Here is a 72,089-nt window from a genome sequence, read left to right as displayed (position 1 = left end):
TCCTAGCCTGACGGTTGTTCGAGTACAGGGCGATGAGGTTGAATCTCCTCTCTCCTCTGAATTCCAGCTCCACTCCCGACCCGATGCCTTCCTGACCGCCGGGAAGAAGGCCCTTGATGACGAAGAGGTCGGGGCGCGACCTAAGGAGGCAGATGAAAAGCTTGGACGTGTTCCTAGACTCCATGCCCGGTCCGAGCATTATGACCTGGCCGCAACCGATGAAGGTGGCCCACACGCTCCGCAGAAGCCTGAATAATATGATTGAAAGTTTCATTACAGTATAAGTTTTACATAAAAAAGCAATTTAAACCGGAGTTTTGTGTCAGGCTAAATGAACAGCTTCAAACTTAATCCACAGTCATTTAAATTTAAAATACTTGTATCCTAAAGTATATCATAAATAAAATATACACTTTAAGTGATAACTAATAGATCTGGTGGTTTCAATATTTTTTAAAGCAAGTAGTTTATCAAAGACATACAACTTGTTTAAGAAGAACATTTTTGTAAAAAGTTTTATAGCATTATGTACTTTTTTTTTTCAAAAATACTCTAGCTTATTAGTATTATAAAAACTTTAAAAATGACTGTAGACTTCAATTTATAAATGCTGACATATATGTTTTAAAGCATAATTACATTTAAAGAACTTTTTTTAATACAGTTTTTTTTTTTTTTTGAGTACCTAATATAATAAGTATACATAGTTTATAAACTAGATTAGTTTCTTTCAAAGTTTATTTTGTTCAAACAGTTTATATGTATTTATATCATAAAACATAAACTTAAAAGTTTAAACACTAAATTATTCAAACTTTCTTGATAAGTTATAGATTAATTAAAATTTAAAAGATCATAAAAATCCTAAGCTATCAAGGTATACATCAATATATTAACAATTTTACATTAAAGACCTAAAGTTTTAAGCATAAGTCTTTCTAAAGTTATTTAATATTATTTTAAAACATACTTTTACTTTCAAAAACTTTAATAAATGTATTAAATGTTTACATTAATAGAAAACATTTATATATAACTCTCAAATCGGTCCAGGACACAGTCAATTGTTTTTACTTGTGTTTTTTTTTCTGCATCAGTAGTTATAAAAAACCAGAAGATGGTTTAAAAAATCTACAAGTTTGTTGCATACTTCAGTTCAAATCGATTTCGGACAACAGTCCTTCTTCAGTGAACTTTAAACTAACAGAACTAAAACACATTCATGCAACTAAGTAAACAAAAATTTAAAAATATATTATGACGTAGTAACTTAAATGTGTGTATAAAACCAAGTTTTTAAAACAACCGATTTTTAATAGGATAGTTTTACTAAGAATAATTTTTGTTTCAGAATAGTTTTTAACCGTTTGTTTATTTGATAAAATGTTAACTTTAAAAACAATATATTAGGAAAAATAATTTGCTGTTAAAACAATTTAGTTTAATTCTTTATTTAATTTTATTATTATTTTTTTTACTTAGGTTTTGTTTCAAAATAGTTATTTTTTTTCATCAATAATACTATGACTTTAAGATAAGAAGTTTGTAAGATACAGTTTCTTATTAATATAGGTTTTTGTAATTACTTAAAGTATTTTTTGTGAAAAGTTTTATTTTTATTTCACCAATAGCAATAACTATTTATTAACAATAACTTACATCAAACAGTTCCTTACGAAGATAGTTTTTAATTTAAAGTTTATATCGGTAAAGTGTTTGTTTTTATATTCATTTCATTTGGATTACTTTTACATACAAAAATATCATAATTAAGTAAAAAATCTTCAAGCTTTTAAAAATTTGGTTTATATACACAGTTTTGAATTACTTCGTCATGACATACTTTTTAATTTTTATTTACTTAGTTGCATGACCGTGTTTTAGTTCTGTTAGTTTAAAGTTAACTGAAGAAGGACTGTTGTCCGAAATCGATTTGAACTAAAGTATGCAATAAACTTGTAGACTTTTTAAACCATCTTCTGATTTTTTATGTTTACATTAAGTAATGAATAAAGTAAAAAGTCTTACTTAATTAAGTTGCTACAAGAAATAACTTAAGCAATACTTCAAAATGAAACTTAAAGTCAATTGAGTAGACCAAAACAAAACAACTATTTCAACAGTAAAAGTATTATGAAAAAAGCCTGAACTTATTTTTAAAAAATTTGGTCAGTAGAACTATAAATAGTAATGTAAACTATGATTAAACTAACGCATCAAATAAAAATGTCATGCAAGTTATAATGGAAATATACATTTACTCAACTGAAAAAAAATAACAAAGAAAAGTAAAATAATTAAGGCCATAGGGGAGTAGACCATGTTTTTTACAAGTTGATCTTATTTTATAGAGTTTTTTCTAAGCTTCAAAATGCTTTTTATTGTTTTAAAAAATTCAAATTATTTTTTGAGATATGACCAGTCAAAGTCGGGCTGCATAATAGATTCCCTATAGGAAGGGAAAACTAAAACAGCGAAAAAAGACTATTTCATTTAAAATCTATCTCCTCCTACATTTTTCAAGCAATCTTCTTCAAACTTTCACAGTCTAATCTTTATACAATAACAAAAAAACGTTACTTTGGAATTAAAAAAAAAATTTGTAAAAATATATTTTTATTAAAAAAAAAACACTTTTTTTTTTAATTTTTTAAATTATTAAAATTCTAAAGTAACGTTTTTTCTTTGTATTATAAGGAACGTTTCCTGAAAATTTGAAGAAGATTGCTTGAAAAATGAAGGAGGAGATAGATTTTTAGTGAATTTTAAAATTTCCGAGAAAATTGACCTCGAAAAATTTGCGGTCCATACGTTTATATTGGAAAAATTTTACAAGAAATTAAATATCTCAAAAGTTAAATGATATTTTTGAATTCTGTAAAAACTGGCTTGTAGTTTGTACTTAAAACTTTCATATAAAAGCAATGTTAATTTTTGTAAAAAAAAATGTTGGACCCCCCCCCCCCCCCCCCCCCCCTATGGCCTTAAGTTTGTTGTATATGAAAATATTTTGAAACTGGAATATCTTGGTTTTTTCATTACTTAAAAAAAATTCTATGTTTCTATTCTATTGCTAAAAATCCATGTAATGCTAAAAAAATGAAAATAAAAATGTGTAAAATATATTAACACAAAAAATAGTACATGAAAACTTTACAAAACACAATAACTATGTTTTTGTTTTACCAATGTTATAAAAAATACTAACAAACTTCTTAGATATTATGCTAGTATTGATCTAATTCTAATTAATTTTAGATGTTTATTTATTCTCGTCAATAAAATTTTATTTAGAAAAATAATGCTTAAATATATGAAACAAAAGATTAATTTACTTTTCTACAATTATAACTATAACAAAACAACTAGTTAACATTTGAAATTCTTTTAAATTCTTTATTTGTATTTAAGGCAATCATCATACAAAGGTGTTAGACTTAAATATTATTTTACAAAATTGTTTATGTTCAAATACTTGATAAATATTTATTCTAAAATTTAAACCTAGGTATAGAGTAGTGAGAAGCAGAAGTTGATGGAAATTGTGATGTTTTCACTTCCTTGTTGTGCTTAAAGCGATGTTGTGCGCATGTTAAATACAACTGCTTGTAATTGAATCCAATTTCTCTACACCTCACTCTTTCTTCAAATGCCATTGTGTTTATTGGTACATAGCCTGTTGCACGGCAAAAAAGTAGACTTTGGTTAAATTAACAAAATTCTCTTGAAATTTAAAAAATGTTAAGAATAAAACAAATTTAATTTAAACAAAAAAAGCACTTTTCAGTTTTTATAAATAAAGTTTTGTTTGCTTTACTAACGTAATTTAAAATTAATATTATTTTTATATCATGTACAAACAAAAACAACTTTGTTTTAAAATTACTTAGCTCCATTAAAATCTTATTGTGTGGAAGCACTGAAAAATTTAAAAAATAAACACTGTGTATATATAAAAATATAAAAAGTAGAAATGTTAAAGTATTAAGCTTTGCTATAACTGGTTGTTTAAAAAACGAAAATTACTCAAAAATTATACTTTAAAAGGAATACATCTAATTATTTTCAACAAAATGTACTTGAATGTTTATATATATATATATATATATATATGTTTTAACATATTTTTATGAACTTAAAAAAATAGGTAGTATTTTAATACTAAGACCACGCTTAAACAGAACAGTTTAAAAAAAGTAAAACAATCTAACTGTTTTTAATATAAAGCAACAAAGATTATTACCTTTAGAAACAGATTGGTTATTACTCATCTCAAAAATTGTGTCATCTTTCAGCAAAGGGTAGCTTTTGTGGCACACTGAACTCCACTTCACCGCATCTCTGCACAGAAGTTCTCTCCAAACAAAAGTGTCACTACAAATTTCATTCCAGTGCCAACTGGCCTGCGACAGACAGCATATGTCGTTTGTTTCTAGCATTGACAAGATGTAAACCTTGCAGTAAAAAGGAAGTGAGCATAAGGAAGGTTTCTTTTCTTCTTCTAAATCTTCTTCAAGATACAATGCTGATAACTCATCTGTTGAAAATTTTAATGCATAATGTTACTTAGAATATAAATTACTGTTTAGTGTCAACTTAATACAAATAATATAGTTTTGCTAAATATAACAAATATACTCTAAAAGATAAATAAATAATATAAACCTATACAAAACTCACATGTAATAACTATTAATAAAATATTACACACAGTAACCATAAATGTTTGGTCATTGCCTTTAGATTAGTATAACCTGTCATAAAAGTGGCAAGTTTAAAACAGGGTTTCCTAAACTGATTTTCATCGTTACTCCTTCGTAATTATAAAAAAATTGCCCTCTTTAAAAGATATCGCCCCTTAAGTAGTAAATTACCTGTTTACTTTTTCATCACCTTAAAAATCTACTCCCACAAAGAGGCTATATTTCAAACCTTGGGAAAACCTTCTTTGGAATAATATGTTTTTTTAAACATTGTTAGTTTATTAAATCAAACTATTTAATAATTCTACATAAAATATGTTTTTAGTTAAGTATAAAAAAATTAGTTAAGAATTTAAAAATCAAAGAACTAATAAAGTCAAAAAACATTAAAAAATATAAAAAATACAGTAGCATGTTTATAAATGTGAACTTACAAGTAAGGCTTGAAAAACACATTATATTATTTATGCATTCAACTCTTACTGTTTTAGTTTGATTTTCCTTAAAAAATTGAACAAGACAACACTTTTTTTTGAAGTCAAAATTATATAATTTATTTTATTCAGTTATAACTTTTTTTTTTAATTAAATTAAAAACTTTTATTCAAAAAATCACAAAATATACTTTTTTTTTTGAATTTTCAAACAAAAGCTTTTTTTAAGTTATATGTAAGTTTATAAGTCATAATTATATGAAATTGTGTAAAGCGTTTACACATTTTGATTTATAAACTTAAAATATACAACTTTATTTTGTAATCTAAGCCTAAAAGCATATCATCCGAAAATTTAAGTTAAAATAAAGTACTACAACCTGCTAAATTCTCTTCCTCATTTTTTCCAGCTAGACTTCTAAGCTTTCTTTTAAAACTTGAAAATGCAGAGACTATAGCATTTTCTCTGTTTTCACTTTTGTTCTGGTACTGTAGTGGTTTGTTTGGGTCGAAATTCAACTGATGAAGTCCTGAGTTTTTTATTTGTATATTTTGTTGGACTTGTGGTGACTGATCATCACAGCAGGGTTCTTCTTGTAGGTTACTTTGTTGACTTTCATTATTAGAAGTCATTCTGTAGGTTTTTGAATTTGGATAAAACATATTAATCTTAAGTGTAATATTTTATTGTTACAAATTTCTTATACGTTTTAGATACACATGTTTTATTACAAAAAAATTCAATATACATATAAGTATAGTTCTTGCCAAAAAAAAATTTTTGACATTTTTAAAGCTTCCATTGTGACTTAAGCTTTGATTCAAAATGTATAAAAAGTATTAATTTTTGGATATAATTAATTGAAATGATTTTTAATTAATGTAGGTTTGGTTACACAAGGTAAAGAGAAACCAATTATTGGTTTTAAACAATTTATTTGATAGTTTCCATAGAATGCAATTATATAGTAAGCTATTTTCAACATAGGGTATTTACCAATAAGAAATATTTTTTGTTTGAAACAAGTTTTTTAACATGTAATGGGTTGCCTGCAGTAAAAAAGTTTTAGGTTTTTTTCATTCATAATAATATTTAAATAAGGTAAAAAATTAACACAGTAATATATTAAGAATAATACAAACCCCATTTTACCTTATTTTTTACCCCTAGACCACCTTACCCAAACATACAATAATTAACTAGTAAAAAGTATACATTAAAACTTAAATAAAATAAAATAAATAAGATGTTCAATCAGAATCGCTTAGATTTTGAAGCTGACAGACATTTAATGTGTGTTAAGACTTGTTTTATAACATAATGGTTGCATTTCATTTTTAGTTCATTGTTTTTATTTTGAATTGAGTTATTAAAAAAAATGTGCTTAGAAAAATTGAAAAAATATATGTAATGAACATAAAAGTTATTGTACTAAAATATTTCAAATTATACATAACTTAAAATTTGTTAACATCGTGTTAAAAGTAGTTATTATTATTATTATTATTATTATTATTATTATTATTATTATTATTATTATTATTATTATTATTATTATTATTATTATTAAGTTTATTGTCCAACGAAGGACCTAAGCATTAAAACCTAAGCCACTTAAACTGAAAGACACTAACATAAAAAGAAAAAACAAATTACAGTGATTAAATAAACATAAACATAAAACTTATAAAAGGCAGAAACTAAATAAACTAAAACTTTCACAACCAAATATTCAACAATTCCGAAGTCACCAATCTCCAATTATACGTTCCAAAGCAACAAATCCCTGTAACAAGCATTTCTGTCAAATCTTCAGAAGCTGTCTTCATCTTGCAGAACATTCATCTCAGCTACTATTTGCCACTCGTTATGACAGCAAATTCAGTCAAAAATCACTTCAAAAATTTGGCAGCAACAGTTCACAAATCTAGCTTAGGAATCAACTGAATATCCAATAATTTCAAAATCTAAAGCCCAAAGCACATTAACAACAGCCCTTCCAAAAATCAAAGTTGAAGAGTACCTAAAATCTATAAGGGGAAGGTGTAGCCTACAGATTAAACTACCAATAAACTACATACCACACACCAAATCAATGGCTAAAGAGATGAACAAAACTAATCACTTATAAATTTTACTGGTAAATATTTTATTTAAATCAAATCTTTTTAAGTTTAATCGAAAATGTTTAAGATTTTTGCACGATACTAGTTCATTTGGAAGTTTGTTCCACATTTTTACCGAACGATAGAAAAAAGATTTGTGCCAACCAACATAGTTGAAATGATATTTGCATGTAAATTTTCTATTATTACCTCTGAGTGAGTACGGAGACTAAATGACACGGTGCGTCAGAATGGCACAGCGACAAAGTGACACGGTGCGTCACTTAGGCACGGTGCGTCATTTTGGCACAGCGACAAAATGACACGGTGTGTCACTTTGGCACAGAGGGTCACTTTGGCACAGCGACAAAACGACATGGTGCGTCACTTTGGCACGGAGGGTCACTTTGGAACAGCGACAAAATGACACGGTGCGTCACTTTGGCACAGCGACAAAATGACACGATACGTCACTTTGACACAGCGACTAAATGACACGGTGCGTCACTATAGCATGGATTAACAAACTTATAAGCAAAACTTAACTTCTTCAGTAATATAACTTTTAATTGTGAAATTTTGATAGTAATTAGTTAAACACAAGATTTATTATATTTTTTCCTAACTATAGTAGCTTGATACATTTGAAACTATATATGATACATTGCTTTTAAATTTAAGTCATAGTATAAAAACAAAAATATTCTTAAGTTTTATTTTTTACGTTTCACGATTTTTCATATTTATGTAATGAATAAAACTTAATATTTTTTGTTAAAAGTTTAATTAAATATTATCAGGAATTGTTATAAAATATAACTAAGATTTAATTTAATACAGAGTTATTTCGTAGTAAGAATAAGTCATGCGTGTTTTAACTCTAGTTTTTAAAAATACAGAGTTAAGCTGCTTTTGTAGTAACTAGCCATTTATATTAAATATGTATATATATTTATACTCAACAAAAGATAATAAGTTAGGATGTTTACTTAAAACTCTGTATTGAAAATATATAATAAACTTGTCTAAAAGCAAATAATTAAAATAAACGGACCTGGAGCCTAAATTTATGAAAAAGTTAAAAATAGTATTATGAACAGTTTAGAGAAATTTAAGAGTCTGATCCAACCATTCATGCGCATTTATATATTTATCACTTTAAAAGAAATTAATCACTAGAAGAGGTTAAACATACAACATTGCTGCTGCAGCCTTCTAATTAAAGCTGCAGCCATTCTATTAAAGTTAATACTTTAAGTCTTAACTGTTCAAAATATAGTTTTAATTGTTTGCTAATAAAAGATCCTAGTAAAGTAACTTCACTGGAATATAAATAAAAACAAATTATACAGTAATCTTCCTTTATTCTACCAACATATGTTTCTGTGTGTCAACGAATCAACACACTTCAACTGGGTTGTTAATAGGAAAGATAACTCAGTTATCTTTCCTATTAACAACCCAGTTGAAGTGTGTTGATTCGTTGACACACAGAAACATATGTTGGTAGAATAAAGGAAGATTACTGTATAATTTGTTTTTACTTTAAGTCTTATTAATTTTTACAAAACTTTTTAGTCTAAAATATAAAAAATTTAACTTAGAGTATGACAGATATTATAGTATTTTATTGCATATAAAGATTTAATTTCATTTATATTTAATACAAGATCAGTAGATAAACTTAATAATAATACAGTAAAAGCAGATTTTAATTTGCTTGTAAAACATTTCTTCTACTATATATTCTTGAGTTTTATTACAAAGTTTTAAAAAACTCGGTTTTGTCTTAACTCTGATATGAAAATTATATTTAATTTTCTATTTTTAATCTTGCGAATAAAAAAAGAATTTTTTTGTAAAAATAAATACGTTTTCTGGGATTTCTAAACACTTATTTCTAAAATTTCAAAACAATATTATTTATTAATTAGGAGTTAATTTCTTTCTGATGAAAAAGTAAAAAAAAAAAAATTTTATTATTATAATTTCGTCAAGGAATGCAGTATTTTAGTTCTAAATTGCAACCTATTAAGTCGCCAAAAGAGCGCAAGTATTAATTTTTTTAAGCATAAAAACGTAAAATAAGAACCGCATTAGAATTTAGAATTACAACAGCAGAAAAGTTGCTTTCGATAACGTCTGAGTTTTAGTTTATAAAACAAATTTTCCTCTGTATTTACATCTACTAGTTTATTGTTTTGATGTACTGAATGATTGATCTAAAATGAAGATTGTACTTTTTAAATCAGAATGTTGCTGAAGTTTAAAAAATATGTTTATATGAGTTTTTATCTTTTTAGTCGTAAAATGGCAAGTCATTTTCTAATTTTTATTACTCGTTTCAAGTTCTAGTACTAAACTGTGTTTAAGTTTTTCCATTCGAAATAAATCAAAAATAAATTCCCTTTAATTTTGGCAGTCGTATTTTGTTAAAAAAGTTGCTGCTTTTGCATCTTTGTGAAAGTTGTTTGATACAAACAACTAGTTGTTGCTTATTAAGCACAGCTTTTAAGCACACCTAACACCTTGCTACTGCTTAAAAATGAGCATGTTGTTTATAAGTACGACGATGAGAATAGAAGGTATAAACATTAAGTATTTCACTTTATTTTATGAAGTCACGATCAAAAATTCCTGCGGTCTTTGTTTTTAAAGTTAATCAATGTGATTGTTGCTGATTCTACAAAACCGGTTAGAAGACAGGAAACCGAAAATAAGATCGTTGTCCATACCAATGAAGATTGAAGTTTCACAACAAATCGTTCCCTCTCTTATTAACCACCGTGTAATTTTGTCGCTGTGCTAAAGTGACCCTCCGTGTCATTTTGTCGCTGCGCCAAAGTGACCCTCCGTCCCAAAGTGACGCACCGTGTCGTTTTGTCGCTGTGCCAAAGTGACCCTCCGTGCCAAAGTGACGCACCGTGTCATTTTGTCGCTGTGCCAAAGTGACCCTCCGTGCCGAAGTGACGCACCGTGTCGTTTTGTCGCTGTGCCAAAATGACACTCCGTGCCAAAGTGACGCACCGTGTCGTTTTTTCGCTGTGCCAAAGTGACCCTCTGTGCCAAAGTGACGCACCGTGTCATTTTGTCGCCGTGCCAAAGTGACCCTCCGTGCCAAAGTGACGCACCGTGCTAAGGTGACGCACCGTGTCATTTTGTCGCTGTGTCAAAGTAACGCACCGTGTCAATTTGTCGCCGTGTCAAAGTGACCCTCTGTGCCAAAGTGACGCACCGTGTCATTTTGTCGCCGTGCCAAAGTGACCCTCCGTGCCAAACTGACGCACCGTGTCATTTTGTCGCTGTGCCAAAGTGACGCACCGTGTCTATTTGACGACCGTGTCATTTTGTCGCTGTGTCATTCTGACCCGCTCCCTCATAAAGGTGTGTTGTATTCCATCTTAGGACGGATGTAAACTAGGTACAGTTTCTTAAGAATTACCAAATCCGTGGATATAAAGCTTTTTAGAACTTGAAAAGATAAAATTGATGCAGTACGGTAAATAAAGTTAATATGATGGTTCCATTTTTAATTATCTGAAATAAAAATTCCAAGGTCTTTAAATACCTCAGTTTTAGGTAAGATTGCATTGTTTATTTTAAAATCAAACGCTGGAATAGGTGTACTTTTGCGAATATTCAAAACATGACATTTGCTGGGATTTAGGTTTAATCTCCTTTCTTTTAACCAATGGTAGATTTTATCTAAAGATTTTTGTAAAACTAAGTTAGATTGGCTAAATATTTTTGTGTCGTCTGCAAAAAGCTTAATGTTGCTATTAGAGTCAACCTCTAAGGCTATATCATTTATATAAATTATAAATAACAGTGGACCTATAACCCCTCCTTGCGGAACTCCACTAAAAATTGGTAAGGATTCTGAGAACGTGTTACCGATAACTACTCTTTGTGTTCTTTCCTGAAGAAATTCTTTGAACCATTCAACTAGATTTCTATTAATTTTGTATTGAGATAAAGTTTTTATTAACTTAAAATGAGAGACAGAGTCAAACGCTTTCTGAATGTCTGTACAAATTACATTGATAGATTTATTGGTAAAAAAAGATACTAACCATGAATGAAGGCAATCCAATAATTGAATACATGAAGTTCGTTTAGGAAGAAAACCAAATTGTTTCGGAGAAATAAGATTATTTAAGAAAAGATGATTAAATATTTTTAATGAAATTATATATTCAAAAGATCTGCAAAAGCTACTAGTTAGTGAAATTGGTCTATAGTTTAATGGATTATTTTTGTTTCCTTTTTTGAATATTGGTATAATATAAGATATTTTCCATTGCCTTGGTATAAAAGATATTGCTAAAGAGTAATTAAAAATTAACGAGATTGGGAAAATGAGAGAGCTAATAGTTCGTTTTAAAAAATACGAAGGTATATTTTCTGCTACTCTGAGTATTTTATCTTTTAAATGATTTACAGATTCAATTATTTCATTATTACTAATAAAAAAATCCTGCATTTCAGGACAACTCTTATCAATAAGTATAAAATGTTCATCTTCATAATCTTTACTAAATACTTTTTGGAATGATTTGTTAAAAACAATTATTAACATTTAAAAAATTAGTTAACATCGTGTTAAGATTAGTTATTTTTATGAAGTTTATAAAATTATGTCTTTTTTTTTTTTGTTAAAAAGAATTGTTTTGGCATAATTTTATTGCTTGTATTTAAATGTTTTAAACATATTTTGTTGAATAAAACTCAGCTTAGTCAAGTATTTCTGATTAAATGACTAAAACTTCATCAATACTTGATAATACTAACTATTCACGACTATCATAGCTAATTTTTTAAATCCTTTCCTTTAAGTTCATAAACAATATCACAATTTTTCTTGAATTTATCAAAAAAAAACAACATAGAAAATATCTTCAATTAACATTTATCAATGTCGAATAATGTCTGTATTCTCTATATCTCTGTATCCATATGTAAGCATTATAAGTTTGTTTAAAAATTTCGATTTAGCTTTGAGTATATTTTACTACAATAAAAACTATAATGCGTTTAAAAGATTCCTAAATAAAACTTATTGAAATAAAATGTATAAGAAAAGTTAGTAAAGTCTTTCATTTTTAGTTTTGATTTTCTAAATACATTATACACCAGGGTTGCCAGAATGCCAATGAGTTGCTATGCTAAATGACCATGGATATTTTAAAACCGTTAGCTTGCTTTAACTTAAAATGGTACAACCGAGTAAATTTTGTAGCTTTGTTGGATTGATAAATGGCATGTTGCTATGGAGTTTTGAGAGCTTTTTTTTTCATTTTTTCAGTTGTGGAAAGAAAGCAAAGACAGCGTAAATATTTATATATCAATAACAACAAACTTTTTAATTCTAATAATTTTTTTTTTACTAAAAAGTCTTTTTTGTAATAAATATTAACTTTTACAGTAAAACTTTGAATTTTTTTTTAAGACAGCCATTTTTTTATAAAACTTAGCCTACTATGAAAAGCTTGAATGTCATAAAATGATCAAGAAACAGTTTGTTTAAAGTATTTATTCAACAATGATTCTTTCTATTTTATAGTTTTAATAATTTAATATCTACATAGAATTATTAATAGAAACTCAAGGTTTGTTGTTTATGTTGTTTTGTTTTATATATAGTTTTATGTAGTTTATTTCATTACGAAAATATGTACCAGAAACCTTTTTCACCAGCATTCATCAATTTTACTATTATTTAAGTTTTAACATTAATAATTTTTAATTTAAAACATTCACAAATACAAATGAATAATACAACAGAAAATCTCAACTATAAAAATGAAAACAAAACGGTCGTATAAATAGACTTTTTTACACTAGTCAGATTTGAGGCTAAAAATATAAACTGCTTCTAAAGATTTCAAATGGTAGTCCTACTAATAGACAATATCAAACACCTTTTAAGGTCATACTTCTTTGTTATTTTTACATAAACCAAGTCATTTCGGAGTATCAATTAAATGTTGTTCAATAGAAGATTTGCTGAGCACTGTGCATTATAGTTTAAGTTACCTTTTTTTTTTATTTACTTTCTTTGTATGTAAACTGTTGGGTAATTGTTGATTTATTCCTTCAGTAACAAGTTACAAGTTTTATCAACGTTATATTTTTTCACACCATAGAAATTTATAGATAAATTTGTTTTATGATGAGTATAAAGTATACATGTTCTATCCACTGGAAGCAACTTGTTCGTTTGGAAAACTAATCTTAGTGTTACAGAATGTAAGACTTTACAAACATCTTTTTTTAAAGTTGTTTTCTAGGATATAGTTATAAGTGTATAGTAGTTTTAGATACACTGGTTAGGTCATTTATTACGACCTTTTTTAGTTATTTTAGTATTTATTTTCGTTTTTAGATATGCAGGTGATACGTTTGCTATCTTTAAAAAAAAGTACAATAAACTAGTTTTTAAGAAAATAAATTAAATAATTAAAATCTTTAAGTTGACAATTTTAAACTTATTAAAAAATAGTCTGATATTTTATATTTACTTTTTTGTTTAGGCAAGCAAAGTATTTTCAGTAGGGTATGTACAAAGTATTCATTTATAAAAGATTACATTCCATCAAACTGCTTTAGTTTTATACAACCAAAAACTAACTTCATTTAAAACTGACTAAAACTATACAGCTATAAAAATTAGACCTGATAGGTTTTTGATTTTAGATTCTAAAAACTAAAAATAAGTTCTGTACTTTTTTTTATCCAATTGATTTTAAATGCTTATAGTTCTTTACCAAAAATAATTTTTGAAAAAACTAAAATAGGTCTTAAGAAATGTCCAATGTACTTAAAATTGTATCATTAAATGCAGAATTATCTTCAAAGTATAAATTTTAAAACTTTAATTTAATAAATTACGTAAGAAGTTTAAATTGTACTAAATTAAAAAAAATCATAAAAGGTAAAACTGGTTTTAAAGTCTTGATTAAAAAGTATTGCATTTTCTAAATTTAATAATTTTCGAGTGCTTAATTTTGTAAAATTTATATACGTTTTAAAAAACCTACAATATTAATCTTTTTTCTGAAAAATTAAATTAGCTTCTTTATAACATTTTTGAAGCAACAAAATTCACCTAGTAATAACTTTTTCAAAAAATAAAAGTAAGTTCTTACCTTGAACTCCATAATTTGTGTGTGTTTTAGGATATATTATGTTGAAAATACTCAGATACAAATAGACAATAACATTGGTTAGCTAATACAAACGTTAAAAAAAAAACATATTGCTTGATTACCGAGTTGAGTAGTTTCTCGCCAATTAAATGCTTAGCAACTGATTTTATAATCTATGTGACAAGTATTTAGTTTCGTATGATAAAAACATTATTATCATAATTATTTCTAGGCATTTAAACTATCAGCTACTAAATACTTTAAAAATTTTCAGATATCAACTCTGGGGTCGGCAGCCTTTGATAAGTCGCGGAACTTTTCTTAAAAAGTTACGCGCGGGCCAAAAGGTTTTGAAGAAACCTTCCGAAGGTCGCAGCTATTTAAATAACTGTTGTAGTCGATATAAAAAACTATATTATATCATATATAAAGTCATGTCCTGGACATGACTTTAAACTGTATCTTGGTGTATGACTCAATAACTGAAAGGTTTTTTCGTACACCAGGTCCTTGGACCAAATATTTGAGCGCTTTTTTTTTCGTTCAATAAACAATATTAAACCAAATGTGTGATAAAATATGCAATAGTTTTAGCACTAGTAATAAATAAATTGAAAACCTAATTGTAAGTCTTTACAACAAAAACATTTAAGTTATTACTCTGATAAATTGTATTTTAAGCTGATAAGTACATCGCATGCCGTTGTAAATATACAAACGCAACTTAAAATATCAACTTACGCATATTCGTTGAAGTAATTAATTTTTTTTAGAATTCTTTCACTTTCAATAGTGAAAATAAAGATGTTTTTTTTTAATTTTTCATATTCATTCATTAAAATAAATCAATTTAAATAAAATAGTATCAAAAAAGTTATTAGCAATAAAAATACTAACTACGTTTTTTTGTTTAGTATTTTGAAGTATTCGTACTCATTTTTAGAGCTCCAATTTTTTTTTATTTAAAGCTTTTTTTAAATAGGTTGATATCTACTTATTTGGTATACTATATTGTTTATTAAAGCTACATCACTTTATCCTAAAAAAATATTTTCTAAGAAAGTTTCTGACAAATATACAATATTAAATACTTTTTAGGCTATAATATAGTTTAATGCTAAAAAAAGAAAACTTAGTCAAGTTCAACATATGACGCAATTAATATGTTTAGTATTACTTTTTTTAAAAGTTAAAGCACATGTATAAACTAATTAAACTTTTTTTTATGTTCTTATTTGTATGTATAACCGATCTTTTTTAATGTATTTTTTTTTAACTAAACCGAATGTTATAAACTATGAAGTGCTTTAACTAAAAAGGTTATAAGTTTTTATGATATAAGTGGTATAAAAGTTTTGTGTTGTAAAGAAATTGTTTTGTTTTAAACTTGTATAGATTTTTTTACACAATTTTTAATCAATCAAGTTTTTGCTTTCCTGATTACTATTTTAGTCTAATAACCTACCAAAGTTTACATCATTTTTACAGCTATGATTGAAATGGATATTCGTATCTACTTTTATTGATTTAGATTTTTTAGATTGTTTTATAATAAACAAAACAACTTATATAACAATAGAAAAAAATCAATTATATATACGGTTAATAGTTTCTAATTATAAAGCGATTGTGCACAGCATTTTGTCAATTTAAAAACAATTGTTTTTATATTTTAAGTACATGCTTTTAATTACGGAAATAATTAGAATTTTAAAAGTCAACTCAATAATGATCTGCAACACATACAAAATAATAACCACAAGTTAAAATTTTAAATAATTTAAGGACTTATTTTAAATTTTTCTAGTTGCTTTATTTAACATACAACCTTATATGCACTATAACTTTTAACATTTTTTACATTTATACAAAATATTTTCGATATTTTTTCAGCGTTTGTAAATGTATTAAACCATAATAATTTATAAACATAAAGATTTTATGTAAAAAGAAATAGTTTTAGAAAAACAACTTATGTGCACTCAGAATATTTATTAATAACTCAATACTTATCTGTGATCATTGAACATACCTACCTATTTAATCGAATATTATAATTAAAAACTATGTCTTAACGTACAGTCCTACTAGTATTACACACAAATTAACTGGACTTTTTAAGTATACTTACTTTTGTTCAAAAATTAATTAATTGATAAAATCTACAAAAAACTTTAAAGTAGTTTATAAAACAAAGTGACGTGAAATGTCTACCAATATAGCAACAAACTTAAAAAAGCGGTCAATGAATTCTTCGTTTATTCCTGAAACTTTTGTGACTGCCAATTGCTTTAATGAGACAATGATTAACAGAATGAAAGTGGAATACAAAATACCCATCAGTCATACTTTAAATAACGATTTGGCCAATTGTGGTTCTTGGAACAGTAGCGGGACGTTGCTTAGTTGTGGACTATCAAGTCAGGAAGTTAACATTTACCAGCCCTTTCAACAATCCCTACTAACAACTTTCCCAAACGACGAAAGTTGCTGCTTGGCTGATGCTCTGTTCATGCCAAAATATGAAAACTTGCTGGCAATTTCAACGAATAGCCGGACAACTTTGAACTACACCTCGGGACTTTCTAAGGGCGGGTGCGTTAAAATTTGGGATATTGAGACCGACAAAGTGACGAGAAAGTACGATTTTAAAGGACACGTCAGCAAATTGTGCACATCAAAAGCGCTACCGCACCACGTATGGTATGACGTCGACCCGGTGACGAAAAATATTGCCGAAGCTGACACCAGGACGCCGAAGTTCACTTTGCTGCAGCTGACGATGGGCGAGGAAAGAGACAGGTTGTTCTACCAGCGCTGCTTCGAGGTGAATCCGGTTGACGAAGTGACCGTCGTCGTCGGTGACAAAAACACCCTCTTCTTCCACGACCGCAGAATCATGGCGTCGTCAACCGCTTCACGGCCCTTTAAAAAAATTCACACGAGCACCCCAAATTCCTACGCTGTAAAACTTAAGTACACCCCGAGCGGAAAAAAATTGATATTCACCAACTCTTACGGTTTTACTTTTGATCAGTACGTTTATGACGCAACAAACAAACAAGCAGAAAGTTTGAGAGAATTTGATTTTAGAGACGCAACGACAGCTCACACTCACACAGTCACGAGGAATCCAACATTTCTCGGAGAAAGTCATGTTCTGTTTGACGCGTGTTTTAAAAACTATTCACTTGTTTTCAACATGGAAGACATGCATTTTTCAGGTAAATTAATGCTGCCTACTAGAGACAATTTATTTTCTACAAATTCTAGCATTCCGCATCCTTTTCACTGCCTGATAGCAGTAACAAACAAAAAATTCATTAACTTTATCACTCCAACTTCATCATAATTCTAATATATTACTATTTATATACTTATATATTACTATTTTATAACTAAAAAACTAAAAGATGCGTAGAATATAACAAAAACATTTCAAGTCTAAAGCTTTAATTGATAACAAAAAAAGTTATGTTTAACAATATGGTGTCACTCTAAATGTTAATAATTTATTTTATAAACGTTTTAACAAAATCATAATAAAGAGTATTTATTGTAAATCTTTATTAAAAAACACATTCTTTTTTTTTGGATTTCCATTTTATTTCTGCTTATTTTAAAGCTACACTTTAAAAAATAGACAACTGGGGTTTCGTAATCTTTTTTTAAAATATATTTATTAGAAATTTTTATCTTAGTTCCAGTATGTACTACTTTTGACCAAATGTTTTATTAAATAATTTTAAACTTTTGTTTGTGAAAACATATTTGTAAACAAGTTACTTTTTAACGTTTTTGTTATCTTTTTTTAGTTTTGCATTTTTATAGTTACAACAAATAGTGAGATATCAGTAGTAACCGGGTTTCTACGCAAAACTATGCAATTTTAGACTGACATGCCTCGATTTAGACTGAAATTTTCCTTACCTTTGTTAGTCAGCGCTCAGCTTATAACCAAACTAAATAATGTAGTCTATTAATAGTCGAACTTTTCGGGACAAATTTTCTATTTCAAATTATTTGGTTACACAATGGCTCAAGAGTAATATCATTAGACTTTAATTTGTCGGAACTTTAACTGTCATGTTACTGCTACAAACTTAATAAAACCCTTACTTTTAAAGTGATAGCTCAGACAATTAATTTTTTTCAAGCCACTTACATAAGAAACACAAGAAAGGTTTTTTCGTACACCAGGTCCTTGGAAAAAAGCTTTCAGAGCGCTTATTTTTTGTCCTTCAATATACAATAATCAATCTAGTATAACCCGACTTGTTTTGATACTTAAATGCAAAGTATTTAATTGCTTTTAAAACTTATTAGAATAAATTGAGAAAAAAGTAAAAATATAAAATTCTTTTTTTCTCTATCAATTTTTTTCAATTCTCTATACATTTGATTATCACAACATTACTTAAATAAATTTTACTTTTTTCTTAATAAAAATCTATTCGAACCAAACGTTTATAGTTAGAAAAGATATTAGATTGAGAGGACTTTTAAAAGTTATTCAGCCTGAAAACTTGAAAAGTCGATATGCTTAGCTTTATAAAAATATACTGTAAACAGTTGCTTATAAAACTTCTAACATTGTAATTAAACTTTGAAAGCCTTTTTTGAGCTTCATTTAAAAAATATCAAGGTCGCCACTCTTTGAGCCAAAAAAACTACCCAAGTATATTTTTCAAATCCCTAAAAAAATCGCCTCTGGAGCAAACTACTTATACCTCATATTCATTTATCTTCTTAATGAGTAAAAGGAACGTTGTATGTGTATGCTTTAGCATTATATGTTCACTAAACACATAATGAATACTGTTTTCGAGTATTCAACATTAAAATCTCATGTATATTAAATTTAAAAGACAAAACTTGTGGATAATTTTATGTAACCATGTTAGTTAACATAACATAGAAATAAAAATAGTTAGGATTTTTTTTGACATTTTTATTCACTAACTTGAATCTCACCACATAGCGTATTCACTTGCATGAACAAACTCGAATCATGATAAATATTACTTTCAGATTAAAAACAAAAACTACAATGTTTTTTTTTTAAATAATGAAGAATTAACCACAAGGCTAAATAGTTTTGAAATAATAATTTCAAAATCAATAAAAATCATGTTCTTAAATAAAATTGGTTATATAAAATAACAAATTCTGAGAGTTATTTTTAATCTGATAACTATCCTGAGACTTATAAAAAATCAAAACTGCCTTGAGTCATCCTAAGTTTAAAAAAATCATTATATTCTGAGGTATCCTGAGATTTTCTAGGATTTCAAAAGTCATAAGTTAACTTGAGCGTGTGGCAACATTGAAATATATATCTAGCTATAAAATAAGCACTGAAGAGTATAAAAAAATTATTAACACTTATACTCTGAAGTTAAAACAGTTTTGAGAAATCAGTATAGCAACAAACGCTATTGTAAGAGATTAGCAAAAAGGATTCAATAAGTGTATTATTTGTTACTATAAGAAAAGTTTAAGATATAAAATAAAAAATATTACAGAAAAAGCTCGAAATACAATACAGATGAGTAATAATTACTCATATTTAATTAACTATTTAAATGTAATGGTCAACAAAACTCGAAAGTTTGAATAGTAGAGAATTTAGATTATTTTAATTTGATTGTTCCATGGTATAAAATAATTTCGTAATTAAAACACTTTATAATAATACTTTTGTATTTTTTTAAGTTTCTTAGCCCATACTAATTTGGGTAAACCTCAAAAGAATAACTAAACCTAAAAAAAACTAATCACATTCTAAAGATATACTTTGTATAAGATATTTATCAACACAACTTTTAATTAATTGAAAATTACTGATTAAAGTAAAAACTAAACAAGTAACTGAAACATAACCGTAAAAACAATTGTTAACTAGCATTTTTTTAGTTTAAAGGATTTAGCTTTTAATTTTTGTTTGCATACATGAAGAAAGTTCATGTGCGACCACAAAACATTTAAAATCGTATTTGTGAACATTAAAATATAAATATATATTGAATTTTTTTTCAATCAAAAATACACTAAAGGTTTTACTTAGTTCATATTTTTTTAAATAAAAATAAACAAATGAAACCAGAATATCCTTTTTTTTAAATAAGTAAATAAGAAAAACAAAACAAAAAAACATTCTACTTCCCGATATCAACAAGCTCATCATCAACAGTACTTTCCTCCAGGCGCTTAACATGAAAATGTTCGCCAACGTTCATAACTCCAACCAAACCAGTATTTGAAATTGATATCTCAGTGAAGGAGGCGTTGTGAAGCTCAAACCGCAGCCAGGCTTGCTTTGGAAGCTGCAGCGCCCTCATGACGAAATACCTTATCAAGTTGGCGTGGCAAACAACAACCTCATAAGTGCTGTCATCAGAACTTTGCGGCCGGTAAAAATGCTTTCTGAAAGCTGACTCCAACCTTGTGCTGTCCTGAAACAACACGTGGGATGGACGCTTCACTCCGGCTTTTGGGTCGGGCACACAGGGATAACCTTCAGTTACAGTGTCTGTGAAGACTTTGTCTATTTTATGGTTGGCACTAAAGTGCTTTGCCATCAATTGATATGTTTCTTTTGCTCTTGGCATGGTTGAAATTATGAATCTGTTGATGACAAGGTCGTTTTTCATGAGCTCATAAAGCCTTTTTCCTGCCCAATGGGATTGATCTGTTCCTTCCGGGTTTAAATGACCTTTTTTAGGACCTTCTGTGTAGTAGTCTCCATGTCTGATAAATAACAAGGTTCTTGTGCACATCATTTCATCTTTGTCTCCACTTTTGTCAAGTTCTTGGCGCTTGTCCCAATCATCATCCCAATCAGGGTAAGTGATTTTCTTCCCCCAAATAAATTCTTTCAAGTTTAGATTTAATGCATGAGAATAGTGTAAAGGTGATTTTACTCTTGATTCTTGTTTATTGAATCCTTTAAAGAAACTGTACAAACTTCCAAATATTAAAGAAGATTTTACAAACTTGGAACTATAAAAAAACATCGACTTATTTTCTTATCTCTATAATAAGCTGAAATTTAAACAAAAAACTGGTGAACTTTAATTAGACTACTGAAACAAATATAAATTATTTATCAAAAAAACTTTTATAGTTCTTAAAATCTAAAGAACTTTGAAACTTGCTTGATATCAGTAGAAAAAGTATTGCTAAAACTAAAAACTGTCTTTGGCATAGCGCTTAAAAAAATATACTAAACTTAATTCTTTAATTAATTTTAAGTTAAATGCATAAAAACTTTTTAAAAATTAAGTTAAGTAAACATCTGTTTAGTATCTGTGACTAAAAAAAGCAATTACATAGCTTATCTTAGAGGAACCTTTACTAAAATTAACTAAACATGTATATTCCTATGTACTAAAAACCTAATGTCATTAACATTATGAAACACAAAAATCTCTATTGCAAAATTTTTTAAAGTTTCTAAAGATTTATATATCCAACAAAATTTCAGTAACATAAGTAATGACCTGTGTAGCAAAAAACATTTAAGAAAATAACGATGAATTGGCTTTTCTTAATACTTTAAGGATACAAGAACAAATTTTTGATATCTGTTTATGAAAAGAAAACTTTAACTGGAAACTATTTATACTATTATTCATTTTGTAATATGAAAAGAAGACAAATTTGATAAGAACGCTCTGACATCGAGCACATAAAATCTGTTCAAGAGAATTATTAGCTGATGAAATAAATCAGATAAAATCGATACTAAATAAAAATGGCTTTCCACTAAAATTTTAAATAAATAATTAATTTAAAACTTAAAAGTTTAAATAAAATAAAGCTTGCAGAGCCACAGAAATGTCCGATTACTTTATTACTACCTTATGTCAATAAGAACTCAATAATTATAGAGAAATATCAACCAATAAGTTAATATTATCACTCAGCAAAACAGAGAGTTATTTTCTTACCTAGGCTAATGATTAGACCTGGGGGCAAAGATTCAATATCAGAATTTAAAAATAGTATGGTAGTTTACCAGTTTAACTGCTTCTGTGAAGCTATTTATGTCGGAATGACTTCAAGGCAATTTGGCATAAGAAGCATATTCCAAAAAGTATTGATGAGTTTTGTAAAACGAGTAATAAGTAAAATAAATCTATCAGAGTAGTAAATGCTTCAAAAAGATCTGCTATTGCAGAACACCTAGTTAATAACCTTGATTTTGCAATTAATTATAACATAAAAAGATTAAAAATTATTAAAAATTGTTTTAACATTTTGATAGAATTAAACTTGAGGTTACATGTATTTTAATAAGTAAACCTAAACTGTCTAAACATAAAGACTTTGATTATACTGTTTCTTTGTTTTCATGAATTGTTTTATAAGTTGTTAGGTATGTTTTATTCATTTTTTAGTTGCATTGTAATTAGAAGTACTTATGTATTTAAAATACCCTTTGCTCTATTAATATTACTTTTACGTTAATTACATTTTCACTATATAATCTAGATTTAAAACTTTATTTTTATTTCTTAGTAAGCAACTTTAGTTATGCATGAAATATATACTGTTTTGAAATTTAAGTCTTGTGCATTTTTTGAAATAAAATATTAAAGTTTTAACCAAAAAATTAATATTTACATGCATAGCTTAAATAGTAAATTAATTAGTATGTATATCTATTATTAATAACAGCTTGTAATTTAAGTATATATACTATCATTCATATTAGTTACAACATTAACCTATTTTTTCCTTATTATTAAATGGACTTAAAACAGGGGTTGCAATAAGTTTTTTGAAACTTTTTCAAAGTTTTTGAAACTGCAAGTTTTTTGTTCTATTTTTGGTATAAAATTAAACTTAAGGTAAAAAAATGTACAAACATATAAAGTTGATACCATAATGCTTCTTAAAGTGTGTTATATATATATAAAATTGGATACAATAAAATAATTGGATATAAAATATTTTTAATCTAACCTTAATTTCATTATTATACATAAAAAAATTGTTCAGAATTTTAGGATTTTACAAATTATTTTCCAATTTTTTTAAATTTCTTTTTTTTTGCCTTAATTGTCAAACTCCAGGTTTTAAGGCAACCCGGTTAAAAACATAGTAAAAATAAAAAAATTACCATCAAAAAAGTTCTATTGTAAGCAATTAAAAAAAAAATTCTTATCATATTTTGAAAACATTTTAATTTTCTCAAAATAAACATTAAATCACCTCGGTGGCCCAAGGAAATGTTAACTTAAGCTAATTATAATTTTAATTGTAGCTATTTTAGTTATACAGTAAAAATAAGTTGTATTATGACTTGAATATATCTCAATATATCCTATTTACTTAAAATTGTGCAACCTAAAAAAATCTTTTTCTTTGTTGAGTTTTTTTTTAAATATATTTTATGTTCATTTATACATTATTTAATCTAGTGTACTAAATTTTTTTAATTATTTTTTTTCTGAAAATAATAGATACATTGTAATGTTATAAGTTTTAGGGAAGTTTGTAAAACAAAGAATCAATATTAGTAGAATTGAGGTCATAATTATTATAATTAATTATAATTTGAATCTTACAATAGATATTCTGATGATGAACAGCAATAAAAAGGTCTAAGGTGCTTTTAAGGGTAGTTTTGAAACTTACACTTGATATTTTGGAGTTGGTGGGGACCATAGCTTTTTTAATTTCTCTAAAGGGGGCATTTTGAAAAAAAGTTTAGGAAACCTGAATCAGCCAAAGAAGTTTTTTTAAACTAACCTGAATTTGTAAAAAATGTGTGGTAACCCCGGTTAAAAGGTATAGTGATTTTTTTTGCTTAAAATATAAATATAATTTAATTATACTAGTTTATTTTTATTCATATGAAACTTGTTGGTTATAAATTAAAAATGTTAATAATTTGTAAAATACAACCATTTATTAAAAGATAGAGTTTAAGTAATTTACCATTACTAAAACTTTTATATAAATTATTATTCTTGGAAAGTATATAAAACAATAATACTTTGTTCCTTTATTAAACTATACAAAATCAACACAATTATCTAGTACAATCTCTGGGCTTTTCCATAAGTGGACTTAATGTTGAGAGAATTGATGCTCTTCCGGGTATTTCTTTTCACAATTGATACAAGAGAGTTGACAGCTAAATTGAGGTTCTCAACCAAATGGTCCTTGTCCATACCAACGTTGCCAATGACAACATGCAAACAGTTTCCCTTCTTCATATGGAAGTTGATAGTGCATTTAAGTTCCAAGACTTTTTGAATCATGCTTTCAGAGCGGGTGAGGCAAGTTGGAAATTTACCAGCTTTGGTAATGCTTGGACCCAACAACCTGGGGATCTGTCTGATCAGTGATTCTGAAGCCATGAAAGCGTCATAAGACTTAGCCAACTTCTTGACCAGCTTTTTTTCTTTGTTTAGCTTCTTTAAATCTTCAACAGTCATTAATGGAATGTTGTTGGTCTTGGCCTCCTCGCAATGCTGAGCATCTCCAAAAATACACACTTTGAAGGAGTTCTTTGGCATATGGGGAAGTTTGATAGAGCCTTTGATACGATTGTCCTTCTGGGGATTGTAGTTCTTCAAACAAACCTGTAGCTCAATAGTTTCAATGAATCTCCTCTTCTTTTCAGCTGAACCTTGGAGGACAGCTCCCATGCAATTATAGAGAGTTTGACAGGATACCTCACTCATCTTGAAGATTTGATCAAAATACTTAAAACTTTTAAGTAACTAAAAGTGACAGTTTTTAAACTCAAAAATAAGGTAATAAAAAGGTTATATATCAGAATTAAACTTTTAATAATTAAAATAATTGAACTGACTTATGTTTTTTTGATTATACTCAAATAATTTTGATAGCAATAAACTACATACTAACTCCTATCAATAATTATTACTAAATTTAATTTAACCTAAATTGTTCATAAATAATATAACTATCTCTGCAGTTATTTCCGATTGGTGTCTTTTTGGACTCCATCTTCCTATCTTCCATAAGTATAAGCTTATAAAGCTAGTACAAGTTGATATCCAACAGTAACACGAACAATTGTTTATATAAACAACTAAACTTTTCATGGTTTAATGTACATGGTGTAGTCATAATGATGCTATTTTATTAGGTCTCTAACTTTTGTGTTTTTGAATTTATAACCATTTGAACATTATCATGAAATTCCAAAGGTTTTCAATATGTAAGCTACCATCATTTTATTTCTAATAGGTCAATTAATTATATAAATAATTTAAAATTTGCAGACATGTTGTTCAATATACAATTATAATGATACTACTTTATTTTGGTAAGATGACAACTAAATTTCCAACAATTCAAAATCTTAAAAAAATGTTTAAAAGGTTATATCTCAAAAAGTAGTGAGTATTTGAAAAAAAAAATAGTTTACTTAAATTTTTTTACTAAGATTATGAAATAAATAAAAACACAAAAAATAGGTTACTAAAAAACAGTTTTAAAACTAATAAAATTTACTATATTTTAAAACTTAATTTAGTCACATCTGAAAATTATTTGAAAAATTGCAAAATTAAAAAAAAAAATTAAAGTATGTTATTTTTTATATATTTTACTTTTCAATGGCCCTTAAGAAAAAAAATAATAGTTTGAATCGTCAGAATTTGAAGTGACTGAATTTTAATTGTTGTTGTGCACCCCTTTATTTTAGTTGTAATTAGTTATTGAGTTAAGAAACATCTCTAAATTTAACCTTACAAAAAAATTGTTGTGGCTTACAAAATTAAAGTTTAAAAACATGAAGCTCAACAAGACATAAATGTTATTTCAAATGCAATATATAACATTATATTTAATCTATATTTTCAATTATTTTTATAATAGGCATTAAATTAATAATTGTATGTTTAAGATACAAAATTGATAATTGGCGTGGAGGTATATCATAATTTCTATTTGAATAAGATATTTTTACAACTGAAGATCTCATTAACTTTTTTCAATCAATAATTTTGATAAATTATTCACAGTAAAACCTTATATTTATTTAAAAATAAATTTAAATATTCTTAACACAAAAAAAAGTTTTAAAGGGCATAGGGAAGGAAATCACTTTTTACACAAATTGATCTTATTTTCTTGAGTTTTTAGTAAGCTACAAGTTGCTTTTTACAGATTCTAAAAATTTTACATATTTTTTTAATATAGAGCCAGTCAAAGTCTGAAACTATAATTGATTTTTTATATGGAAGTTTACAACATCTTTTAATTATGGAACACAGTTAACAAGAGGTACTTTTAAAGCTAAAACTATACTTTCTTTTAGAATACAAAGAAGTATTATTTTTGTAGTAAAATTTACTCTTATTACTATAAGTAGTAATTAAAAGTATTTTATAAATGTTTATTCAAGCATATTTTTATAACATTTTTTAAGTGATTACAGGGTTGCCAAATGTTTTGGCAATTTTTTTCCAGGTTTTTAAAATTTCCTTCAAGTTTTTAAAAGTACACATTTTTGGGTTTATTTTTAGTTTAAAGTTAAGTTTAAGGTAAGAAACTGTGTTAATTAGTATAAAACCATTGAAAAGATACCCTAAAGCTACTTTGAATGTGTTTTTGAATGAAAAAAACTAATGATGAGTAAAATATTTTATCTGTATGATATATTTTTGAGTCAAATTGAAATTATACCACTTAACATGTTAAAACTGTTAATAATTTTAGGTATTTAAGTTGTTTTTGTTTAAAATTTCAGGTTTTTTCAGGCTATTATTAATATTATTAGTGAGTAAAAGACTTTTGTATGTACATTGAGCCTAACAATCAACCTTTTTTTTTCTAATCCTCTTTACTTAGAAAAGACTGACACGACCCTGTCTTTAAGTGAAATATTAAAGTTTTCCTGAAGTAAAATACGTATGTTGACAGAACTACATTGAAAAACTGTTTTATTTAAAATGTTAAGATTGTATTATGAATTTTTGTTTACAAATAAAACTTGTAACATATTCACTGCTGAATATTCCACCAATGCGTCGCTGATTTGTTTAAAATTTGTAGCGCTAAAGAGCATAAAAAAATTTGAATTTTTTTAAATTGTTACGAAACCAGGGACGAAATGATGAGATAACATTAAAAAAGCAAACATTTTGTTAATAAAAAATCTAAAACAACTCTAATGTTTTAAACTTAGATGTATTAAGTTAACTTTAAAAATAACTAATTTAAGTTATAAAACAGTTAGTTTTTAATAATTTAATTAGTGTTTTTATAAACCATTAAGTATTAATAATTTTTTTAATAGTTACCTATAAAAAACCAAATTTGCGTAAATTTTAAAATAAACAGTTAAAAAAACGTACTTTTGGGTAAAAAATATAAAATAACCAATAGTGATTAAATTTTTTATTTTAAAACTCAGAAAAAAATAAGAAAACCTAAAAACATTATGACTTAATCAGTTTTAATAAAAACAATGGTATTTAGTACATTTTGTATATAAAATAAACAAATAAACGTCGTTTAAACGTCATATATAGATCAATTTTTTTGTGTAAATATCAAAATAATATTAAAAGATGGTTTGATGAGAAGTTTATAGAAAAGTTAAGTATAAATAAAATTTCACGTTTTAAGAGACGAGAGTACACTTTAAAAACATTTTGAATTCTACTTATAACCTTTTGATACATAAATGACAGAATATTAAATATATGGTCAAAACAGGTTTACCAAAGGAATTAAATCAAGGTTCAAACAATCAAAAACTTTATTTTAAATTCTCATTGGTTGATAACCCGTTTAGTAATGAATTTTATTAATTCTTTGTACTTTAAAACAATATTTTTCATTTGTATTTAGGCTGTTTCATTGAAAAAGCTCAGAGAAAACAAAATTTTAAATAAAAAATAACACAAAACGCTTACAAAACATCTTGATCGAGATTTTTATCACATATAAACAAAAATAGTAAAAAAATATTCAAGCAAGTTTTTAATATAAACTCAAAATATTTCTTTTTTGGCAAAAATAAACATAAATGTATAGTTGAAAAAGTTTTAGAATTATTGAAAAACAAAACTCTAAAAATAATTAAGAGTTAGTTTAATAAATGAGTTAATTTTATGAGATCCATATAGTTTAGAAATAAAATGAGTCTAAGGGGTAAGCGTAGGATTCAAAAAAGTATATTAATTGTAGGTTAAAATATTAGGCTTATACTTAGGCATAACAGTTTAAATTAAAGTAACTATTACTTTAATTTAGTTTTAGTAAGTCAATTATCTTGTTTATTTTATGTATTAACTTGTTGTGTGTATTACGTATAATTTTTGTTTTGTTGTTTTGTATTTTTTTAAATAGCAAGTATTATACTTGATTAAATATAAAGATTAAATTAATTTAAATATAAATTTAGTTGTTTTGTTATGTTACCAAAATAGGTACATGATTAATTATGTTATCATATTTTTATTGAATTAGTATTTATGAATAAATTTCAATGCAAAAACTTTTAAAAAATTGTTAAAATTTTCACATTAATAAACGCAAAATGTGCTGCTATACCATAGGCAACATGGACGAGTGGTTACGGCAGTGTATTTTTGCTCAGAAACACCTGTGTTAGGGTTCAAAGCCCACCACTTCCATATTTTTATTTATTTATATAATTATGTATTATCACATATATTTAAAGAAAATAAATAAAAACCCAATTATTATTCATCTATTACATTCAAAATGTATCTTTAAGAAGTACGCATCCGTGTAAGATAAGGATAAGTTTAAGGGCATAGGGGGGTTAATACACTTTTTTCAGAATGTGATCTTATTTTGTATGATTTTTACTGTGCTACAAGATGCTATTTACAGATTTTAAAAACTCAAAACAATCTTTGAGATATAGCCGGTCAAAGCCGGAGTTAACAATAGGTTCTTAATGGGAGGCACAACTAAAACAGCAAATAACTAGAAATCACTAAGAATATATCTTCTCCTAGGTTTTTTGAGATAACTACCTCAAATTTTTTGGAAATGTTCCTTGCAATGTTTAGAAAAGTCTTTTGCAAAAAAAAAAATATATAAAAAAAAAACAAAAAAAATGTTTTATTTTTTGTATATATATTTTTTTATAATTTTAATAATTCCTTGCACCAGTATTTTAAATATTGCAAGGAACATTTCCTAAAAATTTGTGATAGTAATTTCAAAAATGCTGGGAGATATATCTTTAGTGAATTCTAGTTATTTGCTGTTTTAGTTGTGCCTCCCATATGGAACCTATTGTTGCCTCCGAATTTGACCGGCTATATCTCAAAAGTTATTTTGAATTTTTAAAGTCTGTAAAAAGCAACTTGTAGCTTATTAAAAACTATACAAAACTAGATCACATTGCGTAAAAAGTGTTTTAACCCCCCTATGCCCCTAAATTTATTTTTACAGGGGGGTTACACTTTTTTTTAATGAATAAGTGACCTTTAACTAACCTTTAATTAATATTTATTTCTAAAATAAGTTTTTTAACCCCCCTATGCCCCTAAGTTCTTTCTTACCTTACACGGATGCATACTTCTTAAAGATAATTTTTGAATGTAATAGATAAATATTTTGAAAAATTTGTGCGTAGCTTACACGGACGCGTACTTCTTAAAGATACCCTTTAAATATAAAACTTATATGTTTTAAAAATTTAGTAGGTATATTACATGGATGTAACCCCCTGGCCTCAACTGTAATTTCCTTTTGCTTATTTAATGGAAGAATCATAGTTATATAAATAAACAAAAACATGAAAATAATTGGCTTTTAACCCCCTATACCCAAAATAAAAGTTCTTGTGGCAAATTAGATATCTCTTGTTCAAACAATGTTTTAGATCAAAAACAAAGTTATAAAAACAATCAGAGGCCTAAGTTACCCTGTGAACTTTATTTTATACATTTAACCTGAATTTAATTAAAACTAACTATAACTGTAAATATTATAAGCTAATACTTCAAGAAATAATATAAATTAAATCCTAATATATACTTGTTTGCCACTCTTTGAGTCATAAAATCTTCTGTGAGTAACCTTAACCTTCCCGGAGTTATTTTCAAATCCTTAAATACTTTTAATAAACTATTTAAAAAAATTTCCTGAGGTTTTCTTAAAATTCTTAAAACTTCTTTGAGTTTCCCAGAGTTTAAAAAAATTAAAAAATTTGTGAGTTTCCCTGAGATTTTCTATTTTTTGAAATTTCTCTGAGATCATAAGTGTGTGGCAATCCTATATAGATTTTATTACATAAAAGCCAATGTGATTTGATAATTATCTAGTATGATGTTGCACCAATATCTAACTGAAATTACATTGTATTTGATGTATTCTTAACTATAATTTTTGGCTAAAAATTTATATTTATAAGTACATAAATTGAGTTATATATCATAAATTGATAAAAATTAAATATTCAATCGCTTTTATTAATCAATATAAAGCAATTAAATCATTTCAATTTATCATATTGATTATGATATTGTAAAACATAATCAATCGAATACTTTAGTTTGTCATAAATAAATTTCTTTCTCACTATGTATTTAAATCTTGTTTAAAACAAAGTATATCTCAGGCTAAACATAGTTAGAATAAAACATTGATTTTTAGCCTGAAATAATGGTTAAAAAGACATTAAATTCAATATAATTTCAGCTTGACATTGGTGCAACTTCATCCTAGGTAATTACTGTGAATTTTTAAACCAAAATAATGAACCTCACCACTCATAACCTTATATTAGCAGTAAAAATAAATAATTCTAAGTTAAATTATTGTTTAATAATTTTTTCTCATCCTACAGATGTATTACAGTTAAATTGTATACAAATTTCTGAAATTAGTAAGGTTTAATATTTGAGAAGAGACTTTTGAATTTTAAATAAGTCTTTTGCTAACTTGTAATAACTTGTGGCTCCAAAATATGATAAGTAGCATCAAAATTTACGGTTGGATAGTTTTATCTCTATGAAAATAGATCAGCCAATCAGAGACACATGTGTAGAATATTCAGCCCACATATTCATTTATGAAATTGCTCAATTAAGTTGTTCTCTTACATCAGGTCAGGGTACTAATAAAACATTTTACTTTATTTATTTTTCAATAACCGCACATTAATTAGTAAAGCATTACAAATATTTTATTTGTAATAAGAAGTCGAATAGTATATAAACTTGTTTTATTTTAAGTTTATTTTTATTCTATAACATTAAAAATATATGATTTACCTCAGGGCGTATTTTGACTGGTTTCCTGTTTCATGTGCGACCTCTGAAAAAATTGGAATAATTGTACAAAAACGCAAATAAATATATTTTTTTTAGAATAACCTCACTAAAAGATTTCTGGACATACCCTTGATTTACCAGCTAACACTTTTTTTTAATTACAATTACTTCTTGCAAATCTACGCACATTGTGTCCACAAAAAAATGCGTAACTAAATCAGAGGTAGCAAATATACTTATTTTATTGGCTGTTTTCTTATGATGCATTTGATTAAATACAGTTTAAGGACTTATCCTTTTTTGTTTACAAAAATATTTTTTATTCAAGTTGTACATATATGTATTTTTTTTAATTTTATGTGTATACAAAGTTTTTCTTTCTACTTTATTCCTCGCTCACTTAATATTAAACTTATCTTGCATGGTATTAGAGAAATATATTTTTCCAATGCCATACAAGACAAGTTTAATCTCAGGTTGGCAAGGTACAAATTTACTAAAAATAAGATTTTTACTGAGTTGAAATAATTTTTAAATAATAATTGTACCTTGTTTGATATAAAAAGCGGTTAAAACGCCTTAAATATAAAGAGTAAAGCTACCAAGTTAGCTGTTAAAATGTATGGTAAACTGAGACACAATTAAATGTTTACCAAACTGTCGAGGAACACAATTTTACAAAGTCTTTTAAATTAACAAACAAAGAGGTAAGTTAGCGTTTAAAATTGTATATAAAATTAAGAATACTGTTAGCTAAATACAAATAATAAACTTACAATTTTAAAGGTTTTCAAATTATTTTGTTTTGAATTTTTAGAGAATTCAAAAATGAATGACCAAACGATTGCGTAGATTCGCAAAAGGTTACTGTAAATGACTTATTACTTTAAACGATAGTTTAATTATTAATTAAAAACCGTAAGTATACAAAATTAATATGTTAGGCAAAGGTTTTTTTTAGTCTGATTTAAAATAATAACTAGTTTTAATTATAAATCCCTTTTTTATTAGATATATTACGTGTATTCACTGAATAACTAAGCTTTTTTAGCTAATTTTTAACAAAAAAGTTCATAAAATATACAAACAACTCTGAGAAAGTCAATTACTGTTTTTATATTTAATTGTAATGTATATTGTCATTCAAAAGACTTTTGATTTGAAATGTAATCTATTTTTGGAAAAAGTTTTTTTTATTTTTGTACTGTATTCCAATAAAATTCTTTAAAAATAAGTTTAACTAAAACCAATTAAATTAATAGACTTTAAATAACTTACATGCTTGTACTTTAATACGGTTTGTTTATATAAAGTTTTTATCGTAAACGAGCTTTATTGGTTAATAAAAGTTATCTGCGATTTAAATCAAATTGTATAACTAGAATTAATATTGAGTTTTTACAATTTATGGTTTTTGGTAAGGATATAAACAAGCAAACACTAAACACAACTGCTAATTTTTTTTAAGTTAGCAATCTTCATTATTTATTAAAGTAAGCTTAAAAATAAGATTACTTAGAAACAATAGTATAGTTTACTGTTCATTTAATTCGTTTAGTTTAGATCAAAATTTAAAAAACTCGTTTTATACATCGCTACGTTTTATTTACAAAACTCAGAATATCTAATCTTAGTTTTATATCTCCTGTCAATTATTCCTTGATCTACTTTTTGTTTTTTATTACAAACTCAAGAATATATAATATATATTTGTTGCCGCTTTACTTTCTATTTTCAAAGTTACCGCCAAAATTTTCAAAATCATTACCCTTTCTTTCTCTAACCATTTATTTTGCTCCTAAATCGCAAATAAAAAAAAGATGATAGAGGTTAGGGGAACCCTGATTTAGATCATCAATTTGTTAAGTTAAAAAGTAGAAAACTTTAACTAAGTTATACTTACAAAAATTTTTAACTTTTATTTTGTTTAAATAAATTTTAAGTTTACTTGCTGTTATTAGTTTTAAGGATTAAAAGATCTTGATTATTAACAAACTAATAGTTAAAAAACATAAAACATATATATTCGAAAATAAAACAACATTTTTGTAAAAAGTGCTTCATTTTACTTACATCGTTTTGCAACCTTTAAAATATGAACAGCTCTGTAGAGTTGTTCATACAGCCCTTTTATTTGCCTTCGTAATACGTTTATATCTTAAGGTATTGGCTAAACTGCAAGCCGATATAAAACTTTTAATTCTAATATTGTTTTACTAAGATGACTTAAATATAGTTTTATGCTTTAAAGTAAAATAATTTCAAACTTTTTTTTTTCTAAATACGGCGTAAATATTTTAATCTAAATATTTATACAAAATGTTATGTTGCTCAACTTTAATATTCTAATTTATGTTTCATTTTGAACAACAGATGATTAAAGTGTGACTTAATTTAAGCGTAGCTAACCACTAATAAAACAATGAAGAAAATTAATGAATACTTTCAAGATATAACTTTGTTTTTTTTAAACTTCAACTAATTTATCATAAGCTGTTTGTTAGAGAAAAACAATTTTATCAAAACTACAGGTAGTAAAGCGTATAAAATTGTGAAACTTAATATTAAGCAAAAACGAAAATTGAGCCAGAACACGTTTCTAGTTTATTCTGCTCATATAAAATCTATTTTAAAGTCTGTAATTTAAATAGTTATTTCAGTTGAATATTTACTAATTAAACTAGACATGCAAACATTTTAAAAGTTTTCTTTTCTTTTTGTCACAGTAGATTAAAAAGAAATATCTTAAGTAAAACTTGATTTTTGTTTTAATTTTAAGCATTTTAGGCCAAAAAACGTCATAGCTGTGTTTGGATTTTCTAGAATATGTACCAAGTCTAGAATCTTTTAAAACTACAAAACGCGTACCGTTCCTAATAAGATAGTATGTTATTTGTCGATTTCAGATTCTAGATAAACGATTTACTATAGAATGTACAAATATATTTTAGTATTTTTTTGAGCACACTTTTTTTTATATATACATCCTGTGTGGTATTCAAACTTTGGTACACACTGCGCTTATAGTTATATGAAAAAAAAATCAAATTCTCTACTATACATAGCTTATTTCAAAATGCAGATACTTAAAATAAACACAACAATCTACTTTTTCAACTAAAGCTTTATTTTTAGCAGCTTTAAAACAAAACTTAACCTTAAAACATGTAAAAACTTGTTTTACTAGTTATAAAAAAAAAAGTATATTTTGTTATAAATTTGAATAGTGATGTACAATTTTATATAGTATGAAAAACAGATACTTATAGCAAAAACCGAATAAATAGTAAAACCATTAGTAATCTTGTAAACAAAACAAAAAAGGTATATAGAAACAGTTAAAGTCAAACAGGTAACGATATATTTAACATTAAATAAGGACCTAAATTATTCTTATCGCTCAAGATCTTTAGTACCTTTATTGATTCGAAGCGATAATAACATTTAAAAGCATTTAAAGATATAAATAAGATCACTTACACGATTATAGGTAAATTTATTTAAAACATTAAGCTAAAATTTAAAATAAGCTGGCAGTAAAAAACAAAAGTTTATAAATGTTAGCAGCCCATAATATGGCAAGAAAAATAATTTTCCTAGTAAAATTTAAATGGACAAACTAATAAATATAAATCCTAATAGTTTCTTGCATTTCTTGAGATCTTAATATTTTTTCATTATTTCTTTGCTTACTTCAATCCCATAGAAAATAGCTCCATTGATTACGAATGCTCGCAGCATTGCTACTTTCAATCCTCTGTAAAAATTCGGCTTTTTATTTGTAAATTAATAAATCTAACAACAACTAAAATTAATTTTACTTATTTTTCATTAATTAACTTTCTTTTATTTAAAACAATAGACAATTGTTTAACAAAAAAATTTACAAATTATTTAGTGATAAAAAACTTATGTATGTATATTCAAAACTAAATTTCAATCAACTAAACTTATAAAAAATAAAACTTAATGTAGTTTCTACCAAAACAGTCTGTGAATTTGTACAAAAATAACTGCACCTAAAAAAAGGTCGAAGTGAATTGTCGCTTTTGTACAATTTCACACAGCAATCAACAGCACTTTTGTACTTCCTACCATTTGTACTTGTCAGCTTGTCCGCTTGCATACAAGACTTCACCACGTCCAAAGGGTAGGTGATTCCCCATGACGCACACCCCGCCATGCCTCCGCTCAACATCGTATGGGAAATTCCCTCGAGTGAAAACAAATTGCTTGTCTGTATTTTAATTTAATGAATGATGTGATTCAATCAGGTTTAAAGTTTTATTCATTCAAAAGTCAAAATGGATTTTTTAAATAAATGAAATAATAATGTAAAAACAAAAATAACCTGTGACATCTATGCTAAATAAAGTATCTAGAGTTTAAACTAATTTTGTAAATTCCAAAACAAAACATTTTTAACTTTAAATTAAGTAGTTAAAGTGTGTCGTTTTAGTGCATGTTTTGGCATAATTTATAAGACACTTCTTTCATAATATTTAACTCACATACTTTAACATCTTACTTAGTCTTAAAAGATTAGCTTTTATTTTTTAATCTATATAGTCGTGTATTGTAAACATGTTCTTTAAAATGATTTAAGTGTAAAACAACGATAACATACAAGTTTTTTGCTATGAACTGTTTTAATTAACCATGCAAAATTATAGTATAGTGTACAACCAGACTAAAAACTATAATTTACTAATCTAATTAGTTATTTCTTAATTGCTCTTTATTTTCTCCTTATCTTAACTGTATTAAAATTTCATCAGTAATTTTATTATCACTCTTTCTGGGATTACCCTTAAACACAAAACGGTTTCAAATACAATTTGATGCACATACTAAAAAACATACTAAAGAAATTAACTACCAACAACTTTTTTTTCGAAATAATTGTAGTTTTAACAATTCTTGTAGTAAATATATATGTAGTATTATAAAAGTTCAACAATGTTTGAGTGTAGCCAGCAAATTGTTGATGTACAAATGTTTTTCAAACTAACAGGAAACAATTTTTGTGAGAAGTAGTCATAAACGAGAAAGTAAGCGGCAAATGCAGGAATGTCTCTTACAAGGGTCAGATTGTATCCCCTGAATACTCCCCTTACTCCACTGTTTTTGTAAGTCCTCGTTATCACATTCAATGTCGAAGAGTATGGCTGATAAAAATTAAATAAAATAGTTAGATTCAACAAGAATAACTACCACAATTTTCAAACGATAAAACACCGTTTGTTCTTTTCTAAAACAAATAAATTTAGAATTTATTTAGTGTTGATATTTTCATAATTTATTTAATAATTCTGTATGCATTTTAAAAGACAATGATTTAAATTTCAGCCTATGTATATCATAAATCCAACTGTTTTATCATCTTTTTGATACTATATAATTACAATTTACAAAATTAATATTTATTAAATATATGGTTAAGAACAGATTCAACTTGAAGAGTCGTATATTTATTTTTTATATACGTAGTAAGCTAAGAGCTTTCTTATATAACGTGTAGCTGTCTAAATTGCACGAGCGTACAAAATTGCATGAGGGGACAAGATTACACGAGTTCACAAAATTGCATGAAGATACTTTTGCACAAAGATACTTTTGCACGAGGAGATAAAATTGCACGAAGATACTTTTGCACTAAGGGTCATTTTTGCGCGAAGAGACTTTTGCACGAGCAAACAATTTTTCACGGAGACATTTTTGCACGGTTATTTTTTTTTTTTTAAAGTTTTTTCTTAAATTAGTATTTTTTGCTATCACTGTTACCCCTAACCCTCTAACCCTTACCTTCGGTCGGTAAGTTTAAAAAAAAAGTTTTCAAAATATTCATTGTTTTTTTGTATATATCACTTTTTTTTTTTGATTTGCAAAATTTTTTATTTTATATTTTTTTTTACTATCACTGTTACCTCTAACCCTTACCCTCGGTCAGTAACTTTTCTTTTTATTTTAATTAAATTATTATATATTATTATTTTTTTGTTTATTTTTTTCCTAATTTTTATACTCACGTGCAAAAATGTAACTCGTACAAAATCGACCCTTGGTGCAATTTTGTTCCCTCGTGCAATTTTGGCTTTGCAAATTTGGCTTCGTGCAATTTTGTGCACTAGTGCATTTTTGTCTTCATGCAATTTAGACCCGTTCCCTATATAACATAGTATTATAATCATAATATTAATCTGTTTTTAACTATATACAAAATAAATTTTAATCTGTGTATAATAAAATTAACCATGTTTATACAATTTTCACAAATTCCAACTTAACCTTATTAAGTTTTAGTTTTGTGAAAAATTCTAATTAAATGTATATTAGAATATATACAAAATTTTTTCTATATGTTTTAAAACAAGTTTGACTAAATTTTTATCAGTTTTTGCATAGTTTGTCATTTTAGGTTTTTTATTACATAATCACAGTTTGATAATCGTTCAGCGATGAAACTTATTAACTGTTTGAATTTGTAATAAACGTTTTCAAAATTAACATTTGCCTTTTACTAAAACTTTAAGTATACACTGTAAGGTATTTTGTAATATATAATTTTTAATTGGTTATTTTAATATATAGTTAGTTTCATGAAAAATTATTGATAGAAATGTACGGAAAATATCTTATAGCCTCTTTTCTCGAAAATTTAAAAAAATTACTAAAAATATGTCTTTTTCAAGGTTTATTTTGCTGAAAACGTTCACTTTTCAGAAAATGTAAATTAAAATTAAGTCTTAAAGTATTACACTTCTAAAAAGTCAAGGTCTTTGGAAGAGATAGTTTTCAAGTAAGATTTTTTTTAAAGGCAAAGTTATAAAATAAAAATTTAGTAATGCAAACATTAAATTTTCACTACTACAATAATAATCAAAGTTTACAGTTACATTAAAAAAAAAGAAAAGTTTTTTTTCTTAAGACAAAAAATAGTTTATTATTATACTTTTGCTATAGTTTATTACAACAGGTATTTAGAACTGTTAATATTGCATACTAAAACTTAACATTTTTCAAAATTATAACCAATCCTTTAATATATATGTAGATAAGCACGTTACAATCAAAACAATAACTTTTCAAATATTGGTTAATATTTTTTTTAAATTACGTTTTAATCTTATACATAAAACTACGAACAGGGTGGCCATTAGTTTTTTATAAAATACTTCCAGGTTTTTAAAAGTACACATTTTTTGATCATCTTTAGTTTAAAATAAAGTTTAAGGTTAAAAACCGTCTTAAATAGTGTAACAACATTGAAAAGATACTGTAAAGCTACTCAAGTGTGTTTTTTAATTTAAAAATTCATTGAAGATCACAAAAAGTTTTTATCTTTATGACAGATACTTTGTGTCAAATTGAAATCTTACTACTTTACATGTAAAAATTGTTTAAAATTCCAGGCTTTTCCAGGTTTATTTTTCAAAATTTATAAAATAGGTTAGGTATTTTTAACCTAAATTTTCAAATTCCAGGTTTAGTGGCCACCCTGTATAAAATTAAATTAGATTTGCTAGCAGGAAAAATTGGAAAACTAAAAAAAATGTTGATAGTTGGCAACTTAAAATTCAATGCTAAAACCTTTACTACCAACAAACAAAATATGTTTTAAATAACGAGAAAGTTTACTGAACTAATTAGATTTAATTCTGTTTTAAAAGACTAATTTCTACAAAAATCAAACCATCAAATTAAAAATTACAAGTGTTTCATTTAGAAAAAATATTAAAAACGATTTATAATAAAACTAAAACTAGTCTTAAACTTAAACAATAAGTAAATCACCTAAACATTGTAAGTTCAAAAATCTTGGGTTCCATTCTTTTAAAGTCCATTAAACTACTTTTCCTTATTCAAAATATTATTCAGTAAGATATACAAGACACACAAATTCAATAAGACTAAATATATTTCAAGCAGTTCTCATCAATAGAGCACAAAAGATAACATTTTACAAACTTATGTAGTAACCATGTATTCATAAAGTAATCAAAAGAGTAATAAAAGACAAAAGCAATTAGTAACAATTAAAATTATTCAAGCTTACCTACATTATAATTAACCTACAGTAAAACTATACATTAATATAATGGCAATAACACGCCTTATAAAGTTTTACAAAAATAAAGAAAGAGTATAATAAAAATCTTACTGCTTATATAAAACAGGTTTCCTTAATTAAATGCAAATAGCTTCTAGTTTAATCAAATCGAAAACATTACTACAAGTATTAATTAAATATCAAAATATTAAAATAGCTTAGAAGAGAAATTCGAAAGTAATTGTTTTAATTTTAAGTTCTGTAAAACCTAGTTCTTAAAAAGAATTAACGTTTTTTTGATGATTATACATACTTTTTGAATTCATCAACGCAACTGCTTATATATTTTTGTAACCTAAACTAATCTACCTTATCACTACTACATTACTATTACTAAGTTCATTATTATTACTAAATACAAAGTGTTATTGCCTAGACTAGAAACAATGACTAATTTTAAAAAGGTAAGCTTATTCATCGTTACTCACTTATATATTTCATAATTGCATAAAAACTACGAACAAATCTAAAAATATTTTTCTGTTTTTGTTTTTTATAAATTTTAAAAAAGAGTATATTTCATAAAAAAAAGAGTAAAAAACATGCTATATGTTGTTTAGTTATAAATCAACATCTGGGTTACAGACACACTTTTCAAACTCATGCTGTAAAAAAAAAAACTTATACTTTAATTTAAGAGTTTAGAGAAATATTTGATAGTTATAGTTGCTAAAACCTAATTTCAATTAACAGCATTATTTTTTTATAATTTTTTAAGAATTAAACAATTTATGAAAATTTAAATCCTCAGAATATTGATCAGCATTAGAGTTGATAATTTTGGTATACGATTACGGCTTTATTTTAACATTAAAAAATCCAAGGAAAAACTTAAAAGAACAATTTTTTTTTTTTCATGATGAGACCAATTTAAAATTTTTTGATTTTTTTTTGGGTCAAACTTCTAGAATTTAAGATAGTGATTAAAAACTTGTCCTCTACAATAGCTTGATGCTAAATCTACTAAAAAAACAAATTTAAGTAAACTAGATATTTTTTATATCTGACAATTCATTGTCTTAAAGTTAACTTAGTTTAGACAACCAAAGTGATTTATAGTTATAACTAGTTATTTATCGAAATTTTATTGTCTTAATGTACAAACAAAGTTTTTAGTTAAGTTTTATCACTAAATAGGAATTTATATTGTTGTGATACAAAAACTAGTTGTTATAAAAAAGTATTGGAAAATCACATAATTATAAGTCTTGATTACTCTTTTATTTTAAAACACACCCTCTTAAATATAAATATTGGTAGAAATAAGAGTACTTGATTAAAATCCAGCCATAATCAGTAGTGATATATATTTAATCTCCAAATGCTTTTTAATCTTCATTAGTTTTAATTTAATTTCTCGAATTTTACCTGTAACTTTACTAGAACAAAAAAAAAAGCTTTTTTGTTCTCATAACATCCTAAAAAATATTTTGTTTTACTTATCACATTAATTGATAATGATAGGCAATTTCCTAGACCTCTTAAATTTCATTTTTGTCAAAAAAAATTCAAATCATCCTGTAAAAGCTTATTACATGTACAAAAGCTATGACAAAAAGTTATTTGATTTTTATCTAGTAGTTTGAAACTCAAGTAAAACATAATATAATACTTCAGGAATAAGTAAAATACACAAAAAACAAAGCTTTTAATAGACTTAATACTTTTCATTTTTAGGCAAATTAGGACTTAGTTTTTTAGATCTCTCCTGAATTCTTAATGATTCGATAGTTTAAAAAAACGTTAATACAATACTTTTCATTATAGTCAGTATTTATTTCGGCCATCGTCAACAAGTTGAGATGTTTTATGCCATCGAATATAAACAATGAACTTCACCGCACGATCTACAACAACAGCATCCGAGACAATCCTACGACCGGTTTCGTCCTTATTAGGACTCATCAGGCAGGAATAGTCGCGTGAAACCGCTGTTGTGATCTAACCACAACAGCGTTTTCTGTGGTCGTAGGATTGTCTCGGATGCTGTTGTTGTAGATCGTGCGGTGAAGTTCATTGTTTATATTTTCATTATAGTAAAATGGTGTCAATGACAGTTGAATAAAGTTTTTTTTAATTGGAGCAAGTGACATAACTCATCACAATGCAAAGCTCAAGTACAACCAACAGCAATAAAACTATTTTTTTTAAATACTCGCAAGCTTTGTCACAATTTTTTTCTAAAAAAGTAACCTATAAGCAAAATTATGTAATACGCATTAAAAACTGTGTAAAACCTAAAAAAAAGCCAATATCAAAAAACATCTAACAGGGTGAAAACAGTATTTCAAACGCGCTATATATATGTTCAAAATAATTTTTTAGATAATAACAAAGTGTTGTTAAACAGATGGAATGGTGATGGGTTGCCCTCTAGCACTACGCAATTTAGTTAAACAGCATACTATTTAAATCTGAAAAAACAGGTTTAAAGTTTAACATTAAAAATGTTGAAGCCATATTCACACTTATAGATAACAAAACTGAATGTAAAAGAAATAGAAGAAAAATCAATAACACTAGTATACAAGTTTACGTATGTACACAACAGATACACAAAAACTTGGAATTTGTATCTTATTGATGTGAAAATATCGCTAATAAATCAAGTTTTACAAAGATCTAAAAATTAAAGGTAAGAAAACCAACATTATTGTTCTGAATTCCTTTGACTCCCTGAACTTGCATTTGTATTTTAGTGAGTTCCACTGGAGATATGAGAACAGAATGAACAACACCGCTGCCGGCACCAGACACCCATGTTGGTAGATTAAACTTGTTTTCCAGTACTTTTTCTGTAAAATACACTGACCCTTGAATGAACGCAAGAGTTACCATTGGTGAGGAAATTCCTTTGAAGTACCCTTTGATCTGTTTAAAAAATGTTTTTAAAGATAAAGTACATACAGTCCTTGTAGTTCAGTACATATTACTTTTTTTAACTTTTTCATTTCTAATTTGCAATTTACAACACAGATTTTTATCTAACTTTATGTTTTCTAACCTGTTTTTTTTTATCACTTAATCTTTTCTAACTTTTTTTGACTCTTAGTTGATTTTTTTCTAATTTTACAGATTAATTATTTATTTCAACTCGTTTTTATTACACTTTAGAACTTATAATTCATAATTTTAATTCCTAAATTAAATTTTTATTGAAACTCTATTTTCTGATAATTTAAGTTCTAAACTAATAAAAACCAACCAAGTAAAAACATAATATTTAAAACATAGTTAGTGACAAATCATGGTAAAAAGTATCAAGTTTAAAACTTAATGAGCTAAAAAACATAAGGTTAGAAGTGTATAAGTTAGAAAAGAAAAGCTTTGAACTTATTGCAAACTAAAAATGACCAGCTTTCAAGTCTAATACCTAACTTAATCAAAGAATTTAGTTTATATAACTATTTTCAACTTTTGTGCAATGCATACCTAGTAGTAAAAAGATAGTAAAGTTTATGCTATTGTATAATTAAATATAAAAGGAATAATGATCATAACTTAGTAAATTGTATAACTTTTTTGACTATCCCAAAAAAAATTAAAAAATAAGTTTGGCAAACATTTAAAAACAATTTTTGTTTTATTTTTAAAATATATATACCAAAAAATTTAGTTTTTTAATTTTGGATAACATAAAATGTGTTAATAATTTCCAAATGAACTATAACATAAAACTATAACATAAAGACAAATCTATACTATGATAACTATAGAAGGAAAACAATTTATTCACACAAGCAAGTCTATTTGAAAAAACAAATTAAACTCTTTTTTTTAAACTTTGATACAAATTATTCAACTAAACCAACACCTTCATGCTTTTTAATAGATTTAAAGCAATGAAAAATTCCTTTATAAATCCCAGGTCTTGATTGCAATCTAACTTTTATTGTATCTAAAGGATGGCCTACCAAAGTTCCGAAAGCTCCTAAAAAAAGGAGTAGAAAAAGTTATTATACAAAAACTAGTATTTGTACTTAACTTATAATAATTTTCAAATTAAACTAATCACAATAATTTGGAAGAGTAAAACAATTTGTTTTATTGATAAAATACAAGTTTTATTTTCCTGTATACATTACATAGTTGAGAAGAATATTTTGAGTAAGCTAGCCTAATAATTATTACTTTCAATTTGACTACTAAAAAATAAAACTTGTAAATTTTGCATAGATTCTAGCTTTAATAAAAATTTTCATTGTTCCTAAAGGCAGTTATTACTAAAACTAATCATGAAACAATTTTTTTATAATTTAATGTTATACTTTATTTTTAATTCATTGAGAACTATAAAACAAACTTAAAACACAATATCACAAAAACTGTATACAAATTTAGGGATTTATCAAATATTTAATTTTAAAATAACATTATAATAAAACTTTTAAGACATAAGTCTAAAACATTTTTTTTTTTTAAGTTAAAGTGCTACATTAAACTGAAATTTTAACCTCCAAAAACACCAGCTATAAACTCTGATTGACTTTGTAAAAATTTTGTCTTTATACTTTCTGATTTCATGATTAAAGACTTGTTAGTATTTAGTACAGAAAAAAATAAAGTTTCTGTAATTTAATAAATGTATGAACTTATATGATAAAGTTGAATTATGTTTAAAGTAAATTAAAAAAATAATAATCAACCTAAGCAACCATAAACTACCCTGACTTATCATTAGTTAACATTGGATTCTAGTAGAATATACATGCTACACCAAACTTAAAAAAACAAATTGTGTATAATAAATAGATTTCATAAAAACTACTTTAGTATTAGCACAAAAAACTTATAAAAAATTTTTTTTTTAATCATTTATTTTATAGTTAACAAATATTCAAAATAGCTAAAATATGAATTTAAAAAAATCTAAAATAAAATAAATTCCCTTGAAACTACAAATAAATGGTTCAAGACTTGTCAGTTTAACTAGACTAGTTTAACAAACACAATTTACACTATGAAAATACTCTACTACAAAACTTATACATACAACGTTAATAAATATCTAAAATGTTAGTCTAGATAGGTTATATTAGTAAATTATATTATACATTGTCAACTGAAAATAATAAAATATTGTTAATTTAGTTGTTTTGCTTAGAGAGATTCATTTAAACCATTTTTTTCAGTTAAAAAAAATCATTAAATATAATACATTTAAAACACACTACTAATTTAAAAATAAGTTTGATACCTTTAATTATCTAATTTTAAAAATTGTATTTTGAATAGAAATTTTTAAAACAGTATATTACAAAGTGAGTGAGGTATTTAGAAATTGTTTTAAGTAGAAAAACTAAATATTATTTCTGTTTTAATACTACAACATTTTTCGATTTTTCAAGTACTTTTACATATAAGTTGTCCTAAAGTTTGTTTAAGATTTTGTTGCATTAATAACCTTATGCAATTGTTTGAAATACTCTATATTTATTACGCATGAAAGACTTCGGCCAAACACATATTCCAAGTTCTTATAAACAGACTATATCTTGTACAGTAGGGTCCTTAAGTTTTACTAATTACTTTACATAGTTTATTGAATACAACACAAAATCACGCTTATAAAAATGATAAAAGGACCTTATGTATAAAAAAAAATCTTTTAATCGAGCTACACTAGACACCATTTACTTATTTTGACTGTTTAAAATTACATAGAATTTTTTTTAATTTATTAAACTTAAACTTTAAAGAAAAAATAAAAATAAGCTAAACACTATGTTAAAATTTTTTCAGTACAAATTATTTGAAAATAAAATATTAAATTGGTATATTCTTTTTTTATGAATAAACAACTCAAGCATGCTTGTGATATACTTTTTAAATATGTTGTATAAAAAAAATTTAAGGCAATAAATATGCTTAGAAATATATATTGTTTATTGAACGACAAAAAACGATCAAAATATTTAGTGCTATGACCTGCTGTACGAAAAAAACCTTTCGGTTGTCGAGAACACGGACACATTTTAACTTCTAATGAAAATAAAAACTCTTTAAAAGACTTGGTAAAATTTCAATACCTGTGTTTTGTGGATTATGTTGTATCCTGTTTGTCAAATTCTTAAGTTTTTATTTTCTGACTTTACTTCGTTTAAAATAATTTGTTAATCAAAGAACATTTAACATTTAAACAGATTCAATTTCTAGGTTAGCTCGGTAACAATGAATAAAACTAACAAAAATCAGTATAAAACATTTTGTTGTAACATTGCATAAAAAAGTACATTACCTAAATACATTACCTAGTTTAAGGTATCAACTTTTACAACTTTAGTTATACATCAATACATGTAAAATTAAATACTACAAAATAAAGAGTCCAAACAGACTCAAAACCTACAAGTTACTGCTCATCTATTTAAATTCCGTCAAAGTAATTTCCGAGATAAACAAATCATTTTAGATAATTTTTCATTACAATTAATTCAGCCTGTGTATATCAAAACCGATTTAGCTTTAAACTAAAGGAGAAAATTGTATTCAAATAAATAATACTTTGAATAATCATTTCGTTTCAATATTGATATGCATTTAACAATCAAGTCTTTTTTCAGACCAACTAAAAGCATACCAAAATATCTTTTTTTGTTTAATTGTTTGTACAAAAGCCTCCTACGATCGAAAACAATGTGTGTTTTTTTGCTCTTATTTTATAAAAGCATTGAGAACGACAACCTTAAATATAAACACTATATAAATACCTTATTTTTACATCTGTTTTATTTTAATTTTGTAAAATAAATTTGAAAATAGAGAGGCTGTCAACAAAGACTTGTAAGTTTTAGTTTATATTGTATATGAAATATGTATATATATAGAGCAGGGGTCGGCAGGCAGTTGGTGGTCGCGGGCCAAATTTCAAGTTTACAAAGTCTTCGCGGGCCGCAGTTTTAGTTTTAGTGACATTTGAATAATCGTTTGGTTCTAGTTTTAGTCACACTAGAGAAAAGTTTTACATTTATTCACCTTACCATTTTAAATAACTTTTAGCTATACATAGAATGACTATTTAAATTAATTTGAATAAAGTTAGAATAAAATTTAAATTGACTAATATACTTAAGTGTTAATAAACTTCGTACTTTCATAAGCACTTACTAAGTTAAATTTGTTACTTTTGTAATTTTACATACAATTTAACTCTCTATAAAAACCCAACTTGAATGAAAATTTATTAGTAACTTTTATATATTTGTTATATTATCAACCCCTTTTTCATATTTCTAAGAATATTAACTTCAAAAAAAAGTTTTTGCGTGTTAAATAGTTTACATTCATTAAAAAATTTAGTAATTAGTTAATTTAATAAAATTAATACCTGTTTGTATTATAGAAAGCTAGAACAAATTCTTTAAAATAATTAATTCTCGAATACTTAAATAAAATATCTTATTAGTAACTAGTCTTTTACATGATTGTCACTTAAAAAGCAAAAATGTCTGAGTTGTATCAAACCAGCCTAAGTTCATTAAAAGTTTAAAAAGCTAGTAAATCGTTGTAAATCAAGCTTAAGTACCTAGTAAAAATATCATCATCATTAAAAAGTACACAAAGTGTAAAAAAACAAGAAAAAAATACAATTAGTAAACTACACGACAGTCATAAAAACTATTCTTGGAATTATAAGATTTATTTAAAGTGTTTGAAATAAAAGTTTCACACACAGCTGAGTTTTCAAGCTTTTAAAATAGCCTGTTTGTGTAGCAGCCCAGTTAAAACAAAGTTCACAACATAAAGAAATAACGAAACTTATTAACAGTAAACAAATTACATGCCAAAAAAATATAAGTCAGCTGGAATGGACAATTAACACTTTATTGGAAATTTTTAAAAAAAGTATAAAACTTAAATGAGTCATTAGCGAAGAGAAAAACCTCTTTTTTATTAAACATTACAGCAATTCTTTATCTGCAATAACAATTTAAAAATATTAGTTGTAAAATAAAAGGCGAGCAACAAAAAAAAAAAACGTTAGTTAGGAGTTATTGCGAGAAACGATGAAAAAACAAATCACCAAAGTCAGTTCCAACAAAGCACATGATTATCTTCAGTAACTACAGAATTATCAGAAAAAAGTTGTTAAGGCAAGTTATAAAGTAGCAAAATTTATTATTAATAATAAGATACCGTTTATAATTGAAAACTTTTTTAAAGAATTTTTTTTGGCAGTAATGAAAAACTTTTGTTTATTTCTTCAATGACAACAAAAAGTCCTATTTAGGAAATTCATTAAGGTTATAAAGTCGCATAAATCAAATTATGACTTTAATGTTATGTATAAGTGTTAAGATGAGAGCACTGATAGAAAAACTATTGCTCATCTGAGAACTTTATTAGAGATGTTTTTTTAACTTCGACACTTTAGTATAATTTCTTGGTTTAGTTCAAACACGAAGCACAACAATCGGTGAAATTTTACAAGTAAAGGTGCAATGCACCAAAAGTTTTTAGAAGTACAATTCCTTCTTTTATTTCTAGTATAAAGTTTAATTAAAGTTTAAAAAGTGTCTTATAAAGTATATCAATATTAAAAAACACTGTTAAGCTACTTTAGTATATTTTTTAATAAAGAAATGTTTATTTGCTAAATTTTTTGGGTCAAATTATAATTTCACTACTTTACATGTAAAAATTATTTGAAACTCCAGGCTTTTTCAAAAATTCTCAAATTCAAGTTTTTTTCCAAAATTTTTAAGCATAAATTTTCAAGTTCAAAGCTTGAACTTGATATATCATAACATATACTATAACTGAAACTAACACTTTGGGTTGAACAAAACTTACATCATAAGTTTAATTTGCCACTCTTTTAAGCAAAAAAGCCAGCCTGAATTAACAAAAAGTTCCTGATATTTTTGTATACAAAAAACAATTCTAGCCAAAAACTTATAAAATGACTAAGTTGGCCTGAGATTTGAAGTCTTCAAATAGTGATAGTCTGAGTGTGTGTCAATGTTTATAAACTATCCCTAAGTCTAGTTTATATTAAATATGTAGCTCCAAAAAACAGCAAATGCGTGTATTGATATGCAAAGCATAAAAGTTAACTTAGTTTGACAAAATCAATTTTTGAAAAATGAAAATGTATACCTACAAAAACTATATTAGTTTATGTCATATATATTGTTTTAATTGTGTCTGTACAAATTTAGATATTACATGTAGAAAAAACAAACTAAAAAAATTATGCATAATCTAAACTTAAACTAACTAAAGTATTTTATAAAAAGTGGTTTAAAATATGAGCATTTTTTAAGTTGGTGTGCATATAAATTAGTTCAAGTGCAAAGAAAACTTCTAAAAAATTAAAATGTGTCAAAACAAAACTTAAATAAACCTTTTTTCTTATTACTATGTTATATTAAATGTTTTTACACTAAAACATAATATTTACAAATAAAAAATATATAAAAGAAACTTAGGTATAAAAAATATTGGAAATAATATCTAAGCTATAAAGAAATGACATTTTAGTTAATTACTGTGCATTACTTTTGTACAAAATGAAAAACATTTGCATTTAGTTTATATGATAAATAGGTATAATATAAGTAACTTATTAAATTCAAGCACTCTTTTTTTAGATAATTACTTGCTGTTGTAAAATAGAAGTTATTATGAAACTCAGAAAAATATCCTGTTAGAATGCTAATCTGTCTTTTTCACATTTTTAAATTAAAGTAGTAACTTCTTCTAATTATTTTTTAATGTTATACAGAGACTTAAAACCAAACTAAACAAATTAAATCGAATTACCGAAAAAAAATTTTACTTGAAATATATTTTTGCTCAGCGGGCCACTTTTACATGCTCGCGGGCCACAAAATTTTCTTTCGCGGGCCGCATTCCATTCAAAAAAATAACGTGCTCGCGGGCCGCAGATTTACCCTTCGCGGGCCGCAATTGGCCCGCGGGCCGCAGTTTGCCGACCCCTGATATAGAGCAACCAAAATTTAATCCACTAAAACAAAAATAATTTTTCTATAGCCTATTTTAAAGAAACTTTTTACAAAATTATTGCAAAATACCAAATTTATAAAAAGAACATACGTTTCATGTAGAACAGGGGTCGGCAAACTGCGGCCCGCGGGCCAATTGCGGCCCGCGAAGGGTAAATCTGCGGCCCGCGAGCACGTTATTTTTTTGAATGGAATGCGGCCCGCGAAAGAAAATTTTGTGGCCCGCGAGCATGTAAAAGTGGCCCGCTGAGCAAAAATATATTTCAAGTAAAACTTTTTTTCGGTAATTCGATTTAATTTGTTTAGTTTGGTTTTAAGTCTCTGTATAACATTAAAAAATAATTAGAAGAAGTTACTACTTTAATTTAAAAATGTGAAAAAGACAGATTAGCATTCTAACAGGATATTTTTCTGAGTTTCATAATAACTTCTATTTTACAACAGCAAGTAATTATCTAAAAAAAGAGTGCTTGAATTTAATAAGTTACTTATATTATACCTATTTATCATATAAACTAAATGCAAATGTTTTTCATTTTGTACAAAAGTAATGCACAGTAATTAACTAAAATGTCATTTCTTTATAGCTTAGATATTATTTCCAATATTTTTTATACCTAAGTTTCTTTTATATATTTTTTATTTGTAAATATTATGTTTTAGTGTAAAAACATTTAATATAACATAGTAATAAGAAAAAAGGTTTATTTAAGTTTTGTTTTGACACATTTTAATTTTTTAGAAGTTTTCTTTGCACTTGAACTAATTTATATGCACACCAACTTAAAAAAATGCTCATATTTTAAACCACTTTTTATAAAATACTTTAGTTAGTTTAAGTTTAGATTATGCATAATTTTTTTAGTTTGTTTTTTCTACATGTAATATCTAAATTTGTACAGACACAATTAAAACAATATATATGACATAAACTAATATAGTTTTTGTAGGTATACATTTTCATTTTTCAAAAATTGATTTTGTCAAACTAAGTTAACTTTTATGCTTTGCATATCAATACACGCATTTGCTGTTTTTTGGAGCTACATATTTAATATAAACTAGACTTAGGGATAGTTTATAAACATTGACACACACTCAGACTATCACTATTTGAAGACTTCAAATCTCAGGCCAACTTAGTCATTTTATAAGTTTTTGGCTAGAATTGTTTTTTGTATACAAAAATATCAGGAACTTTTTGTTAATTCAGGCTGGCTTTTTTGCTTAAAAGAGTGGCAAATTAAACTTATGATGTAAGTTTTGTTCAACCCAAAGTGTTAGTTTCAGTTATAGTATATGTTATGATATATCAAGTTCAAGCTTTGAACTTGAAAATTTATGCTTAAAAATTTTGGAAAAAAACTTGAATTTGAGAATTTTTGAAAAAGCCTGGAGTTTCAAATAATTTTTACATGTAAAGTAGTGAAATTATAATTTGACCCAAAAAATTTAGCAAATAAACATTTCTTTATTAAAAAATATACTAAAGTAGCTTAACAGTGTTTTTTAATATTGATATACTTTATAAGACACTTTTTAAACTTTAATTAAACTTTATACTAGAAATAAAAGAAGGAATTGTACTTCTAAAAACTTTTGGTGCATTGCACCTTTACTTGTAAAATTTCACCGATTGTTGTGCTTCGTGTTTGAACTAAACCAAGAAATTATACTAAAGTGTCGAAGTTAAAAAAACATCTCTAATAAAGTTCTCAGATGAGCAATAGTTTTTCTATCAGTGCTCTCATCTTAACACTTATACATAACATTAAAGTCATAATTTGATTTATGCGACTTTATAACCTTAATGAATTTCCTAAATAGGACTTTTTGTTGTCATTGAAGAAATAAACAAAAGTTTTTCATTACTGCCAAAAAAAATTCTTTAAAAAAGTTTTCAATTATAAACGGTATCTTATTATTAATAATAAATTTTGCTACTTTATAACTTGCCTTAACAACTTTTTTCTGATAATTCTGTAGTTACTGAAGATAATCATGTGCTTTGTTGGAACTGACTTTGGTGATTTGTTTTTTCATCGTTTCTCGCAATAACTCCTAACTAACGTTTTTTTTTTTTGTTGCTCGCCTTTTATTTTACAACTAATATTTTTAAATTGTTATTGCAGATAAAGAATTGCTGTAATGTTTAATAAAAAAGAGGTTTTTCTCTTCGCTAATGACTCATTTAAGTTTTATACTTTTTTTAAAAATTTCCAATAAAGTGTTAATTGTCCATTCCAGCTGACTTATATTTTTTTGGCATGTAATTTGTTTACTGTTAATAAGTTTCGTTATTTCTTTATGTTGTGAACTTTGTTTTAACTGGGCTGCTACACAAACAGGCTATTTTAAAAGCTTGAAAACTCAGCTGTGTGTGAAACTTTTATTTCAAACACTTTAAATAAATCTTATAATTCCAAGAATAGTTTTTATGACTGTCGTGTAGTTTACTAATTGTATTTTTTTCTTGTTTTTTTACACTTTGTGTACTTTTTAATGATGATGATATTTTTACTAGGTACTTAAGCTTGATTTACAACGATTTACTAGCTTTTTAAACTTTTAATGAACTTAGGCTGGTTTGATACAACTCAGACATTTTTGCTTTTTAAGTGACAATCATGTAAAAGACTAGTTACTAATAAGATATTTTATTTAAGTATTCGAGAATTAATTATTTTAAAGAATTTGTTCTAGCTTTCTATAATACAAACAGGTATTAATTTTATTAAATTAACTAATTACTAAATTTTTTAATGAATGTAAACTATTTAACACGCAAAAACTTTTTTTTGAAGTTAATATTCTTAGAAATATGAAAAAGGGGTTGATAATATAACAAATATATAAAAGTTACTAATAAATTTTCATTCAAGTTGGGTTTTTATAGAGAGTTAAATTGTATGTAAAATTACAAAAGTAACAAATTTAACTTAGTAAGTGCTTATGAAAGTACGAAGTTTATTAACACTTAAGTATATTAGTCAATTTAAATTTTATTCTAACTTTATTCAAATTAATTTAAATAGTCATTCTATGTATAGCTAAAAGTTATTTAAAATGGTAAGGTGAATAAATGTAAAACTTTTCTCTAGTGTGACTAAAACTAGAACCAAACGATTATTCAAATGTCACTAAAACTAAAACTGCGGCCCGCGAAGACTTTGTAAACTTGAAATTTGGCCCGCGACCACCAACTGCCTGCCGACCCCTGATGTAGAATAATCTTGAGTTACTATAAACAAAAATAACTACTCAAAACGTGTTGTAATACATTTAAAAAACACAAAAATCGAAATATCGTGACGTAATTTTGAATTTTTGTGCAGAGCATTTTTAAGCAAAAGTTCTAATTTGCTTCAGTCTAACATACCAATTTAAAAAGAATAAATAATGAACTCTAAATTTTGTTGTACTTTTATAATAATTTTTTACAGTTATGAAAAAAAGAATCTCCTGAAGAAAATTGGATTTTTTGCATTAAAACATCCTGCACAAAATTAACTTAAATTAAATTGTTAATTTAAATATAATATTTTTAACTTTTTTTCTTAACTGCTTGTTTTGAGTGTTAATTTTTTGTTAAAATAGCGGAAAGTTGATTAACAGTTAATTTTAGTAACTGATATACTTATATAGGGTGGTTGCAAAATTCAAAAAAAAAAAAAGAACATACGTTTCTAAAACAACATTTATAAATATTTCGGTTACTAAAATAAATTGTTAACAAAATTTTTTTATGCAATGGTACAACAAAATGTTTATACTGATTTTGTTACTTTTATTTGTTTATACCAAGCTAATCTAGAATTGAAACTTATTTAATTGTTAAATAATCTTCGATTAGGAAATCATTTTAAACGTAATAAAGACAGAAAATAAAAACTCAAGAAAACATAGTATAGCATAATCCAAACAAAAACTGTTTGCAGGTATAAAAAGAATAGTTCTGTAAATATTAAAAGGATATTACTATTTTATAAATAAAATCCAGCTTTTTAATAGTCAAAGTTTGCAGTCGCAAACTTATTAGTTAATTAAAATAAAATCACATGAATTAAAGTTTCCTTTTTAAAACCTGCACTTTTAAATTTATTGTTTTATATTGATACATATCAACATATTTCTTGATAAGATATAAATACGAGTTAAGTAAACCGTATAATTTAGTTTCTACAACCTTCCTTTTAATTTCAAGCTGTATTAGTTTTGTTGCATTAAACAAATACATCGTTCAAAATTAAAAAAAAAGCTTTTTCTAAAGTACAAATACAAAATACAAAAGTACATTAATTATTTTATATTTATTCTAGTCTAGTTGGATAAACTACTTACATATTTTAATATATGAAATATAGTAATGTTAAAAAGAATAACAAAAAATTGTTATTATAATTCCCTATATTTTTTGTTGTAAGGATTTTTTTGCATTCGAAAACCATTTGTTACTAAAAATCTTTATTTTACCCATTTAAATAAATTTATCTAATACTAAAACTTTTAAAGCTATACTCAATCCTTACTAAAAGAAAAATTTAAATTAAAACTATCAAAAAGACTTAGTAAAATTTCAATTGAGTATGACATAAATATACAAGGTTATAAAAATATAGAGTTTGAATAAATAAATAAAACAGGATAGCTGTCTATCGACTTATCAATAAAGCAATTATTCAATTTTCTGCAATTTGCGTGTTTAAATTCGGTTTTTCTTGTTCGGTAGGATCGATTCTAAACTATAAAACTCGCTTTGAGTCTACTTTTAAAGTTTAATTATAGTTTAATTTTTAGCTCTGACAGTTTAAAAATTCATGCAAGTATCTAAAATAGACTTGTCTTTAAAATCGGCAACTTTTTAAAACATTTGACGCGATGTCTTGCCTATCTCGAAGGTGCTCTGTTCTACAGACCAGTTATGATTTGATAGGAGTAGAATTTTTATATGTTACTCTGTAAAAAGTTGATAAATAGATTAACTGTTTGTCGTAATTGTTATTAAATCTGATACATATATTTATTTTTTGTTAGATACTGTAAAAATTCTATGAAACAAGAAACTATGATTAGGTTAAGATAATGTTGATAACATTACGATAAGTTATAATTCCTATGCTTCATGTCTATATTTTCAATTTTTTCCTTTTATAAGTTTGTTGTATTGTGCATATATTTTCATCGTATTTGTTAATTCTCGTATACTATAGAAATAAGTATTTTTTATGACACTTATCTAACCCTTATAATAGCTTGAAAAATAGTTCTTTAATTGTTAATCAAATACTTTTGAGTTTTTGCTAATTTAACAGACTTATTCAATTTAATCAGTTATAATTAGAATCTAATTAGTACTATTGATAACACTTAATAATTGTATGTATAGCCTTGTCAGCCTTGCTTTATAGAGATTTTTAGTACGTGATCATTGCATAACGCATGAAAAACTGTGTTGAAAAAAGAGCTCTCAATTTGAAATTGTGTCATTAATATTTAGGTTAAGATAATAAATTCACTAATTTTTTTGTATATCATCATGTTTTGCATTGTTTTACATTAGTAAAATTTTACATGAGTTTAAATGTGCTGTTTTTGTAACAAATTTTAGCTAACAAGTTTATTAACTAATTCTTAAACAATTTTTGATGTGTAAAAGTACTTTATAACTTACATTAACATTAAAATATAATTTGTACGTCAATAAATAAACTTTTTTCAAAGTTAAACTTTAAAGAATGGTACTTTTAAACTGTTAAAAGACGAGTTTCAACGGACACATTATAAGTATGATAAGAAACATATTATGCTAATCAAGTTATTAAGTTATATATTTAGTTTTAGTTTATGTTAATCTTATATAAATATAGCCTTTCCGAAATTAGACGAGTCGTTTGACTGTATCAAAGTGATGTATAAATCGAAAGATTTTTTCGTAGACCAGGTCATGGGACCAATTATTTTAAAAGCTTTTTTTTAGGTTTATTTAACAATAAAATTAGTATTGAAAATTATTTACATAAAATCTTAACTAATCTTTGAACGTACTTAAATATAAAAAACTTAACTTCCTGTATTTCTTAAACAGCAAAACACTTTATTACGTTAAGTATAACTTGTAGCAACTATTTTACTACGCTTTCTAGAATAATTATATTTAAACTTATTTTATCATTTTCGTAGTAAGGACGACTAACAATTTTTAAACATACTTGAAATATCATATCGATAAGAAGATAGATTCTTGATCTTACAAGAACTTACGCTTGATACAATAGTCAAATATTTTTCATATTTTGTTTTATTCGTTAATGTTAAAAAAAAAAATTATGACAAATAAGACTTCTCAACTAAATTATACAAGAAGCTTTGTAATTAAAAAAAATAATTAGAAAAAAATAGCATTAAGATAATTTGTACTTAATTGTAGTTATAATTGGTGAAAACAATTTGTTTTGAAATTTGAAATAGCAACATGTCTTTATAATTATTTAACTTTGATGATGATATTTATTTTTGATAAACTATATTCTATAACACCTAATTGTGCTTAACTTAACTGCTACTTAAAAGTTTATTGCATTTTAAAAAATTTTGCGACATTAAAATTTTACTGAAACTCATCTTTTTCACTTCAAATTATTTCTTTTAACTTTTATACTGCAGTTTCTAATGCTTAATTAGGTTAGATGTGTATCATTTCTTTAACTGTTTTATAAACTAAATTAAGAACAATGTCAAGTATTTGCATATCAAAATCTAGGTATGTCAGAAATGATATTTTATTTAGTTAGTGAGTAAAAAATTATTAACCAAACTTATGTTACAAAACAGTTTACTTTTTAGGAAATGTCAGATTTCTGAAAGTAGTAATTAAACTTGTACAGCTGGAGTTAGGGTTGCCATAAGCTTAAAAAAATCCGTGTTTGTTAATTTGTTCCAGATTTTGAAAAGTACATATTTGTTTGACAATTTTTAGCAGGTAAGTTATAACTAATATCAATAATACCTTTTAAAGCTTAAAAAATTAAACAAAAAATTCAAAAGAAAATATTCATGAATCATCTTGTACAAAAATAGAAGAACTAAAACAATTCAAATGTGTTACTAAATATACTTATCTAATTAACTGCAAAACATTACTTATTGTGATTACTAAATGAAAATTTAAGTAGTAAAGTTATATAATCCTGACTTTGTGTATTGACTATTTATTAGTGACCTACGTAAAACATACATATAAGTTAAGTTTAACTTAAAAATATAACCCACTACTTAGAGCTGGCCTCTCAGCAGCCTAGTGGTGATAAGTTGCGCAAGCCGTAAAACATCAATTTACCATTGGAGGCTCTTATAAACATAAAAAAAGTGTAACAAATGTTTTACAATAGATAATTGTCATGCCTATTAATAAGTAGCTGTTTAAACGGGAATACATTATAATAAATTAATTATACATTATAATAAATTTCACAAAAACAATATACCAGAAAAAATAGAAAATGCCTACACAGTCAAGTTTTTAGAAAGCCCTATAAGAACTAATTTAGACTACACAGAACAATGGTGGATTAAAAAAACTAAGGCAAAAATTAATTTAAACAATGTTTTTAAGGAATAGTTTTAATAAAAAATTTGAAAATGTCATCAAAAATTTTTTTTTCAAGTACAATACTAGGGTTTTTTTTTAATTGTTTGTTGTTTATAGAAGTAGTTTTTCTTAGTTACAGTAAACAAAAATAATTTTCTAAAGTGTCTTATTCTCAGTTTCTCAAATTGAAAAATTATATCAAACTTTACTGACTAATCTCAAATATAAGCGTTCCATTAATTTTGAAGTAAAAGTATGAAATTCAGTATTTTAATGATATGGTAGTTTTTAGTTTTTTTTTAAATTTTGCTAAAAATATTTAATTTACGGTACTTAATTTTCTATAGTTGCTAGTATATTTTTTTGTTTTCTACAGAATTGAAAATGTTTGTTTTTTAATAAACGAAAGATCTCTTCAAAGTGCTTGTATAAGACTGTGACTGATTTTTAATGGTTCTTACCATTTGTATTTATGTTTATCTAAAATTCAATCCTGTCCGGTCTTTTAAATCAAAAGAGGAAGACTACCTTCATCCCATTTTAATTTAAACGGGAACGGGTCTAAATTGCACGAAGACTAAAATGCACGAGGTTACTAAATTGCACGAGTGTACAGAATTGCACGAAGCCAAATTTGCACAAAGCCAAAATTGCACGAGTGAACAAAATTGCACTAAGACGATTTTGCAAGAAGGGTCAATTTTGCACGAGTTACATTTTTGGACGTGAGGTAAAAAAAATTAATTCATAAAAAAATAAACTTACTTACCGAGGGTAAGGGGTAATAGTGATAGTAAAAATAAATAAATAGCTAATAAAAATAATAATAAAAAAAAAAGAAATAGAAAAAAAATTTATTAAAAAAAAAGCTACCGACCGAGGGTAAGGGTAATAGTAGAAACAAAAATTTAGCTAATAAAAAAAAGCTACCGACTGAGGGTAAGGGGTAACAGTGATAGTAAAAAATATAAATATACTAAATTATAAAAAGAAAAAAAACCTTACGTCTCCGTGCAAAAGTGACCCTTCGTGCAATTTTATCCCCTCGTGCTATTTTGTACGCTCGCGCACGTTAGACAGCTACCCGTTTAAAGTGTGTAGAGTTCTATATTCAATACATAACACGCTTCTAATTACATAATGAACTAATTACATTACAGTATACGTATTTTCTTTCAAAGCGTGATCTTAAGTATTCTCTATTTGACTTCTAATTTGCACACTATAATAATAATAAGAATTGAAAAAATTTTGACTCTCTTGTAAAGTACTCTTTCACTCATACACAATGAATAATGCTAAAATGTTATTGTTGCAGAAATATAATAAAATTTTCTAGATTAACTTTTTCATTGAATTATTTAATGGTCAAATTCTTTGAAGTTTTTTTACTTAATATAAAATTTATGGCTATAACTACAAAAATCCTGTTTTTTCTAGAAATTTTCCAAAACTTCGGTTTTTTGTGCTTATATTGTCAATTTAGTTTTATTGCAACCCTGTTGAGTAAAATATACCTTTAAAGTAAATACTAAGTAAATAATTTCTTTGGTATACTTGTTTAGGTTTACAGTTTTTCTACGTCTAATTTCTATATGTGTTTTAACAAAGTAATAAAATTGCTTTATTAGTTACTAGTTGCGTATTGATTTCTTTAGTAAGCTAGCGTGATTTTTTTTAATTATCAAAAGTTTGTCTCTGTATAACTTTCTTTTTTTTTTTAACAGTTTTATATATACTTAGGAGAAAAATACAAAAAGACCATTGATAACATTTGGAGTATGCAAATATTTTTATACTATTCATTGTAGAATAAAGATTGAAAAAACAATTATAAGTAGTAGAAAGCATTTTATATAAAACTATAACTTCTAAGTATTGACAAATTTTTAAAAGAGACAATTGCTAACTAGTAAAAAATATTTATTTAACATTAAAACATTTAATATTTGAAACCTATGGACTGTTTATGAGCGTTAAAAAATAGTAAAAAAATATCAAATTTTAAACCAGAATTATATAAAACTTGTATTTACGTAGTTATTTACAATAGCTTGAAGCTTTAACTTTTCCTTACAAATTACAAACCAATTTTAAATAATACAATCAATATAGTAAAATAAACAACTCAAAATATTGAATGAAACCCACAATTCCAAAACAAAACAATTAAACCTCCTCTAAACATCTACTTAATGGAGTAAAAAAAAATTAAGTGTTCATTAAAAATTTCAAGTACTAAATAAAATATAGTAGAAATTTTAGAATGGGGAGAAACTTCTTATTAAATAAAAATAAGTTATTCAATTATGATTGGAAGTTTCTCTTGTTGCTGATGTCTTCAACGAGCACCTGAAGCTCGTCCTCGCCAATGTGGGTTACCAGCGATGGAATGAGCGACTTTGCTTCGTCCATAGTGTCAGGGCACAAGTTTGCTAATGCTGCCAACTCAAACCTGTTCGAATCACTACTGTTAGTATTTAATCGTCGATATTTTTTTTGCATTAAAAATTAACATTCAGTAAAAAAACAATTTGTTTTGTTGTGCAATTAAAAATTTTCTATGTTTAATATGTTTTACTTTAAACAAAAAAATTAATATCTCTCCATCAGTTTTTATAATTACCGTGCTTAAATTGTTTTGTGTTTTATAACAAAACATTCTTAAAATTCTCTTTTTGAATTTTAAACTTTTTTAAGAAAACTGTATCAAAAACTTTTTTATTATGTTTTAGTAAACAAAAATTCAAACTAATAAAATCAGTTATTTTTAGCTACATTAATTCAAAAACTAAAACATTTTTTACCATATTTTTATATTAAACAGTTCAATACATATATTAAATGTTGCCACAAAAGTAGTAATTAGAAAACTTTAAGTTTTTACATATAACAAGATATGAGCTAAGCATTTAACAGTAAGATATGTATTAAACAATAAAAGTAATAATTCATTGGTGAATATAAAAAAAAAATCTTTTCAAATTAAAGTAGTATTAGCAAAAAATAACTGAAGTATTCATATTAAAATCAACAGAATAATTAAATATATCTTTAAGTATTTGCCAAAAAAATAATCAAAATAAAAACTCAGTAACATACCTCGTTTTATATTTTATAAACTTAATATAATTCGTATTAATTAAAAAGTAATAAAAAAGTTCTAACCAATATGATTTGTACATTATTGTAAGCATATAATTTATTTCTTATATCTAGGACTACCTGTCTAGATACTATTTATCATTAAGTAAAAAACAGTAACTCTCTGTTATAATGCAACATTTTTACTGTTATAAATACAACCTTAGAAACTTTATAAGAAACAAATAGGTTTGTCGAATAGATATTATTCAAAATTTAAGTTAGAATGTATGTATACTCAAAATGTACAGATTTACTTGACTATTATTTTTTAATCCTAATAGGGTTAATTAGGGGTAAAATTTAAATAAATTTATATAAAAGTTAACTTAAGTGAAAAAACAAACTAGGAAAAATTATCAAAAATTTTTAAGAGCCTTACATTTTTACAAATATACCTGTGGAGTTGCTTTTGTGCGATGGCATTACGTACAGAAGTCATTGTTTCACGATTTTTGTACCTACTAAATCTCTGAGTGTAGTTTAGAGTTTTGTTGAACACCTATAAGTATTTTGCAAAAGTTTTTTAAAAGTAGCTGTTGTAAGGTTATATAATAAGCTTAATAAGAACATTATTTCATAGGAAATCGTTCAATAAAATATAAACTACGTATTTTTAATCGTTAAGTATTCTAAAAAAAAAAAGTAATTAACATTGTTAGCTTTTATGCAACCTTAAAACATGAACAAAATTAACTTCAAGAATTTAAATGAAGAAAATTTATTTTGAAAACTAACTAGATTCTTACGAAGTTGCCACTCTTTGAGTCAAAAAAAACTATCCTGACTGACCAAAAACTGTTCGAGTGACCTTAACAATCCTGACTCATATATTAAATAGTATCTTTTAAAAATTTAATTAAACTTAATTTCATCAATAAAAGTCAAGTTTCTAACAAAAAATAGAAATAAAATATCAAAATATTTAAACTGAAAAATTAAACTTCATTCAAGATCTAGAAAAAAAATGGACTGAAATTTTCAAAAACCTCAAAACTATCCTGATTAAAAAAAAAAAACTTTTAACTAGCTTATGTTATTCTGAGATTTAAAAAAAATTCTAATTGTCCAAGTATACTTAATACCCTGAATTTGTAGCAACTCTGTTCTTACTTTTAAAATAAGTATTACATTATGGATTCCCACTAAAATGTAAAACCAAAATTCATAAAATTGTTACTGATAATGAAAATAAACCGACGAATCAGGAATGGCAGTAAATATTTCAAAGAAACAAGTTCAGGAAATTCTATAAAATTTTATGAGTTTTATTAGACAAATCATAAAACTTTAAATCTACATTAGTATGGGTTCCCACAAAATTAACTAAAACATTTCATAAACATATATTGTGATATATAATTACTAGACTATTTTAAGTATAATACCTAAGTTTTACCTTTGTGTTCAACAATATGTTTTTAAACTCAAAAATAATACATAAGGATTTAGCATTTTATTTTCTTATCAAAAATTCTTTATTTTTTTAGTGCTTTTTAAGTTTCAGACTTGTGCAAAATTAAAAATATACTTGTCTTAGACCAGAGTCAGCAAACTGCAGCCAGCAGGCCACGTTTTAATCTTTTCAACTACTTGGCAATTGTTTTGATATATATTTTTTTTTCTCATTTTGAAAATTTAATGTTATCTTTAAAAGATGAAATGTCACCTGTTTCGTTTTGTTCAAAAAATTAGTAAATTTAAGTTTTTTAAGTACATGTAAGTTGCTCATATTTTTGACCTGTTGACCTCTGTCTTAAACCAAAAAATTACAGTTTAAACAATTTTTAAAATAGTTGAGTAAACATAAAACAAAATACTATTTAGGGTTGCTTAAGGTTTTTGAGAAATTTATTCAAGGTTTTTTGAATTTCTTCCATGTTTTCAAAAGTACAAGTTTTTAAGTCCATTTTTAGTCAAGCTAAAAAAAGACTGTCTAAATTTGTAAAACAACATTGTAAAGATAAGCTACTTAAGTGTTTTTGAATAAAAAAATTAATATTAACAAAATTTTCTTATCTATATGTCAGATTATTGTTTCAAATTGAAATTTCATTTATAATTAATGTAAAATTTATTTACAACCCCAGGTTTTTTAATGACTTTTGTTCAAAACTCTAGTTTTTTTTTCTCTAATTCCAGCTTTTTTACAGGCATTTTAGCCTAAATTGTCTAATTCCAGGTATTTGGCAACTCTGATTATTGCACTAAAATAACATAAAAATTGTTTTTTTTTATTAGTGTGTACATACAGCTTTATTAAACATCAAATAATAAAATATTTTGTGAATGTGTGAGTTGTTTTTTACTCTACTCATATGTTTTTAAAACTTTTATACTAAACAGGGCTGCAATTTATTTTCTTTATTTTTTCCAGGTTTTTGAAAGTACAAATTTCCAGTCTATTTTTAGTATAAAATAAAATTTTAGGTCTTTAATTGTATAAAAATATTTAAAAGATACAATAATGCTACTTTATATGTGTGTTATAATAAATTAATGCATATACAATACCAAAATTATCTTATTGATGTGAATAATTTTTCATACTTAGTCAAAGTTTTCTTATTATACAACTAAAATTGTTGGAAACTCAGAATATTTTAGTTATTTTTGTTTTAAATATTAATTATTTGTAATATTATTTCAAGGCCACAAGAGGAAATTAATTATTGAAGTTGCTTTTTATAGATATTTAATACTCAAACCAACTTTTGAGATGTAACTAGTTAAAATTGGAGAGTACAATAGGCTCCTCAATAGAAATTTTAAAAAATTCTATTATTATATACCTTTTCTTACATTTTTAGAGATGATTACTACATCAAACTTCCAGAAAATATTTCTTGTATATTTAGAAAAATCCGTAGCAACTAAGTTTTTAAAAAGTTGTAAAATAAAAATTAAGGAACAAAAAAAAATTATTTATTTACCTCAAAAAATGTAGACGGAAATATATTTCTAATAATACTAATTTGTTTACTGTTTTAGTTTTCTTTCCCGAAAGAAACTTTTTGTACTTGCTAACTTTAACTAGCTGTATCTAAAAAAATTATTTGGAAAATAAACTTATATTTAAAGCAAATTGTAGCTTATTGAAGATTCTATACATATAAATTAAAGTTGTAAAAAAGTGGTTTACCCCCCTTTAGCTTTGATTAAAAAAAACATATGTAACACCAGACTATTTTCCATTTTTTAATGCAGTTTATCAATTAAAATCTTATTTAACATAAACTATTCAAAATAGTTTATAATTACACTTTTTTGAATAACTGGTTTTATAAAATTCTACTTACAACAGAAAACATTTCAAAATAATGAAAATTTACTTACATCTGATAGCTCAAGCTCATCTTCTGCATTTTCATTTTGAGTTTTTCTGTGCTCCAATAACATATGAACTTCTGCATTAAGTAAAGTCTCAGCATTTTTAAACTCAGGTGGAAAGTTTAAGTTGCTTGCATCACCTTCATTTGGGTCGTTTCCAGAACTTGGTTGTGCTTTTGATGACATCTTAACTAATTGTACGCTAATACAAATTCATAAAATGGTCAAATTTTTCTTGTTTTAAGTAAAAAACAGATTGCAATTTAAATGAGCAAAAAAAATTAGATGCTATAAAGGTACTGAAATAAAGTCAGGGTTGCCAGTTTTTGATTCAAAAAAACTATTCTGAGTGGCCGAATATCATTCAGAATATTCTGAGTTTTTTAAAATCCTTTTAAAAAGTTTTAAACAAATTAAAAAACGTTAATTAACTTTTTACAACCAATAAAAATTAAGTTTTTAAACATAATTGGGTATAAAACAAAGTTTTAAAACTGGGACAGCTAAATCTCATTCAAGATAAAGAAAAAAATGGATTAAAATTGTTTTTAATATCAAAACTATCCAAAAACAACAAACTGGCCTGAGCTGTCCTGCGTTAAAAAAATCAAACTAGCCTGAGTTTGCTTGGTTCATTCAAAGATTTTTTTAAACTCTAATCTTTTCTGAGTTATCTAAGTATACTGAGTATTATGAGTGTGTGGCAACCCTGTTAAGTACAGAAGACAGTTTTTTCATTGATTTGTTTTAGAGAGATATTTTCATGAACTTCTATTACAATTAACATTAAAATTACCAATTTAAAAAAATCTAATTTAACGAGCTAATTAATAAATGACAAGTAATCTAAATTTTTAAACTTGTACTTTTTTGACTTAATTTTAACTTAAAATTTTTTTAAATTATAGACTAAATAAATTTGGTTCCCCAACAACTAGAATTATATTTTAATATAAAAAACATTCTGAAAAACATTTAATACCAAAATTTCCACTGATAGTTATACTTTAAAAAAATTGGGTAAAACTATTACATATAAAGTTTTGATTTTAAGTTTCAAAACTAAGTGATAGAAAGCTCTTTTAAAGAACTAGTAGCTGCAGTAAAATTTTGAAAAAGAAAACTATAACTGTTTAGACAGTTTATTTATTGTAGCTTAATCCATTTTTTTAAAAAGCCTGCACACTGCACAGTATTGTGTACAGTGGGTAGTTGAATGTGCAAATAAATTCAATTGAGTTGTGAAACTATTTTTTATTTAAAGATATAATTCTATCTGAATATTTTTCCAGAAAATTGTTTTTGATACTTTTTTAGAAATAAATAAATTAGTGAGTGAAGAACAAACATATAAATACAATAAACCAAAATTAGAGTAGGTATTATAAATAAAGTAAATTACTTAGTAATATAGTATGCACAGGAGTTTTAAATAGTTTTTTAGATATGGTTTTGAGTTATAAAACTACTCATATAAGTTTATTTATCTAGTTTAAGTTAACTTATTTAATTTATTCTTTAAATTACTTTTAATTAAGGGATACTAAATGATAACTAATTTTATTTACAGGGTTCAAATTGAACTTACATACAAAATTCAGTTGTGGAAAAATAAAATCTAGTGCAATTTTTTGTGAATTAAAAATTACCTGCCAGAAGGTCATGTTACTTTCAAAGACATACATTTATTTGAGTTTATTTAAATAATTATCCTTAGTAGTTTTAATTTATTTACTTATATTTCAATATACCAAAAATTATTATGTTAAGAATTAAAAAAAGACTTCTTGTTCATAATTGCTTGTTCTTTATAAACGCTTGATTTTTTTTTAAATATTAACTTTTATGAGTGATGAGCCCTTTTAGTGAAAGTTGGTACCATACTAAATTTCAAAAAGACAAATCTTAGTTTTGGTTAGTGATTTATTAATGTTAAATAAACATTTTAATATTGTAATTAAGTTTCTATTAAACTGCAAAGACTATCAATAGTTTTCAATAACTTTCCCAGTACTTTTTGAATAGGTTGTATTTTTAACATGGTTTGATGTAGAGCACAATAGATTTACCTTTGCTAGTTCTCTTCACTCACATAACACAAGGTTTTCAAAGAAAATTAATTTTATAGCCATAAGACTTTGAACAAACTTGGCCTAAACTGCTTTAGGTTTTTGGGTCCAAAGTATTGGTCTAGTGTCCCTGAAACTTTTTAAAATAAATGACAAAAAGTGCGTTTGAAATATTTGGCCCTAGGACCTGGTGCATAAAAAAACATTTTGGTTATCAAGTTGTACACCACAAATACCTTTTAACGTCTTGCCCAGGACAAGACATTAAAGAATTGTTTTAGATTTAGTTGTAAAAACTTTTTGTTAAATAACTATAAGGATCTAGTGTGCTTCTGTATGTATGTTCTATTTGTGTTTAAATTTGATTCATGTTATATGGGCAGCAGATTGTGATGAGTCTTTTATTTTATAATTGTCTTGCTAATTAAATAGCCATTGTTATAAATTATGTTTATTGTTAATTTATTTTATTTGTTATCTTTTTGTTACTGTGTCAGATTGAAGACAAATCATTTTTTTTAATATCTATTTTATTGAAACTTTTTTTAATTAGAAGTTTGCGGTAAAAGTATAATGCTGATACAATTTTTTTTTTGAGTTTTATGTCAAGTTAATACTTATTGTTTTATTGATTAAATTATTGATACATATATAAATATATTCATTTTTAAATACAAACAGTACTTTTTTTTTTTCTAGTTACAGTATTTCTTTATTCTCAATTTTTTATAGAAATAATACTTTTAATTAGATATTGTAAGAACTAAAACAATTTCAAAAAAAAAGTATTTTGAAAAACTGTATTTTCAAAAAATCTTCATAGTTGTAATAAAGATTCAGGAAAGATTTGGAAGGTAATTAATAATATTACAAACAGAGAGAATAAAAAATTTCCTCATTAACTTGTAATAAATGAAAAATCTTTTGTTAATCCAGATGAAATTATAAAAAAACTTCCAGGAAACTATTGACCAATTTCACTTTTATCAAATATTAACAAAGTTATAGAAAAAGCCATATATGTCGTTTATACAAGTTTTTTTACTAAGTTCAATATCTTGAATTCTTCTTAGTTTGGATTCAGGGAGGGACACTCTACTACCTTAGCTCTGTCAGAGTTTGTGGAAAGTTCATTGTCAACCTTTGATGTGGGAAATGCAGTTTGTGCTGTTTTATTAGATCTGAGCAAGGTCTTCGACTATGTGAATAGAAAGATTTTGTTGGATAAATTAGAATATATTATATTAAATGGAAAAATGCATAAGTAAATAAAATCAATAATAGTTGGTTTCTGAAAATCTGAAAGAAAGCAATTTGTTAATTTTGGAGGGTATGAATCAGACTTGGAGGGTGTAGAAGTAGGAGTGTCAAAAGGTTCTGTGTTGGGACCACTATTGTTTTTGGTATATATAAACGATCTACAAACAACACCAGTCTAAAAGTATTAAATTTTGCAGATGAAACATTATTATATACCAAATTTATAAAAGACAATTACAAAACAGACACTGCATATCTTAATTCAGAACTAGATAATATATCAAAATGGTTGAAGGATTAAATTAAATACTGATAAAACAAGATGCGTGTTATTTCATTCAATTAAACCAGATTATTTGTAAAACATAATTCCAGATATTAAGATATATAACTCATTTATAAGGTAAATAGTTACAAGTACTTGGGTATTACAATAGATAGTAATCTAAATTTGACTGAACACTTAAAAACTTAAAAAAACTAAATTACCAAAATCAATAGCTATTTTGTATAAAACAAGATATTATTTAAATGAAAATGATTAGTACTAAACTTCAATTCACTTTTAATGAGAAACGTAAGGTATGGTTTGATGTGTTAGAATAGGACCAATAAAGGTAAATTTACTGAGATTGATAAACTTATAAATAGAGCATTAAGGTGCATTCATTTTAAAGGTTGGCATGATAGTGTAAACAGTATAAAAACAGAAAAGAAAATATTAGTGTTTGAAAATATGTCCAAATCAGCTTAGGAACTTTTATGCACATTCAAAAGAGATATATTACCAGTTAATTTTAAGCCTTACTTTACAAACATTAATAAAATACATAATCATGTAACAAGATTATTATAAACAAATTATTTTTTCCTAGAGTAAATAGTCTTTATAGTCTCAAGTCATTATCCTACCTTGGTTGTAAACTGTAGGAAGAATTGCCTATAAACTTAAAAGATCAGAGCTAATTTGGAGCATTTCCATATGAACTAAGAGATAATTTACTTCAGAAAGACAATCAGAAAAATATCAAGCTTAATCTTTACATACCATTAGTTAAACTTATATCTTTGTATTGGTATTTGTACTTTATTTTGGGCTGATTGCTGTTGGTCTCATAAACTGGGTGTAAGTAGAGCTGGATTAGTCTAAGTTGGTTTTATTATTATTGTTAATTTATGTATTTGTTTTTTATTTATTTACTTTTTTGTTTCTTGTACCTAAAATTTAATAATATTGTTTCATCCTCTTTTTTTTTTTTGCTTTACTAGATCTTAAGTGTTTATCTGTTCTAGAAAATAGAGATTCTAAATTTTGGTGTATTTTTAGTTGTTCTGGTTATTTAATTTTATTTGTTTAATTTTACAGTTTAATGTTTACAAACAGTTTATTTAACTCACTTAGAATACTTTTATTATTATTTTACTTTTTCAGAATATTTGTTAAGTTTTATTTTTCTTATTTTCTAAGTTTAGCTGTTCAGTATTAGGGAGTGATTTTATTTTATGTAGTAAAACAAATTCAACCAATTACTAGTGCTAGATTTTATTGATTATTAACTGAATTGTTTACAAATCTATAAAACAGTTAAACAAATTTTAATAGTTTCAAATTTTTACCTACCTTCAACCACATATACAATAAATTTATAGACACTATCTAAATATACATGGTGTTGTTACAGTATTATGATTATACTAATAATTTTATGTATACTGACATTACCAATTCTTCCCTCTTATTTAATTTTGGAGTATTTGCTGCATTTTTTGTGGTTGCTCTTGTAGAAAGGGTAACAAGAAAATTGTGAATGTAAATGATCATAAAAATCAAAATCTAGGGGAGAAGGCGGTGTTAAGCCCGTGGTAGACTATGGTTTTCATGGTCAATATTGGCAGTATTGGGTTAAAAAAGAATGCTTACCATTTCTGAAAATTAAAAAAAAAAAAAAACTTATTGTATATATAATTACTTTTTGAGTTTTTTGTTTTTAATTTTTCTATAAAGTTTTAAAGTTAGCTCAAAGTTTAGTTAAAGAAAATGGTGCGCAGCTCGATTCCCAAAAGGTTCTTTCTCCACACCAATCCATTCACTTTAGTTGTGAGCATTCACATTTTTCTTTCTTTTTTTGGTTTATTTGAGTTTGCTACAGCTGATTGTCAGTTCAAACTGGTGGCAGTGATCACATGATTGAATTGTTTATGTGTTTTTTGTTATAGCATTGGCAGATATTGGCTTGGGATTTGAGCTTCACGATTTTCCCACACTTGTGTTGTGGTTTTTTAGTGTTGAGATTTTAACTTTGTGAGTGTTTGCCAAATGACAGGTCACCAATGGAATTTTTCAATTAAATAAATAGTTTATTTTATTTTAGATTTTTTGGCTAGTTTAGTGTTAATTTTAAAGGGAGAGGTAGAATTACAGGTGATGACAATTTGTTTGCTTGACCCTTGAAAAATATTTATTGTTGTAGAGGAGGGAAATGTGAGTCTGATGTTTTTCTACGTTTAAAATATATATATATAGGATGTGAGGTAAGTGATGGTTTAAGTCTTACAACCTGGAATTTTTCAGTTTTTTATGTCATAAATACCCATATTCTGTTACACCTACCTTTTTTATTTTCAATTTTGTGAAGTTTTAAGTCATCATAAAAAATCAATTAGAAAAAGAATAAAACAGACAAAAAATGGTTTCATTATAAAATAAACCATATTCTTATACACAGTTCTAATCAATTGTTTAACTCAGGCATTATTGTTTAAAAATTTTCATGAACTGAGATCAAACTGAAATGAGAAGTTTACAGATTTTTAATTAATCTATCACTTAGTATAATTTGTTTTTAAACAAAAATTTCCACTACCTCAGCAGCCTTTGGTAGGCACTTAAGGCTATAGGGGGGTCCAACACTTTTTTTACAAAAATCAACTCTAGCTTTTATATGAAAGCTTTAAATACAAACTACAAGCCAGTTTTTATAGAATTTAGAAATATAATTTAACTTATGAGATATTTTTTTCTATAAAAAGTTTCCAATACAAATGTATGGACCACAAATTTTTTGTGATCAATTTCTCAGAAATTTTTGAAATCACTAAAAATCTATCTCCTCCTTCATTTTTCAAGCAATCTTCTTCAAATTTTCAGGAAATGTTCCTTATAATAAAAGGAAAAAAGGTTAGTTATGAATTTATATAATTTAAAAAAATATAATTTTATCACAAAATCTAAAAAAAAGTGTTTTTTTATTCAAAAAAATTAATATTTTTACAATTTTTTTTTAATTCCAAAGTAAAATTTATTTATTATTGTATAACAATTAGACTGTGAAAGTTTGAAGAAGATTGCTTGAAAAATGTAGGAGGAGATAGATTTTAAATAAAATAGTCTTTTTTTGCTGTTTTAGTACTCCCTCCCCATAGGGAACCTATTATGCGGCCCGACTTTGACTGGTCATATCTCAAAATATAATTTGATATTTTTAAAACGATAAAAAGCATCTTAAAGCTTAGAAAAAAATCTGTAAAATAAGATCAACTTAACATGGCCTTACTATGGTTTGATTATTTAAAATGTTGTGAAAAAAAATTTTAAAGCTCGGTATTCACAATGTTCAACTAGACTAAATTGAACTGAAAACTGCAATAATAGAAAATATTTTTCAATTGGTTTTAAGTGCAGATGTACAAGACTTTTTTTTGTTTAGGGAAACATTTATAGGCTCTTTTGTGGTTTCTTAGTTCTCGCAAGTTTAAAAAAAAATTAAAATAAGGTTCTTTTTTTGATAAAAATATCTTTAAATTTAGCACTGAACCGACCTAATAAACCCGAGCATAAAAACAAAACATTTTTTATTTTAGTTGTATCGATAATCTATTTAATACTGTAAAAAACAATCTGTAAGAACAAAGAAATTGTTGTGTTATAACTCTCTGCTGTTGTTTCTCTGTTTTCAACTTTGTTTGTTTGGCTATTTTGTATATTGTTGGGTTCTGCTTTGAATGTTTCCTGATTTGTAGTTGCAGTTTGAGCAGTATTAGATATTGATGTTGGAACGTGAGAATCTGCTAACAGCTCGGAGTTACTTTGTTGGTCTCGCCTCTTAAAGCTTGACGCTTTATCGGCCGAGTGTGCACGCTTTGCGTGCTTCTTGACCATGCCAGTGATGTGGGTTGTTGACATGGCCTTGGGATTCCTATTTTTGGAACTCATACTTCAAGGAAATAACCAACCGGAGAGTTTCCGTGAAGAAATCAATTGCAATTAACCGAGATAGAACTCAGAAATGCAAACAGATAAGAATTCTCCGCAATTAACCGAGTCAACGCTCAGTAATGCGAATTGGTACGAATTCTTACGCAATTAACCAAGTTGGGACTCAGTAATGCGATATGTTGATTTATCACCGCACTTAACCGAGAATGAGCTCAGTAATGCGAACTGGAAACGAGGTATGGTTAAATGAGGCTCGTCTTAGTATAATATTGACCACTTGCCGTAGTCAATTAAAAATTAGTAATTACTTAGAAAATGCTACTTTCGTAATCAAACGTTAACTTACGATAATCTAACTTAAATAACTTCAAGTTTAGCTAGTTATAATAAACTGTTAGATAGTGAATTATTAAAACACAATTTATTTTACACTTAAACAACTCTTACGATACAAGAAAGGACACTCACACTCGTGCAGGTCAAAAGCTCAAGAACTAAGTTACCACAACAAATCGCTAAACTAAAAGCCTATGTCGAATGTATTCGTTGAGTGTGTCAAAACCAAAAGCCTACGCCCTTCTTGCGACGTCTATTTTAATGCAGTCTGCTTTTCGAAGAAAAAAGATTTCTCTTCTCTTCACAAAAGCAGTGCGAAGCAGGCGCAATGCTTACACCGCCACCTGCTATCCCCTAAATTTTAATTTTTTTTTTTTTTTTTAAAGAAAACAGGACAGGGCCCTCCTTTCTGAAATGCCATGGAT

The 72,089-nt window shown here is 25.8% G+C and overlaps 4 protein-coding genes and 1 pseudogene across 5 annotated transcripts in view; all 5 read right to left on the bottom strand.

Annotated features, from left to right (window-relative positions):
• The window catches only part of LOC145842963 (F-box only protein 4-like), a 6,662-nt gene extending 892 nt beyond the window's left edge, over window positions 1–5,770 (bottom strand). The window contains exons 1-4 of the mRNA XM_082950436.1: window positions 5,518–5,770; window positions 4,244–4,537; window positions 3,505–3,676; window positions 1–248 (exon numbers count right to left, since the gene is read on the bottom strand). The exon at window positions 1–248 is cut by the window's left edge and continues 285 nt beyond it. Of these exons, the coding sequence (XP_082806562.1) occupies window positions 1–248; window positions 3,505–3,676; window positions 4,244–4,537; window positions 5,518–5,770 (967 nt within the window). The remainder of the gene's footprint in view (window positions 249–3,504; window positions 3,677–4,243; window positions 4,538–5,517) is intronic.
• A 14,779-nt stretch (window positions 5,771–20,549) lies between these two features.
• On the bottom strand, window positions 20,550–21,407 carry LOC145842962 (serine/threonine-protein phosphatase PGAM5, mitochondrial-like). Its single transcript, XM_082950435.1, has one exon. The coding sequence runs from the start codon at window positions 21,405–21,407 to the stop codon at window positions 20,550–20,552; it is 858 nt and encodes a 285-aa protein (XP_082806561.1).
• Window positions 21,408–24,437: 3,030 nt separating this feature from the next.
• On the bottom strand, window positions 24,438–25,091 carry LOC145842532 (large ribosomal subunit protein uL1 pseudogene; annotated as a pseudogene).
• Window positions 25,092–35,049: 9,958 nt separating this feature from the next.
• On the bottom strand, window positions 35,050–44,317 carry LOC145842615 (mitochondrial basic amino acids transporter-like). Of its 2 annotated transcripts, XM_082950087.1 has the most exons (6): window positions 44,208–44,317; window positions 43,566–43,684; window positions 42,403–42,624; window positions 36,656–36,811; window positions 35,663–35,880; window positions 35,050–35,400 (listed from the first exon to the last, which is right to left on the bottom strand). In XM_082950087.1, the coding sequence occupies exons 1-6, from the start codon at window positions 44,275–44,277 to the stop codon at window positions 35,307–35,309; spliced, it is 879 nt and encodes a 292-aa protein (XP_082806213.1). In that variant the 5' UTR covers window positions 44,278–44,317; the 3' UTR covers window positions 35,050–35,306. The 2 variants fall into 2 exon arrangements, with proteins under 2 accessions (XP_082806213.1, XP_082806214.1); XM_082950088.1 differs by lacking the exon at window positions 44,208–44,317 and having other exon boundaries at window positions 43,568–43,697.
• Window positions 44,318–59,192: 14,875 nt separating this feature from the next.
• On the bottom strand, window positions 59,193–63,981 carry LOC145841944 (DNA-directed RNA polymerase II subunit RPB4-like). Its single transcript, XM_082949257.1, has 3 exons — window positions 63,790–63,981; window positions 60,852–60,955; window positions 59,193–59,764 (listed from the first exon to the last, which is right to left on the bottom strand). Exons 1-3 carry the CDS (start codon window positions 63,967–63,969, stop codon window positions 59,617–59,619), a joined length of 432 nt encoding a protein of 143 aa, XP_082805383.1. The 5' UTR covers window positions 63,970–63,981; the 3' UTR covers window positions 59,193–59,616.
• Window positions 63,982–72,089: the final 8,108 nt, after the last annotated feature.

This window comes from Thalia democratica, chromosome 8 (genome assembly GCF_965202585.1).
Source record: "Thalia democratica chromosome 8, ktThaDemo2.hap1.1, whole genome shotgun sequence".
Taxonomy (NCBI): Eukaryota; Metazoa; Chordata; class Thaliacea; order Salpida; family Salpidae; genus Thalia; species Thalia democratica.
This window is presented reverse-complemented; position numbering and strand designations above follow the sequence as displayed.

What these genes read in the sequence shown, in the direction of transcription:
- LOC145842615 (XM_082950087.1), bottom strand. Translation starts at nt 44,277, where the DNA reads ATGAAATCAGAAAGTATAAAGACAAAATTTTTACAAAGTCAATCAGAG. An exon ending in CTATTAAAAAGCATGAAGGT is followed by an intron (nt 42,625 to 43,565) that starts GTTGGTTTAGTT and finishes TTTTTTAAACAG; the next exon opens with ATCAAAGGGTACTTCAAAGG. An exon ending in TCACTTCGACCTTTTTTTAG is followed by an intron (nt 35,401 to 35,662) that starts GTGCAGTTATTT and finishes GAATTTTTACAG; the next exon opens with AGGATTGAAAGTAGCAATGC.
- LOC145842962 (XM_082950435.1), bottom strand. Translation starts at nt 21,407, where the DNA reads ATGTTTTTTTATAGTTCCAAGTTTGTAAAATCTTCTTTAATATTTGGA.
- LOC145841944 (XM_082949257.1), bottom strand. Translation starts at nt 63,969, where the DNA reads ATGTCATCAAAAGCACAACCAAGTTCTGGAAACGACCCAAATGAAGGT. An exon ending in ATGAGCTTGAGCTATCAGAT is followed by an intron (nt 60,956 to 63,789) that starts GTAAGTAAATTT and finishes AAATACTTATAG; the next exon opens with GTGTTCAACAAAACTCTAAA. An exon ending in GCACAAAAGCAACTCCACAG is followed by an intron (nt 59,765 to 60,851) that starts GTATATTTGTAA and finishes TGATTCGAACAG; the next exon opens with GTTTGAGTTGGCAGCATTAG.